Consider the following 70,981-nt stretch of genomic DNA (forward strand, 5'->3'; position numbering starts at 1 on the left):
ACTTTTTTTCTGAGAAAATCTCAAATGGAGTCACAAAGTCAGACACAATTGAAAACGAGTAAACAACAGCTATCTATCTATCTATCATCTATCTATCTATCTATCTATCTATCTATCTATCTATCTATCTATCTATCTATCTATCTCCATTGGTCTATCCATCTATTTCTATCATGTCCTCCAAGGTCCCTTCTAGAGCTAACTCTATGATAGTCTGAGCAGAGGCTCATAGGCTCACGCCCCTAGAGATGGATGGTTGGGGGAATAATTTAATTCAATAAGCATACATTCCTCACCCAGTCTGTCTCACATTGTACAAGGCCCTGTGCAAAGATGCAAAGGAATCTGTCGTCAACTTCACCAAGCTTTAATTCTACTGAGAAAAACAACCCGTGCACAGATTCACTCATTTTGTTTTCACCACAGGCTATGTGCAAAGTCAGAGAGGTGGGTTGGGATGGGGGATGTGAGGGGCTACATGAGCAGTGGGGTATGACTGCTCCTATGGTACGCCTGATTAGAAGCCCAGGGAATGCCATTGTGACTACAAACCGTATTATCAGCCCAGCTGGGAGTAAAGTGCTGAGGGTGATATTTCTTGTAATTTATTATATTTCCTGTGTGGCCTTGGATAAATCGCTCAACCTTTCTGAGTTTCCGTTTGCTGGATGACCTCAGGCTCAATGTTCAGGAACTTTGCATCAGAGACTGGCAGGAGCAGTAAGTCACAGCCCATGGCCCTGCTTTCCCAGCCACATTTGCAGGTGCTTCTGGAAGTAGGAGCATCTCCAGTAAACAGGCAGAGGCCAGTGGGGACCTTTCTTTATCCCCTGATTACACTGCCCTGCTAGGAACTTCTCCCTTCTCGTTTGGTAAGGAAGCAGGAGTGCAGAGGAAGTAGCCGAGAATCTAGTTCATCATACCACCACCAACTCTAGCCTGTGTCCCCCAAAACAAGAAGAGCTCCTACGTCGATAATTATAGCTGATATTCCCATGGTACTGAGGTTTATAAAGCACTTTGAGCCTCCTCCTCCCAACAGATCCTCACTTAAGGACAAGCATTATTCTTGTCTTTCTTGGTAACCCGAGTGCTTAGGAAAGTGCCTGGCACATAGGAACAACTTACTGACAGCCACCCAGTGAGATAGGCACCAATGATTATATATGTTTTACAGATAAAGAACTGATTCTCAGAAAGGGGAAGTAACAGAATCATAGAAGCACAGGTCTAGAGCTTGGAGGAACCTCAGGAGCCAGCTAGTCCAACCCTTTCATTTTTATAGATGAGGAAACTTGAGGTCTAGGAAGGTGTAGGGACTTGCCCAAGGTCACACAGGCAGGCCGAAGAGCTGGGATTTGAACCCAGGGCCCATCCCCATTATACTGTGACCATGATGAGAGGAGTTTCAGAGGTGAAATGCTATATGAAAAGCAGCTAAAGGAAGAGGCCCCTGAGATGGTGAGTCAAGAGGCCTGGCTTGGGAATCAGAGGACCTGAGTTCAAATTATTCTTGTCACCTGTGTGATCTTGGCCAGGTCACTCATTTATCTTCCTGGGACCTTGTTGGGTTATTCTTTTACAGAATGGAGGAGATGGATTAGGTCATTTCTGTGGGTTCCTTCTAGGTCTAAATTCTATGTATCAAGGTCTATAAACTAGGGATACTTAGAATGGAAAAGATACTTAGAATGATATTATATAATGACATAGGATGTTATGTATGCCATATGATGACATGATGACATATTATATATGGTAAAATGTTAAACACGATATGATAGAATGATATATGACATCTTCAATATAATGATGGCATGACATGATGACATGTGTGATATAATGGGATAGCACATGATATGACATGTGTGTATATGTATGTATATGCTACGTGACAGCTGATTTCATGTATTGGAGGAGCTGTCTTGTGGAAAAAGAATTAGACTTTCCTTCTAGAGCTCCAAGGACAGAATCTATGGGAAATAGGGAAGCAGATCTGAACTCATAAAAATAGACAATGTCCCAACAATTAGAGAGGCCCAGTCATGGAATGGATTGCTTTGTGAGGTAGTGATTTCTCCATCTCTTGGAAGTGTTCAAACAGAGGTTTACCAACCACTGCTCAGTTACTATAGAAAATTAGGTCCTTCCATATGAAATTTAGGCGAAAGTAATATAGTGCAGTGTAGGGCATCTTGGATCTATGTAGAGTCAAGAGACCTGGGTTTGAATAAAGCCTCAGGAAGGATCATGGGAGCAGGGCAAGTCACCTAAGCTCTCATATCTTCCATCCCTCACTGGTAATACTGGAATTAGTATCTGTATATTTCATAACTTCATAGAAACAGGAAGTGTACTGGATAGAGCACTGGGCCTGGAGTCAGAAGTCCTGAGTTCAAATCCAGTATCAGACACTACCTGTGTGAACCTAAGCAAATCATTTCACCACTGTCTGCCTCAGTTTTCTCATCTGTAAAATTAAAATAATAACAGGCTTGACTTCGAAGTGTTGTTGTGAAGATCAGAAGGGATATTTGAAAAGTGCTTAGAATAGCATCTGGCACATAGTAGGTACAAGTATAAGGCAGCACAAAGTATGTAACAGTAAATGCAAAGGATGGAGAAGAGACTGGCAGCTGAAAAATCAGTTAGGAGACTGTTGTAACAGCGTTTTTTTGGCAGTGATGAGGGCCTGAGCTCAAGTGGTGATCATGGAAGTGGAGTGAAGGGGACAGATGCTATGGAGGCACTAACAATCGAATATTTGGGGGTGCAAGAGAAGAAAGATCAGAAGCTCTGAGCCTGTAGTCATAAACTGGGGTGAGTAAAAGGATAACTAGGTTTGTTTTTTTTTTTGGAAATGGTGAGATTGGATACCTAGGGGACATCCTTGTTGATGTACAACAGATAGGTGGTGGTGTGTTAGGAGTTCAAGAAAGAGACAGAGAAACAGAAAAGAGAAAAAGATAGAGAGACAGAGAGACACACACAGAGGAAAAAAAGATAGGCAGAGACAGAGGGAAGGGAAGGGAGGGAGGAAGGGGAATGAGATGAGAGACAGGAGGGAGGGAGGGAAAGAAAGAAGGAAAAGCAGGGAAGGTAGAAAGGAGAGAGATAAGGGAGAAAGAGAAGGAGAGAAAGGAAGAAGAGAAAGAAGGGAAGGTGGAAAGGAGACAAGTGAGAAAGGGAAGGAGGGAGAGGAGGGAAAGAGGGAGGGAAGGAGAGAAAGAAGCAAAGGAAAGAGGAAGGGGAGAGAAAGAAAGAGAGGAGGGAGTGAAGAAAAGAAGGGAAGGAAGGAAAGAGAAGAAGGAGAGAAGAGGAGGAAGGAGAGAAAGAAGTGAAGGTTAGAAGAGAGAGAAGGGAGAAAGAGAAGGAGGGAGTGGAGGGAAGGAGAGAAACACACAGAGAAACAGAGACAGAGGGACAGAGAGTAGGGAAGAGAGACAGACAGAGAAAGAGGTAGAATATAGACCTGGGAGTCATGTGTATGGAGATAATAGTAGAGCCCATGGGAGCTGGCTGATGAGATCACCAAGAGAAAAACAGTTGTTGTGACAAGGGCCTGCCAGTTGGCATCCCCCCTCCCTCCTGCGCAATCTATCTTCATGCAGCTGCCTCCCAGATGTAACAGACCCTCCTCTACTTGGCATTTGACATTCTTGCCAACCTGGCCTCTTCTCACTTCCACTCTTATTACACATTACACACCTCTCAAGTTCTCCTAGTTCGGCTTACTTGGATTTCTACGTTCACAAGGCCCCATCTCTCATCTCCTGGCCTTTGCACCAATGTTCCCCCAGCCCTAAGATGGTCATGTGATTTGCCCAAGTCCACACAGCCAGCGTGTGGCAGAGCCAAGATCAGAACCCAGCCCCTGTAACTCCAGAGCCTCAGCTCTTTCCACCATCTAACACTCCCAGTGTCTTTGAGCTGAGACTTGAGTGGCATTCTGAGCAAATGTCAAAGCAGAAACAAAGGCACAGACAGCAAAATTGAGCCTATATTTGGATGAGTCATCCAGCTTGGCAAGAACTCAGATTATGTGAAGAGAAACTGGGGACAAAGCCACCCACTGAGACAGTGGAGGGCATGGACTGGCAGGCAAAAGAATTTGGATTTCATCTGTTCAGCCAGAGGGAGCCTTGGAAGGCTTTGGAGCAGGGGGGCCACCATAAGATCTGTGCCCTATGATCATTTTGGGTTGCAGACCCCTACTAAAGAAATGCATCCTTGGCATGTGCCCTCCCAAGGCATGAGCCTCCTAAGCCCACGGGGTTTTGAACCAAAGGGACACCGTGGATGATCTGGAGAAACCTTCAAACTCCCAAGAGTAATGATTGTAAATACATAAAATAAAATGCTTAGGATTATCAAAGATGAGTCAAAAATATGATTTTTTGGTTCATAATCTAAGTTCAGACTTCCTGGGTTAGGACTCCCAGACTGGAGGTTCTCCAAGGTTCCTTCCATCTCTATGAACCTATGTGTAGAGTAGAAACAGATATCCAGCTCAGAATATTGCAGATATCTGGGCACGGATGGTGGCTGCTGAGCTAGCAGGAAAGAAGTACTTTTGTAACACCTACTATGTACCAAGCACTATGCTATGTACTTTTTAAAAAAACAAATCTCATTTGATTCTCAGTAACCCTTTGAGGTAGGTGCTATTATTACCCCATTTTACGGTTGAAAAAACTGAGGCAAACAGAGGTTAAATGACTTGCCCAGGATCACCCAGCTAATAAGTGTCTGAGGTCACATTTGAACTTGGGTCTTCCTGACTTCAGGATGGGCAGCTGTGGCAGAAGGGACAATGGAATCCATGCCTTTGACCATAAGCTGGCCACAGAATCTCAGAGCCCTAGAAACCTACCAAGAATGGGGTGTCTTGTATATTTTGACAAGGGTGGGGTGAGAGTAGGTTGGTGCATGGCTCCTGCCTGGGAGGGATGATCTCTGAGGATCCTTCCAGCTGTGATTCATTGATTCTCTCTCCTTCCTTATCTGGGAGCTCCCAGGAAGGGAAGGGCATGGGTGTGGTGGCAGGCCCATGGATAAGGCCTAAAGGGACTAAGACTGTGGGGGTTCCTCTAGTCCACTCCCCTCCCTTTTCCAGATGTTCGAAGGGCCTTAGCCCATGGACCGTTAGAAGGTCCGGGCTGGAAAGTACCACAGAGGTCATGTAATCCACCCCCCTTCTTACAGAGGGGTTGGTCACTAACAAGAGAATACTGCATTTACTATGTGAGGGTCAAGTACAATGTCAGGCACTGAGACAAAGGGAGAAAAGGAACTTACATGATACGCGGCAGACAACATACACATAAGGAGCACACACAGAATAGATACATGCTTGAAACAAAGTAGCCTTAAGAGAGCGTAACTGCTTCAGAGGATCTAGTAGCTCTAATAAGGGGAAGCATTACAGTTCTGGGGTTTAGGGAAATCTCCTTGGCAGCTGAGCAGAGGATGGATTGGAGTGAAATGTCACCCAAGTAGTAGTTGGAGTCAGGCAGACCTGAGTGCAAATCCAGCCTCTGATACTTACGAGCTGTAAGACCCTAGCCAAATCACTTAACCCCATTTGCCTTGGTTTCCTCTGAAAGGAGCTGGAGAAGGAAATGGAAAATTACTCAATATCTCTGCCAAGAAAAGCCCAACTGGTGTCACAGAGAGACACCACTGAATAACACAAGGGCCCCTCTAACCTCTCTGCCTCAGTTTCTTCATCTGCATGACGGGGATAGCAATGGCACCTAGTTTAGTACATACCAAGGGTGCTTGGCACAGGGTAGGAACTTAAGTGCTGCTTGGCTGAGTGACCCAGTAAGCATGAGGGTCCCCAGTCCTGCTAGCCTCAGTTTCCCTGGGCTCTAAAGTGGAGATAACGCCCTTAGCCCCTACCTCACCAGGTTATTGTGAGTGTGCTTTGCACACTCTATGGAAATGTCAGCTGCTGGCACAATTGAGGGGCCTAGGTAAGCCTGGACTGGGCATCAGTCCCAATCTGGATTAGGCTAGGTGGAGTGGAAGCTTCCATCTGTGGAAGCGTGGATGGCGAGCAGGCCTCGCTGCAGGACAGACCCTGGGGCGCTGCGGGCCAGTTCCCTTAGGGTGGGGGCTGCCACCGAGCACCCCCCCCCACCCCACCCCGGCTGGGCATGGATGCGCACGGCCGCGCTGGCGCCTCTCCACGTCCAGAGCACCCTGGCTCATGCAACAGGCCGCCCCGTCCGGGCCTCTGGAATGCCAGGCTGCCCAGCAAGGCTGGCCCCGGGCTGGGGCTCACGCAGCGGGGAGCCGCCTCTCGCGGGGCACCCCCGTCCCCCGCCAGGCAGTCCACGCGCGCCCTTCCAGAAGGAGGGAGGGGGGAGGAGCGGGAGGAGGGCACCCCACCCTCGCCTCGCCTCCCCGCCCCTCCCCAAGGAGCACCCCGCGCCCGCGCCGCGCCCCCTCCTCCCCCCGCGCCGCCGCGGCCCCGGCTGCCTGGAAATGTGCAGAGGACTGTGACGTCACAGAGGGGGCGGGCACCCGCGGCGGGCGCGCCAATGGAGCCGCGCGGGCCCGCCTCCCCCAGCTCGGGATTGGCCGCGGCGGCTCCTCCCGGCCGCTCTCCCCCCTCCCCGCCATGGCGTCAGGCCCCGCGGCAGCCGGAGGTGGGAGCCACTCGAAGGAGTGAAGTTTGGTTTGCGGCCGCTCGGCTCCGCTGGCCCGCCTGCTCCCACGCCGCGGCCCGGGCGGCGGGCGGATGGCGCTGCGGAGCCCGGCTGCGGGGCTGAGGATGGAGGGGGACGGCCGCGAAGGCGGCGGGGGCGGGGGCAAGGACGCGGGCGCCGAGGACTACGAGAACCTGCCCACCAGCGCCTCGGTGTCCACGCACATGACAGCCGGGGCCATGGCCGGGATCCTGGAGCACTCCGTCATGTACCCCGTGGACTGCGTGAAGGTGAGGCTGCGCGGGCACGCGTGGGCCCCGGGACCGCCCGTGCCAGCCTGCCGGGGCTGGAGCCGGCGCGCGCGCCCTGCGGCTGGGGGCTCTCCGGCCCGGGGCCCTCCCGTGCCCAGGGGCACCCTCCCGTGCCCAGGGGCGCCCCGCTGCCTGTGCCCCCTCCCAGCCCCGGGAGCCGGAGCGCGAGCCCTGCCGCCGGGGGCTGTCCAGCCCGGGGCGGTCCAGCCCGGGGCCCTCCCGTGCCCAGGGGCGCCCTCCCGTGCCCAGGGGCGCCCCGCTGCCTGTGCCCTCCTCCCCGCCCAGGGAGCCGGGGCTGGCGCGCGCCCTCCGAGCCCTCTTCCTCGTCCTGGGAGGGCTCGGCCCGCCCCCTAGCCCCGAGCGAGCGAGCACATTTCTGCCATGGTGGGTGTGTGCCTTTTGAGGGGAGGGAGGACGGACTGTTACCCCGGAGCGTGGGTCGCTACCCCCTGCGTGCGTTTCTGCGCTTTGCAGCCCGTCCTCCACTTCGGTACCCACGAGGTGCCCCTGTGCACAGGGAGCTGGCATAGGAGAAACTTGCATCCGCTGCCCCTTCCTCCTCCCTCCATCCAGCCGGCGGGCTCTCTCTCTCTCAACTTCTTTTTTGTTGTTTCGCAGAGGGTGGATGCCCTGGCTTTGAGCTAGTGAGGAGGGCAACCTCTTCCAGGACGTGGCAGCTGCCAGCCTCCCTAGGTAGACTCGGGCCCCTTCCTCGCCTCCAGTGCCGAAGACCCCGAGGCGGGCATTCCCGGGATTGTGAAGCCGATAGGGTGGGTGCCAGATTTCAGGTGGAGGACAGGAAACTGCCGGATTCCGCTCCCTCCAGGGGAAGTCGGGCACTGGGAGAGTTGTACTTTTCTTTTCTCTCTCCGGATCATTTAAACACCCACGTGGAGGCCGTGGGGGCAGGGGAGGGTCCGGGGCTTTGCCCTCTGAAAGAGCCCTGGATGTGGAGTCAGGATTAGAGATCTAGTTGGTCCTGCAGACGACTAGCAGGACCCCTAGCTTAGCTGTGTGACCTTAGGCAAGTCACTTCTTTGGGCTTTAACACCTGCATCTTCCCCCCACCCCCCTCAGATGGTCATTTAGGCCTCTTCCAATTAGACCCTAGAACCAAACGGGACCTCAGAGGTCATGGAGTCCAACTTTCTTATCTCACAGGGGAGGAGACTGAGGACCAGGGAGCTTAAGTCACTTGTCCAAGGTCACACAGGTGGTGGCAGCCTCTCGGACTTTACAGTCGTCCTGTTCCTTTTCCTGTACCATACCACCTACAGGGCACTTGGGGGTAGTTAAGAGTTTAGCTAGCTACAACAAGGTCCCTGCCTTACGGGGTGTGCAGAGCTCTGTATGGATAAGGCATTGGTGAGCTTATGCCTCTTTGTGTTGTAAATTATATACACTCGTTGAAGGCAGGAAGTTTTATTTCTTTCTATCTCGGGTATCTCACACATAATAGGTGCTTAATGGTGGTTGAATTGATGTGGGTTCCTAGGGTTTCCCACTGTTGGGCTGTCCACTGGACATGCCTAGCAGAGCATTTCTGGCCTGGACAGCTTGGGATGATGCCCCGTTAATGCTGTGTCTCCCCAGTGTCCACCAGCACAGTTGGATACAATGAAGGCTTTGACCCAGGGGGCCCTGAGGGTCTGGTGCAGCCCCAACTATAGTCTGCTGATCCTTGGGCTTGGGGCAGGACCAGACACATGGCAGGTAATGATTCATAAATGCATTGATTGAGGGCAGATTCTTCTCCCCTCTGCCCACTGATAAAGTCAGGGCCACAAAAAGCAGCAGAGACCTGCACTGCCTGCTGAGTGTTTGCTGATGGTGACTGGGAAATAGAGAATGGTATTCACTGGGGAGAGGCAGTGTGTTCCAAGGCTGCCTGTGGGCAAGGGTTTTTGTTCTCAAGTATCACAGGGCTACAAATGGAAGGGACCTTAGGCCAACCTCATCATATTACAGATGAGGAAACCAAGTGACTTGCCCAGGGTCACAGCCATAAGTGAAAGAGCTAAGATGTTAGTCTGTTCCCTAGACAAGGGCTCTCCTCCGTAGCAGAGTTTCTAGCCTGTTCCCTAGGCCAGGGCTCTCCTCTGCAACTCCTGGCCTCATTCATTCACCAAGGATACCGTCTGCTCTCCTTCCACTTGTTTCCCACTAATCTATTAGAAGAACCCTTCCCTGTCTTAGGTTGCATGTAGGACATTATAATTGGGGGGGAGGGAAGAGGAGCTGAGATCTAAGACCTGGAAGACCTTAGTTCCAGTTTCAGCTCTTCCAGCTAAGTGGCCTTGTGAGCTTTGGAGAGTGGGTTGGGTAATAGCATGACTTCTTTGATCCTTGATTATTTCTTCTCTAAAATGGGGTTGAAATTTCTGTACTGTCTACTCCCAAGGGGTGATGTACATATCAGAGGACATCAACAGGAACAGCCTCTTGTAAAGATCTATGCAAAAAAAAAAATCTTTTTTTTTTTTAAACTGCTAGTGAGATCTTGCCTGCCAGGCCCTTTGCCCATCTCCCTAGGAGCTGTAGAATACTAACTGTCCCTCCCTTAGGAAGAGGTCTATCAGTGGAGGCCGTGTTCTCAGGTGCTTGGATAAAGGCTGGGGGGGAGAACATCTGAGCCCAGGGTGATTACCTGAGCATGCCTCAGACCTGGAGCCCGAAGAGTGCTGGCCAGGAGTCCCATTCTCCATGGCATTGGCATCTCAATGTTTCTGTCTAGTCACTGCAGATAAGTGTCTTTGTGTCTCTGGATTGACTTTGGTTTTCTTAAACAAACAAGAAAACGCACAATGCAGAGGATCTTTTTTTGGGCAAAACCCTACCAACATGTGACATTTGATCTTGGGTATCTGGTACTTCTTGATTTGGGTGCATCGTTAATAGCTTACGGTAGGTGTTGGCATATTTTGTATCCAGTTGTTAACTGTGCTTTTCAGAGGATTCTCTGTAGACGTTTTCAGGACCTGGGAGTGGAGGGCACCTTGGAGGAACAGTGGACCCTGGGAGTCAGGTGACTTGAGTTCTAATCCTGACCCTGCCCTTATCCCAGTGAGTGACCCAGGCAGGGCCAGACATTTCCTCTCTCTGTAAAGGTCCTTCAATCTTTTGAAATGAGTCTGTTCGACGTAGATGATGGTGATTTACATTTTATGCTCACAAAATCCCTGGGAAGCAGATTATTGCTATTTTGATACCATTTTAACAGATTAGGGAACTGAGGCTCAGAGGGGATAGAGGCTTGCCCAAGGTCAGCTGGTAAGGGCCTGAGGGGAGATTCTGGTCTCTATCTTCCTGTCTCCAAATTGAGAGATCTCCCCTCCCCAAATCCTACAGCACAATCGATGATGTGGTCCTTCAAACCCAGAGCCTTTACTTTTAGCCTCAGCAACCCTTCAGTTGTGAGTGTTTTACCACACTTCCTTTTACCTCCCTTACTTCCTTTACCGTCTGCCGCCGGATTTCAGAACTGAGAGATGGGTAACATTTGGGGCTAGGAATCAGGGAGACCTCTGATACTTGATAGCTTTGGGACCACAGGTAAATCACTTCCTCTCCATCCTTCACTTTCCTCATTTGTAAATTGAGGGGGTTAGGCTCGATGAACTGAGAGGTTTCCTTTGGCACTCAATCTCTCTGCTCTTATAAGACATGGGTTCTGGCCTCAGTCACTTTCTGTATAGGTGACTATACAGGTCTCTGTATAGTCATGGTCACAGGTCTCTGAACCTCAACTTCCTCATCTGTAAAGTGGAGACAAATGTCTGCTCAGAGGGTTATGAGGATCAGATGAGGTAAGTGGAGACAAAGTGTTCTATAGAATGTAATTTCTTATTATTAGGCAGCTGGCCGGGGATGGGGGAAGGCCTGGGGATGGGGGAAGGCCTGGACAGTGCCCCACTTAGAGCAGTGGCTGAATTCATTGTCTAGGTCCTCACGAGCTCTTAACTCTCCCCCAGAACCCCCAGATCAGGTTGAGGCCCTCCTTCTCCCTGGTGCCAGGGTTGGGCCAGGGGTTTGGGGAGCATCTTTAGGTGTTATTCAGGCTTTCTCTGGGCCTCAGGGTCTCAGTTTAGACCAGCAGACTCTGCTGTTCCAAGTCAGGAGCCAGGCGTTCGGGAGGGAGAGTGGGGCCAGAATGCCAGGTGGGTGGAGGAGGAAATTCCAACCAGATTAGGCGCACCACACAGAGCCTGTGCTGGTCCCTGAAGCAGCGGCAACAGCAGTGGCGCAGCATGGAGAGAGGGGCAAAAAGGAATCTTCCAGGATAGGGTTCTCCTTTTCCTTCCTCCTACCCAAGGCTCCCACCAGGGTGAGAGGGATAGGCTGAAGAGGCTTCCCATATGCCTCTCCAGACATGGGACCTTAATAAGCTTCCATGCGGAGAAAATTGAAGTTTGGCAATTTGAAGACCTGGCTAGGAATCCCAGCTCTTTCCTCTGTTTCCTGAGGGCCCTTTCCCTTGCCTGGGTCTCAGTTTCCCTATCTGTAAAATGAGAGAGTTGGATTAGATGACTTTTAAGGGCCCTTTTGGTTCTGTACTCTATGGCCCTGGCCCAATTCCTACTGTTGTCTGGGTCTCAGTATCCCAGTTTGTAAAATGAGGGGTTTGGACTCAGTGACTTCAAAGGCCCTTTCTGGCTTCAGATGCCATGGGTTCCTCTGGTCTGCTGAATGACAGGACTGTATGTCTTTTTCTCTCTCAGGATTTGGGAATGTAGGGGGCTTTTGCAGGGGAAGGGAGGTTGGGATTACGAGGAGTGCTGTAACAGAGGGGCAGAATTCTGCAGGTGAGGTCAGGAAGACCTGGTTTGGAATCCCACCTTGGATGCTACCAATGGTACCTTGGGTAAGTCATTTTTGCCTTTAAGGAGTCTCTTTTGGAAAATCTTGTAGTGTCTGCTCTCTCCCACCCCCATCTGTGTTTGTGAGGCTGGTGAGGATCATAGCTGGAAAGGACCATAAAAATACTTTAGTCTTGTATCCCCCTAATCCAGTTGGACAGATGAAGAAACTGAGGGTTAGGGAGGAGGAAAAGTGACTTAGCCAAGGTCACTTAGGTAATTCCCTCTGTGGAAGTAAGTGTCAGTGGTGTGAGATTTGAATTTATGTCCTCTTACCTCATCTGCTGCCTTTGGAGTCAATACCAGTAGATAATATAAAGCTCTCAGTCTCTTTCTGTTCCTTCCTGGCGTCTTCTGCTCCTGCAAAAACAAAGTATGGCGGGAACCAGTCCTCATGCTTATAATCTTGGAGCAAAATTGCCCTAATTCTCTGCTCTTACCCCGCTCCATTCTTTTTTCTCATCCTTTTTACCCCCAAAGTCATGGAATCTCAAAAACAGATCTTAGTATGATTATCTAGTCTGTTCCCCTCATTTTACGAGAAAATAAACTGAGGCCCAGAGAGTGTATATCATAGTGTTATAACACGTTAGCACTGGGAGGATGCGTGAGGTCATCTGATCCAGTCTCTTCTAGCTGTGAAGTCAGTTTGCCATGTTACCACTAACACCTGGCATGAGTATCCGGGTCTCCTGACTGTCAGTATAACAACACTCCTCTCCGTTATTAATGCCACGGAGAGTGTGACTTCCTGGGGTGGGCCTTTTCTGTAACTGATTTAAGGGGACTGGAGGGACCAGAGGCCTAGAGTAGGAAGGGATGTCTGAGGCCAGCTAGACTGACCTTTTCATTTTGTTAGCTTGTTTATTCTTCCTGTCCTGTTTGGGAGGCTGGAAGGTACCTATGACTTGGAGAGGAGGCAGAAAACTTTCTGGTTGGCTCTTTTGACACTTGGGGTATCTTTGAGATTGTACGATTGAAAGCATCTAGTCTAAACTCTCCTCTATGAGGAGTAGCAGTGACTTGGTCAAGGTCACTCAGCTAGCTTTGACTTCAAATACAGGGATTGGGGGGAGGGCATGGGGGAAACTGAGGACAGGGGCCAGTTTAACCCTGACTCAATTGGTCCAGAAGGAAACAGGCTTTGAAATGAGCAGGGAGAATTTTCTGGGATCAGGTTGTTTGTCTGGGAAGCTTATGACCCAGGAGTAGTCATGGCTCTGTGATAGTAAGTCATTGCAATGAGGAGTGAGGAAGGAAGGCTATTAGATAAATAGACCATGTGTGTTCATAACCTTCCTCAGGCCCCATTCTTAAGCCTCTTGGTGGATCATGGATTTGACAAATAACGTAGCATGATAGCCTGATGTTCAAAAAATGAGATTTGTTGATGCTTTTTGCTTTTAGGAGAGGCAGTAGTGGTTAGTGGGCTGGGCTCAGAAAGACCATTCAGTCTGTGTGAGCCTGGGCAAGCTCTTTGTGCCTAGGGAACCTGGACTATTAGGTTGCAGAGGGAGGTGCTACCTGCACCCATAGGAGATTCCTTTCCTGGAAGTTCCCGATTCCTGTGAAGTCGACAGAATCCTACCCCAACCCTCCCCAGTTATGTCCAATCCAGCTACTTTGGTCTGAGAGTGCAGTGTTTTGTCCCTGTGGTTCCACCCCTCTCTGCCAGGGAAAGGGAAACTTATGCTTTCCTCATCTGTTTTCTGGGCCCAATAATGGTTATTCCTTGGAGTACAGCTCCCTGTTAGGTCTCTTTCCCTGATTGAGGTAATTGTGTGCCTACCTCTCCAGAGGACACCACTCCCTTCATTCCACATTAGTCTAGACCAACCTTCCAATCATGCCTTATACTCCTCGATAAACAGCCCCAGGCCATTAAATCCACATGCCTCACTTGGTTTGGTCAAGTTTCCAGTTGGTGCTCACTCTGTTTTCAGTTCTTGGCAACCTCCCTCCCCGCTAAATAAGCATGTATGTAAGTGCTGCCACCCCCATCAGGGTGTTAGCTTCTTGAGGGCAGGAGCTGATTCTTTGTTTTGTCTTTTTGTCTGGGCCTCCTAACACTGCCAGACACATAGTAGGTGATTAATAAATGCTTGTCCATTGACTGGTTTATTTTTCTCTGACCTCCTTGGGGTCCTGGCCCATAGTAGGTGATTAATAAATGCTTGTCGATTCTCTGACTTCCTTGGGGTATATGTGTGTATGCATACGTATATATGTATATACATACACATATATATATATGTACATACACATATGTATATGTAGTTTCAGTACCTCAAAAGAAGCATGAGAAGCACAAATTTAGAGCCATCTCCATTCTCAGTGTTCATACACACTGTGCCTGCCCTGTGGTGGAGCCTTCTGAGCGATATTGGTCTGATCAGATAGCTTGACACACAGTATCCTGATTCTGATTACAAAGGACAACAGCAGCCTGTATATGTAGCGCCATAGATGTGTCTATATGAAATACACATGTGCCTAGATGCACACTTATATGTCTGTATGTCTTCTTTTTTTGTTTTATTATTTTATTTGTTTTCAGTGTTTTACAATCACTTCCATATGACTTAGATTTTTTACCTCCTTCCCCCTTCCCTTTCCCCTCCCTCCCGAGTCATCATACAATTTTATATAGGTTCTACACATACATTCCTACTAAACATGTTTTCACCTTAGTTATGTTGCATAGATGTGTGTTCATCCTTCGTTGCCAAAGAAGACTGTGCCATCAGAAAAATGATGACATGACTTGCACTTGACTTTGTTTTGAGTGAGGGAGGGCTTGGCAGGTCACCAGCCTCACTTCTCCTCCAGACCCATCTGAATCCAGTGACCAGATACTTGTCAGGATGACTGGAGATGGCCCAGGATGAGGTAGTTGGGGTTAAGTGATTTGCCCAAGGTCACACAGCTAGTGAGTGTCCAGTGTCTGAGGTAAGATTTGAACTCAGGTTCTCCTGACTCCTGCACTGGTACTCTATCCACTGCACCACCTAGCTGTCCCCATGTTGCATAGAAGAATTAAAATGAATGGGAGAAATCATAAAACAAACCAAGACATAATACAAAAGAAAATGATCTGCTTCATTCTGCGATCGAATTCCATAGTTCTTTCTCTGGATGTGGAAGGCATTTTGCCTTAAGAGACCATTGGGAATTTTTTAAGTCCTTGCATTGCAATGAAGTTCCATGTCTACCAGAAAAAATCCTCGTACATTGTGGTTGTTGCTGTACACAAAGTTCTCCTGGTTCTGCTCCTTTCACTCAGCATCAGATTATATAAGTCTTTCCAGGCCTCTCTGAAGTCTTCCTGTTCATTATTTCTCAGAGCGCAGTAGTATTCCATTACTTTCAATGCCACAGCTTGTTCGGTCATTCCCCAACTGATGGGCATCCCCTTGATTTCCAGTTTTTGGCCACCACAAAGAGGGCTGCTATAAATATTTTTGTATATGTGGGACCTTTTCCCATTTCTATGATTTCTTGGGGATACAGTCCTAGAAGCGATACTGCTGGATCAAAGAGTATCGCACATTTTGTAGCCCTTTGTCTGTATGTCTTCTCTCTGGTTATCTGTCTGTCTTCCCATTTCCAACAGAGGGATTGCTGGGGCAGAAGCAGTTTTTCTCATTTTCCCAAAGCAGCAGATGAGGCCCAGAAGGGTGAGGTTTGCAATCATAAGTTACAGGCTTGCTGACCCCAGCACTAATGACTGTAGTCTCCCTTTTCCAGGTATGTGGGTTGTTACCCCTGGCTTTCTACACAGAGGGTTTTCTTTCCTATTGTATCCCAAAAAGCAGGGTTTCTCTGAGGGGTCCCATCTGCTGATTTCTCCTGCCCCCCCCCGGGGTCAGCCCATGGTCCCCAAGTCTAGCCGAGAAGGGCCCCAGTTTGGGTGTGAGGTAAGCTCTTTAGGCCTGTCCCTTTCCTCTTTCCCCCTCCCCTGTTCAGGGGATTAGCCGGAATCCCGCCTTCTGGAGGAGGAATGTTGGAGCCCGGTCATGGCTGATGTCCCCAGGTTTAATGAGGAGGTGTTGTGTGGCTGGACTCTGCCTCCTTCTCAGGACCTCCAGTGGGGGAAGTGGGGCTCTGACTCTTTGACTTAGCACCCTCAAACCCTAGGCCCTCAGGGATGAAAATAACCCTAGAGATCATGTGATCTAACCACCCAAAACAAAAATCCCACTGAGACCCTGCCTGTCTCTGCTTGGAATCCCCCCGTGATGGGAGCTCATTTCCCTACTCCCTGTGGTGTGCCTCAGCCTTAGGGAGGCCTTATAGGCCCTTCTCTCCTATAAACAATATAATAACTAATGATTACTTAAGGTAGACTCATGCAGTGTTCTCCAGTTGAGCACCCCATAGCAGTCCTGGGAGGTGATGATCACAAGTGGCCTTATCTCCATTTTATAGATGAGGAAACTGAGCAGTATAGAGGAAGAGTGACTGACCCTGGGGTACATAGCTAGTCAGTGGCTGGCATATAGAAGGCGATTAACAAATGTTTACTGACTGATGGTAAGTGCCATCGCCAGTCTGTCCCAACTCTCACGGCCCAGGGCGCCCTCCACTGAGCCACACTCTCCTGTAGCCAAGTGTCTCCATCCTGGCCCTGTGTCTGCCCAGCAGAAAGGTGGCAGGAAAAGCAGCTCCTTCTCCTTGTTGGGGGCAGCCCCCCAGAATGAGGCCTGAGATACGGTGATGGTGGGTGTGGCACTTGTACAAGCCTGGGAGGGGGTGGGGTCAGTCTGCCTTTACTACTCAGGGAGAATTTAGTAATTACCTACTGTGTACCTGGCCTTGGACTAAGTGCTGGGGATAGTTGACAAACAGAAATATTCTCTGCCTGCAGGGAACTTGTTAATTTATTAAATTACATTCTTTCCCATGTGTAAACAACATATAACATAGTGAGAAAACTTCCTCTGCCAGGAGTTGCCTAGGCACTCTGAGAGGTTAAAAATAACTTGTCCAGGATCGCACAGCCAAGATGTGTCAGAGGCCACACTTGAACCCAGACCTTCCTGAGAGCAGCCTCCATAGGAGACATAGCTAGGTCCTGAGGAGTCAGAATAATGAGTCCCATGAAGTGGTCAGATTATTCAGATTTCGTATGTACAAAGTAGTCAGGGACTGTAGGAGGGCTGATGGTTTGAGGTGGTGTGATGAGCAACTGGAGGGATCAGGAAAATCTCATGTGGGAAAGCGATGTTAGAGCTGAACCTTAGAGGGAGTTAGAGATTCCAAGGGATGTAGGTGAAGGAGACTGTTGTAGACATGGGGTACCGCTTATGCAAAAGTATGAGGGCTGGAAATGAGGAATTATCATAAACCAGTGTGTCTGGAATATGTCCATGAAGGGGGAAGGGGAGTGATGTGTAACGGCTGGAGGCACATTATGTTCTTTAAATGCCAAAAAAAGAGTTTGTGATTGATCCTGGGAGCCTGAGAAGTGAATCCATGGTGGAGGGCATGTGGTAGTGAGCTTCAGACTATAAATATCATTTTGGTGATTGTGTGGAAGATGGATGGGAGAAGGGGCAGCCTGAGGTTCACTTTCCCTCTGAGATTCTGTAGCCTGCCTACGGTCATAATCCAGCATCAGTCAGGACTTGAACCTGGGTCTTCTGACTTGCTAGTCCAATGGTCTCTTTGACTTCTTGATGGCACCAGTGGATGGGATCTCCCCCGCCTAACCCTCATCACTGAAAAATAATGAATTCTTGTTTTTTTTTTTTTATAGCCCTTCCCATCCTTCCCCAGCTAGCCATCCCTTGTAAGGAAAGACTTGAAGCATTTTGTTAAAACCAATCCTTATCCATTGAGTCTAACAGTAAGTATATGCAGTATTCTACACCTAGAGTTCTCTTGGGCAGAGAGGAGAGAGGGAGGCTGCCTTCAAGGGAGAGAGAGACGAGATAGAGACAGAGAGACAGACACAAACACACACACACTGTCTCTCTTTCTCGTGTGTGTGTGTGTGTGTGTGTGTGTGTGTATGTGTGTATGTGTTGTGTGTGTGTATGTAATAATGAAAAGGGGACAGCTGAAAAAAGACTTTGGAAATTGAAACTTACCTACCTCTTGTGGACCGAATCTTGCCTGTTTTTCTAAGTAGTGGGATTCAGTTGTAGGGGGGTAAATGATCCATAGAGTCCCCACAGCAGGGGCAGGTGCAGCTGATCTGTGGCTCTCTGGGTCCCCTGGGGCTCCTCAGAGATACAGTGGGCTGTACTGGAAAGCTCAGTGGTCTGGACCTGGGGCCCCACTCTCCACTGATTGGCTATATGCTCTTGACCAAGTACTGTTTTTTTTCTCTCAGCCTCAGTTGCCTCCCTCTTAAGGCTGGTACTGTATCAGTTAATCAGTAAGCATTCACTGAAGACCTATTCTGTGCAAGACACAGTGCTAGGCACTGGGGAGACAAAAGTTGAAACAGTCCCAGGCCTTAGAGCTTACAGATCTTTGAGGACCCTTGTAGGTATAATAGTCTGTTGATAGAGTTTTATTTACAAACATTGGGGTGACTGCAAATACAGCCTCAGATACTTACTGTCTGACTCTGGGAAGTCCTTTAACCTCACTCTGCTTCAGTTTCCTCAGCTGTCAGATGAGGGTAAAAATAGTATTTATCTCTTAGGATTATTGTGGGGACCCAGTGGAGTGCTTAGCGCAAGTGTTCAGCCCATAGTAGGTGCTTAGTAAATGGTCATTCCTTTCCCATACGAGGTGGAATAAGAAAATCTCCTCGACAGGGGAGATCGTAGACTCTGTCTTTTCTTTCAAGTACAGAAATACCCTCTCCAGAATTCTTGCTGGGTGTTGAGTCTCTTAGCTTGTGGGAGCTCTGCAAAGAAGGAACGGCAGTCCATTTTCTCTGTTCTTTTTGGGGTTCATTGTATTTACTCAACATTCAGTTTTGTTTTATTTTTGTATTTTGTTTTTTAAAACAAATTTCTATGAAATGGGAACAGGAAGAGGGATGTAAGCATGAGCCAGGCCCTGGGCTGCACGCTTTATAATTGGTGTCTCATTGGATCTTAACAACAGTCCCAGGAGGTAGGTGCTCTCGTTATCATCATCATCATTGTTGTCCTTATTCCCATTTTACAGATGAGGAAACTGAGGCAAAAAGAGGGTAGATGACTTGCTCAGGGAACGTTTCAACGCAGGTCTTCCTGACTCCAGGCCTAGTGCTATATCCACTTGGCCACCTAGATGCCTAATAGAGTGAACTACTCACCTCAGTTTCCCCAGCTGTAAAGAGGAGAGTTGGAATTGATGATCTCCAAGGTCCATTCCAGCTTTATGTGAACCTGCGACCTCTCAGGCTGGTTTATTATAAAAGCTGAAACTTCTTGGGGGCAATGACTAGATGTCTCACTGTTGGCAGCACATAGTAGGTCCTTAATAAATACTCCTTGAAGCATTCCAGAACTGTGAGTTGCTTTCATAACACCAGCTGTTGGGTTGGCCAAACAAATATGGTCATTATTTCTCCACACTTGTTTTTTCCTTTCTTTCCTGATAAAAAGCTTATTCATGGAGAGCCATAATTAGAACTCACAGTATCTGCTTCCTGCTGCCTTGTCCGCTCTGATGAAAACTAGGGGTAATGCTTCTGAACTAGACTTTTGGGGCCTTGGATGACATCCCCTCTGTGGCCAGGCTTGTCATGAAGCCCAGAAGACAGGACGATTAGCCTCTGAAATGAAGAGCTGCCCCCCAGAATGGTCACCTTCCCTTTGAAAATGGAATCACCTGGTCCGATGTCCTCACCTTTGACCACCTTCATTTTTGCCTGTGTATTTGTATGCTTAGCACATAATAGGTGCTCATTAAATGTTGACTGATAGTTTCAGTCACCCAAGAAAAGGAGTCCAGGCCTATTGTGGATATTTGCCAAAGAACCATTCTTGGAGGCCACTTAGTCCAAGCTCCTCATTGTACAGATGAGCAGACACCTAGGCCTTAGATGAGGCTTGCCCAAAGTGGCAAGGGTACTAAGTCAGAGCAGCCAGTTTCCCCCATCCTGTACTTCCTCCAGGCTCTTCTCTCTCTGCCTCCAGCTACCCAACTGCCCCCACTTAGGTTTGATGAATCTCAGCCAGGCAGGAGGCAGTTAGAGTCTATTATGTGTGTACAGGAGAGATAATACCAGCTCCCATGGATTCAGAGATGGCATGAGACAGCCATTCCCAGCTTTGCAGTCACACGGGGAGTAAGACAAAGGCATAAGTAGTTATATCATGTGGTATACATAAGCTATAAAAAAGATTCCCAAAAGGAGAGACTTGGGTGGGGGAAATCAAGGAAGGCTTCATGAAATGGTGACACTTTCAGATAAACATAAGTACCTGTGTGTCAGGTACTGTGCTTAGGGCTAGATATGCAAGGATAATGATTGCAACAATGCCTACTTGGTAATGGGGAAGCAGTAAGTTTATATATAAGTATAAGCAGAATAAATATGAAATAAATGTAAGGGAGAGAGGATGGGTACCATTAGTTGGGGGGGAAGGTCAGGAAAGACTTCATGCAGAAGATGATGCTTGGGCTTTGACTTGAAGTGAGGGATTCTAAGAGGCAGAGGTGAGGAAGGAGGGGCATTTCAGGTATAGGGGTATGGCCAGTGCAAAGGCATGGTGGTAGGAGATGAGTACTACGTGGATGGAACAAAGAAAAGACCAGTTTGATCAGACCATAGAATAGCCTGGGGGAGTCACATGTAATGAGACCAATAATAAGACAAATTGTAAAGGACTTCAAGAGCCAGACAGAAGAGGTTATATTTTCTCTTAGAGGCAATAAGGAGAGAAATACAGAAGCTGACTGAGTTGGGGGGAGGGTGAGGTCAGATGTCTGCTAAAGGAGAATCACTTTGGGAGCTGTGTGGTGGATAAACTGGAGTGGAGAGAGATCCGATTTGGGGAGGCAAATGACTTTATATTTTTATTTTCTTTTTTCCTCAATAACAATTTCAGACATCTGTTTTTTTAAATTTTCAGTTCCAAATTCTCTCTCCTTCCCTCTCTCCTCCTCCTTCCCTGAGAAGACAAGCAATTTTCTATGGTAATATGTGTGTAGTCATGCAAAAACATTCCATATTAGCCATGTTGCATAAGAAAACAGACAAAAAAACCAAGAAAAAAATTTTTAAAATTATGTTTTGCTCTGCACTCAGGTTCCATCAGTTCTTTCTCTGGAGGTGGATAGCATGTTCAGAATTGTCTTGTATCGTTGCATTGCTAAGAATAGCTAGGTCTTTCTCAGTTGATCTTGTTACCATATTGATGTTACTGTATACAATGTTCTGGTTCTACTTACTTCACTTTGCATCCGTTCATTGAAGTCTTCCCAGGTTTTTCTGACAGCATGTTGCTCATCATTTCTTGTAGCACAATAATATTCCATCACAGTCAGATACAACTGGTTCAGCCATTGTCTTCAGTTTCCAATTCTTTGCCACCACGAAAAGAGCTGCTATAAATATTTTTGTATGTGGGAGAGACAAATGAGGAGGCCCACGTGGCCGCTCTGCGAGGAGCAAGATGGGGTGGGATGCAAGAGACACTATGGAGGTCAAAGGGTTTGGCCACCGACTGGATATGTCTGGCGAGGGACAATGTTGAGTCCTGGAGAATGATAAGAATTTGAAACCTATTATGGGGAAAGTTGATGGTGCATCTAACAGAAAGACGGAAGTTTGGAAGAGGGGGCAGGGTTGGGGGGAAGATGCTATGTTCTGTTTTGGACATTTTGAGGTTGAGATACCTATGGGACATGCAGGAGGAGATGTCCAGTAGGCATTTAGTGACTGGGGCAGGATATCTTGGTCTGGGAATCATCTGTAAAGAGATTATAAATAAATCCAAGGGAGCTGATATAGGTGCTTGGAGAGGGAAAGGAAAGATTTGACTTCCCTAGGTGAAGATTCCAGGCTTGGGGGAGGGCAGACCTAAAGGCGGTAGGAGATGGGGTAGTAGCAAGCACTGTGTTTTGGCTGGAGTATAGGGGGAAGATCAACCAGGGGAGTGGGAGCAACAGGAAGGAACACCGATTTGGAGTCAGAATGACCATGTTCAAATTCCTTCCCTCTCTGGGCTGTTTCCCCTTCTGTAAGATTATTTCCAAGGTCCCTCCCAGATTGAAGTGGCACTTTCTCCTTCATGGACGTCCTGCCCACAGGCCTGCCAGTCATGGCCTCTTTCTCTCTTTGCCAAGAGTTGTCCCTGGGGGAGCACATGTAGGCTGCCATGAATTGCCTTAAAAACACCAACATAGAAAACCCTTTCCTTTCTCCTTCTCCCTCCCTCACGCCTTCCTCTTCCTCTCCTTCCTTCTTCTCTCCCTCCTTCCTTTCCTCCTTCCCTTCTTTTTCTCTCCCTCCTTCCCATCCTTTCTTCTTCCCCTCCCTCCTTCCTCTCCCTCCTTTCTTCCCCTTTCTTTCTCCCCTCCTCTCCCCCTCTCTCTTTCCCTCCCTCCTCTCATCCTTCCTCTTCTCCCTTCCTCACTCATCCTTCTTTGCCCTCCTGTCGCCCAGTAGTTCCAAAGGGAGAACAGAGCTGGCATGCATCCACCACCTTAGACGTCATGGTTTTGCTTTTCTTTTTTCTTGCCTCCAAGTGTTTTCTGGGTAAAGACAAGCAAAAGTGTGGACATCAGGGAAAGTCTTAGCAGGGTGGGTGGGGTCTCTTGCCCAACCAGGCTAGCAGGTTTGTGCAACATCTGGCTAAGGTTGGGCCACAGGAAGGAGCAGAGGGCAGCTGTTGTGTGGGTCTGATCTGGCTTGTCCTGAGGGCCCAGCCCTGCCTGGGCCCTAGGTCATTCAGCCCAGGGGGGCCCTAGAAAATCCTGGCCCAATCCTTCTTACCAGAAGCCCAGTGGGGGGCGGGGCTGGAGGGCTTTTGATTTCCTCATACCTTTATTTACATGTATATTCCCTAGCCCCACCCAAGCCAAGAAAGTAGGAAAAGGAAGCTCAGCAAAACCAGCCACCCCAGCAGCCAAATCTGACTGATATATATATATAATATTCCACACCCATAGCCCCCAATCTGTACAAAGGGAGGGAGGTACATGTACTCCTCTTTTCTGCTGGATGCAAAACTTTGTGCCAAGTCTGGGGAAAATAACTGAGTTTCAATTTAATTTGTTTTATTAAGGTTCATTCAATCAACAAGCATTTATTAAGCACTTACTGTATATGCCAAGCACAGAGTACAAAGAGAAAAACAGTCTCTACCTGCAAGAAATGTATATTCCTTTTCTGAGAGACTTTGTTTATTATTATATACAAAGTATTTCTAAGAAAAAAAAAACCTAAATAACGTTGAGGCAGAAGGCACTAGCAGCTAGAGCCTGGAGTAGGAAAGACTTCTTGGAGAATGTGGTGTTTAAATGCAGAATTTTAAAGGGTGCTAGGTTTGTAAGCGGCCAGGAGGTGAGGAAAGTGCAAAGGCATGGAGGTGGGAAATGAAGTAGTCAATTTGACTGGACCTTAATCATCACCATCCATGCGTTGCTGTCTTGGTTTTACTGACTTTACTCCATGTGAGGCCTCTTAGAATCTGCCCCTTTTGGCAATTTTTTTTTGTGCTAATTTTGGCATTATTCTTCTGTCATGTTCCATTGCATTCATGTGCCTTAATTTGGCTTTGCTGTGCTCCTGTTTCAAGGGCATTCACTTGGTTTCCAGTGGTTTGCTACCTCAAGGATGGCCGCTCTCAATTTTTTTTTCCCTTGGGGATCTTCACCCTCCTTGGGGCATGTGCCTACCCCCTTGTGTGGCTGAGTCCAAGGATGCGCACCAGCTGGTGTGCCATCCACTCACCAATGTCTTCTCACCTTCTCTTTGCCAAATCCGAGTCTGATGTGAAATGCCTTTCCTTATTGATGAGCCGCAGCATTCTTGCATACGGTTGTGGATAGTTTAGATTTCTCCTCTGTTCATCATCCCAGAGTTAGGAAGTCCTAAGTGTTCAGATCTTGCTTCAGGCATTTACCAGCTATGTGTGCCCCTGGGCAAATGACCTCACTTCTTTGGGCCTCAGTTTCCCTACCTCTAAGATAAGGAGGTTGAAGCTGATGATGTTTAAGTAAGGTTCCTTCCATCTCCTATGAAAGGAGGTGCTTTACCTAGCCTGCAGCTGCCCTGTCCTTGGCTGCTGGGGCTTTCCCCAACCATCCCTCTATCTTCTGTTTTTCCTCATCTTCCCACATGGACTCATTGGTTGGAATGGAAAAGGAGGAAGTGCGGGCCTTTGAGATCCTCTGGCCTCTCAGCTCAGGGCATTGACTGGAAGGACTGGCGAGGAGGGTACCATGCCCTGTCTGGTTTGGCTCTGGGGAGGAGAGCTGGCAAAAGTCCCTTGCAACACACAGGAAGCTATTCTACCTGCTGGGAAACCCTTCTCCCCAGCTCTGACTCACTGGCTGACCTCTGTTCAAGATGCCACCGCTGGCAATGGCAGAGCTGACTGGGGTGTCTCAAGGTCTCTGCAAGAGAGCTGCTTGGTGGGTGGGAGAAGCCATACCCGAGAGAGCTGAGGCAGGCCACTGCAGACATCAGAAAGTGGTTCCCATCATCAGCCATGCTGAGGGGAGTGAGGTTCTGTGTGGCAAAGCCTGGCTTGTGTATTCAGCTGAAGAGGTCAGCTTTTATGGGACTTGCCTTTAAGAAAGGTCAGGAAGCGGCTCCTTAGAGCTCAGTAGTATCATGCCCCCCCTTTATGGATGGACTGACTGTGCCTTGGCAGAGACTGACAGATGGGGCCTCAGGCTGTGGCACTTGCCATCACAGGGTTGGATGAGATATTTGCAAAGTGCTTTGCAAAGCCTGATGTACTCTGTTGTTACTTTGGTCTAGACTTGTAATTTCCTTGGGCTTAGGACTTTTCCAGTGAGGAAACTCCTCTGTCGATGCTCATCAGCAGCCTGTCCTGCTGGTGTCTGATGCTTAGAGACGTGGGGGTTTTGAAGCTGTGTTGCCAGATGTCTTATTCTCGTCATGATTACAGTTTCTGTGACCTCAGGAGAGCAGATTTTAGAATCTTTGACTCCTCGGGTTGCTGTCACAGTCTTGAGCAGGTCCGTTTCCCTCTCAAGCCTCAGAAATGGGCCTGGTGATGCTAGTACTGCCTACCTTACAGGGCTGCTGGGAGGATGATGCTTTCTTGGCATAGGATGTCCCATAGAAAAGGGAGGAGATGTTTTTTATTCATTCCCACTAGTCATGGCCATGGGTGGGCTGTGAGTGTGTGCAAGTTCCAGTGACCAGACTATGTTTCCAGGGAGCACAGGATCATCCTAGTTTGGGAGCTGAAAGGGACTGTAGCAGCCTCGTTTTGATGGTTGGAGAAATGGAGACCCAGACTGGCTGCAAGATTCCAGCCCAGGCCCCCTGTGGCTCTCTCAGACAACCCTCTGGTCTCCCAGAAAAGCACCTTCCCCCTGTCCTAGACCAGGGCTGGTGGCCCAAATGCCATTATTGTCTTGGCTAGCGTTTATAGATGGCTTTAAGGTTTGCAAAACCTGAGCAACCTGAGGCAGACAGAGGTTGGAATTGACTCAAGCCTTTCTGACTACAGGCCCTGCACCTTCCCTTCTGCTGCTGCCTCGCTATTTGGGTGCTATTTTTTAATGAGAACAATAAGAACTCTTGTTTGCCTGGCATTCTACATGCATTATTTTATTTGAGCCTTCTGAGGTGGGTTCAGTTTTTGTCCCTATCTTACAGATGGGGAAACTGAATTTTAGAGCTGTTATGGGACATGTACAGGGTCCCACAGCTAGGACGTGGATTCGAACCTGGTTCTTCCTGCCACCCAAAAGAGTTGTAGGGGAAGGGAGGAGACATCTTAGCCGACCAGGCAGCCACATCCTGTTACCTCCAACTGGTTCTGACACCGGATCCAAGGCCAAGCCTCCGGAGGTTTTTATTTCGGGCTTGTTTGTTGGCCTTGGTGCCAAACCTCGAGTATCAGATGCCTAGAAGCAGGCCTGGCTCGGCAAAGATGAAAACCTGGTCTCTGTGGGGCTGGGCAGGGCTGCTGCCTCGGAGGCTGCCCTGCCACACACAGGCCTGTATTGGCCCAGCATCCCCTTGGGGAGGGGGCGGCTTTGGCCTTTCCTGGGCTGGAGGGCTGGGGGTTCTGACAACTCCCAGCTGTTCAGGGAGGAGAAGGTCAGGGTGATGGCATGTGGCAAGGAGAGTGCGGCTTGGATTCCATGGAATGGCCTGATTGGGGTTTGAGCATGGGGGAGGAATCAAACATTTCTGGTCTGAGAGTCCAAGTCTCCAAGTTGTACAGGAGGCCATCTCCCTCCCTCCCTCCCTTCCTTCCTTTCTTTCCTCCTTCCCTCCCTCCCTTCCTTCCTTCCTTTCCTCCTTCCCTCCCTCCCTTCCTTCCTTCCTTTCTTCCTTCCCTCCCTCCCTCCTTCCTTCCTTCCTTTTTTTCTTTCTTTCTGTCTATCTTTATTTCTCCTTCCCTCTTTCTCCTTTCCTTCTTTCCTTCCTTCCTTCCCTTCTTTCTTTCTCCCTCCCTCTCTCCCTCCCTTCCTTCTTTTCTCCTTTTCTTCCTTCCTTTTTTCTTTCTTTCTGTCTATATGTCTCCTCCCTTTCTCCCTTCCCTCTTTCCCTTTCTTCTTTCTTTCTCTCCTTTCCTTCTTTCCCTCCCCCTTCCCTCCTTCTTTTCTTTCTCTTAACATACTTGAACCTTGACTTCTGAAGCAGTTGCTGACTAATAACTTCATGAGCCAGGCAGATTAGGGAGGACTAAGCATCCAATCCGCCTTCCTCTTTGGAAAACAGGTGCTGATTTACTGCTGCTCAGGCCCTGCCTAGTGGACAGAGACTTCCAAGACTGGAAACCTGCCAGCTGACTTGCTGGGTTGTATGACCTTGGGTGAGTCATTTGGGCTTCTCTTAGACTCCAGTCTCCTCATCTGTAAAATGAAATCATCTCTCTGGCCCTCTTCCTCCCATCTTTGTTTCTAATTCTGGGATTTCCTCTTAAAAATTTACCGCCTGGTTTTTGCGTTGGGGCTGACTGCTGGGACTCCATTTCTTTCCTCCTTGAAGTCTAAATTGCAACTGGGCAGTTGGCTGTCTTATCCACCCAGATAAGACCTTAGGGGTAATGAAAGCTCACATATATGGCATTGTCATTGTCCAGAACCTTTCCTCCCAGAAGCCCAGGGAAGCAGGCTCCCACCAGCACCCAGACACAGGACCCTCTTGCTGTCTAATAACCAGGGCTTTGGACATGCTCAAATGGAGCTGAATTATTTCTGTTTGTACATAAGGAGGCCAAGGCTCTGAGATGGACAGCAACTTTTCCACTATATCGAGGCAGTTCTGGTTTTCAAGCCAGGCAAATCCAGATTCTAGATTAGACCTGGAAGGAAATTGACAGATGTCATGTAGCTACACTCCTTACTTTTACAGAGGAAGAAATTGAAGCCTTGAGAAAGCTGAAGTGACTTACCCAGGGTCACACAGCTACTCCAGCCTTCCTGAATCCAGCCCTGGTACCTCATTTAGGGGTCAGTTTTTCTGACTTGTCAGGATAATATTTAGCCTCCCTTGGTGGAGGGTGTTCTGGGAGGTCGGCTTCCTTGTCTGCCCTGTTCAGGGGAGTTCTGGGCCACTCATGCAACTCGTTTCCTCATAGAAAGTTCCCAGAGTTCCTTTAGATGATTCCAGAACAATCCAAACTCACTCAGAACGTGTGGTTTTTTACTGGAAGATGATTTTAATTGAAAACAGGTTTCTGGCAGCAGCTCTGAGTGATTTGGCGGAAGATGGGTAAAGGGACCAGGGAGGATCATGGGAGATGTTTGTGTAACCCTGAAGCTGCCAGTGGATGGCCATGAGAATGACTGACTGCAGTGTGAAGGGACAGGGAAAAGCAGCCCGGAGTGACAGACTTGTTCCTTTGTCTGTCCTTGAAACAGTTGTTCTTGACAGCTGTTTGGAGTGTGAGGCTTTTACTAACTAGAAATCATTCACTCAGCAGGCCTTTATTAGATGCCTTTGGTGTTCTAGGTGTCTTGCCCTAGATGTGAGAGGTACAGAAAGAAAAATAAGATAACCCTTTGGAAGTAAATGTTTTTATTGTCCCCATTATCCAGATGAAGAAACTGAGCCTAGAGAGTTGAAGTGACTTGTCTAGAGTGACACAGGCTAGTTACTATCTGAGACAGAATTAACATTGGGCATTTGGCACTGGATAAGTTATTTGTTGGACATCAGTTTTCCTCATCTGTAAAGTGGGAGGAGGGAGATTGGACTTCTAGGGTGGCTTCTGGTTAGTACTTGATAGCCTGTTCTGGTTTTTCCTTGCTCTACAGGTCAGCATAGAAAAGCTGTTGAGTCCTTAAACAGATTTGTGAATTACCATTTCATCACAGAAAAACTGTCAAGTCCTTCTGGCATCTGTGTGAATTACCATGCCACCCTTTAACTTTTTTTAAAGAAACATGCATGTAAGACACTCTGTGCGATGTACTAGGGATACAAAGATATACCCCACACTGACATTGCTGTCAGTTAGCTTACAGTCAAATAAGGGAAAACTTGTACAAAAACAGCTGGGTGTGATACAGAGGGTAGCAAGTGTAGGAAGTGGTCCAGGCAAACTAATGTGAGAGACAATAGGAAGGAGAGAATCCCTTTCATTTAGGTTGAAGTCAGGGTAGCCATCATGGAGGAGGTATCATCTGAATTGGGATTTGACCCAGGATCTGGGTGGGTTCCAAGGATGGAGGACCATTTGAGCAAAGGTGTGGAGATGGGAAAAGGCAGGGTAAGAACAGGAGATATCGAGCAACTCAGTTTGGTTTGTAATATGAGAAGACCTGAAAGATTGTGGAGAGCCTTGAATGCCAGAATCAGACTGTCTCTATATTCAGTGGGCAGTGGGGAACCCCTGAAGTCTTCTGAGTAGAGAACAACTTGATCAGAGCAGGGGCTTAGGAAGATCTTGGCTTCATGGACTGGAGAGAGAAGAGCCTCAGGATACCTTGGGATTGTTAGCTAATTTACAAAGTACTAGGGAGTCTTCCTCACCATACCAAATACCTCCCATCCTTCCATCCCTTCATCTGTCCATCCATTCATCCATCCATCCATCCATCCACCCACCCACCCATCCATCCACCCACCCATCCATCCATCTGTCCATCCATCCACCCACCCACCCACCTATCCATCCTCCCTTCTCTTTTCCCATCCATCCATCCATCCATCCATCCATCCATCCATCCATCATCCATCCATCCACCTACCCACCCTTCCAGCCTCTCATCTCTTTTCCCATCCATCCATCCATCCATCCATCCCCTTCACTCCTCTCATGACCCGCACCCTAGTTGGAGATCTTATCACCTATTTCTGGGAGCATTGCAATTGTCTCCCAGCTGTACCCACCCTTCATACAGATGCCAAATTGTTATTCCTAGAGAATAAGGCTGACCTCATCAGTGTTCAGGAACCTCCTGTGGCTCCCAATTGCTTCTAGATTAAAATACAGACTCCCTTCTTTGGCATTTAAAGCTCATTTCAATCCTTCTTGAGTTGACCTTTCCAGGTGCACTTCACATGACTAATCTGGGGTGACAGCTTGACTGTCACCATGGGAGCAAGTGGCACAGAGAGAGGTCCTCTTGCAGCCCCCTCTCGGTACCATCTCTTACCTCCAGGCCTTTGCACCCCATTGCTCTCCCTCCTCACCTTGCTCACTGGCACCTCAGCTTTCCTGCCACTTCTGTGGAAGGTCTTCCCTCCTCTGCCCGCAGAGTTGTGTTCTCTCCCTTCTCACCCTTCAGAGATGGCTTTTGTGTGGAGTTCACATTGCCCAGGGATCTGTGGAAACAACGCAGCCTCCTGGTCAGAAGCCAGATAGTAGGAGTCAGCCTGTGTTTTGGCCTCCCAAAAGCCATCCTTAGAGACAGTATCATACCCAATCTGTGACACAGTGCTATTATTTGGCAGATGAGGAAACTGAGGCTCAGAGGTTTGGTGAGTTGCCTAGGGTCACGTAGCTAGTAATCCTGTGATGACTAGGTCTCCTTGACTCTGTTCATTCAGTAAACATTTATTAAGCCCCTACTGTGTGCCAGGCTAGTCATTACATCCTTACTCTTTGTGTAAACTCCCTAAGAGCTTCTTCAGTCCCTCTGGTTGCAAACATTAAGTACTTGCTGTATGCTAGACCTTGAGCTAAGCATTAGGAATGCACATATTCCCTGCCCTTGGCGGGGCTTTTCTGGTAGGTTAGCTACCCTCCACTTTTGTAAGTCCCTGAAGTCTTCTTGAGGCTATTTCTCTTTCTTTTTCTTTTGATTCCCTATCTTCTTCATGGAGTTTGGGACATAACCAAAGCCTGTAGATAAAATGTTTTACTCAGGTGGGGTCATCTTAGAGACCTTGGAGTCTTTTTCTCCTCAGTTGAGGGGCTGGGAGGAAAGATTTCCTTCAAACAGAGAGAGTTTCAGGCTCAATTTGGAGAAGAACCCAAGGAGATTACTGTTGTAGTGGGGCTGGAGAGTCAGTCATTGTGCATTTATCAAGTACCTGCTATATGCCAGGCAGTGGGCTAGTTTCATTCCTCAGAGGGCACACAGTGTAGCAGGGGGAGACTATATATCTATAGGAATATTAAAAACGACATCAATGAATTGCAGGATGGGAGTTGAGGAATTGGGGGATAGCCCTAGGGAGGGGAAGAGGGGTAGGAAAGTCACTTAGCCAGGGTTTAAAAGGGGCTTTAAGGTTTTACTAAGTGCTTCAAAAATAGAATTTCATCTGATCTGCCATTTCCTTCTCTGGCTCATTTCACAGATGGGTCACCCAGTTAGTGAGTGTCTGAGGCCAGAACTCAGATCTTCCTGACTCCCAAGTCCAGTTGTCTATTCATTGTACTTTCTTTCTGCTTCATGTAAAAGGTGGTATCTGAGCTAAACTTTGAAGGAGACATGGAATTCTAGGAGGTGATTGGGAAGAGATGGGAAATGGAGCATTGTGCAAGAGAAAGGAGCCAAAGGGGAGGAAAGTTAGAGTGTGTAAGGCCAGAAAGGTCGTTTGGGCCAGTCCATGGCCAAGGTCACTGAGAGCTGACCCATGCCATCCTTTTCCCTGTCTCACCCCAGATTGGTTGGGAACAGTCTATACCTGCTGTCTCTCTAAACCCATGGGTGAGTGCTAGAATGTTCCTTGCCAATTGCCGGGGGATTCCAGGAATCCCAGTAGGAACCCACCTTCAAGTGGTAGAGGGCAGCACAAGGGTAGGGGTTGGGGCAGTGTTCCTGGGGCTCCCTCCTTAATCCTTCATCCTGCTGAAGATCTCCTGTAAGTTCAGACTTGGGAAGCTGAGTCACACAGATTCCAGCGGTCCTGGTCAAGGCCATGAAAATTGGGTTAGAGAGGCCCCAGGTTGCCCTGGCCATTACCCTGGATGAGGCCTTGGAGGGCTGGGCTAGGAAGGCAGGCAGGGAACCACAGAGAGGGGAAGAGAGAGAGAGAGAGAGAGAGAGAGAGAGAGAGAGAGAGAGAGAGAGAGAGAGAGAGAGAGAGAGAGAGAGAGAGAGAAGAGAGAGAGAGAGGAGAGAAGAGCTAGTTTTGTGAATTTCTTTCATTCACTCCATACTTTCATATGTCAATGTCATCTTCCTTGTTAAAACACTTGGGGTGTGGAACGATGAAAAGGGCATTTCCTCTTAAATTAGAGGATCTGGCTTCATATCCCTCTGTGGCACGACTGTGTAACCTTGGGTGCCAGGCAGGCCAGTTCATCTCCCTGGGCTTCTGTTTTCCTAATCTGTAAAATAGGGGATTAGATTAGACCTTCCACCTCTGACATCGCTGTGGGTTTGTTGTGACCCTGGTGGAAGGAGGGGTCACTCAGACTCCTTGTTTTTAAAATGGAAATGGGGAAGGTTCCTTTTAGCCTCAACACGTCTGAGTGTTTTGAGGAAGAAGGCTCAGAATCAGTCAGTGAACAAACATTTCTTTAATGCCCCCTCTTTTCCGGATACTGTGCTTCTAGACACACAGATGAGATAAGCCCCTGCCCTCCAGCAGCTTCCATCTGCCTTGGTGTAGGGGTCAGAGGCACTCGCAAAGATAATGTCTGAACATTTAATTCTATTTTTTAGGCCCCCACTATAAGGCAAATCCCTAAGGATATTAGATATAAAGGAGATAGAATTTCTGGGGTCCTATAAAGACAGAAGCAGAACATTCCCTGCCCTCTGGGAGCTCCTGTTCCCTATTCTTCTAGTGAATGGGCTTTGTAAGCTGTGGATTACGCTGGAAACATGAGTGGAGAAGAATCTAAATGATCTGTGAGCTCTTGGAGAACAGGGACATTTTTGTCTTTCTTATTAGGACATATGTAGGTCCTTAACAAATAAATGCCAGTTGACTGACTGACTCCTTCCTTGAAGGACTCTTTTCTTTGGATACATCTCCTGGTTTGGTCCTTGGATCAGAGGCCCTGGCTGGCATGGCCTGTGAAATGATGATGATGCATCCATTCTCCAAGCATGCTGCCCTGTCCTCTTGGCGCTTTGGTACTCTCATTCTGGGGGCTCGGAGCTTTGCAGCCACTACATTCCCAGCTGTCTTCCAGCATTCTGTTGGGGACAGTGGGTGGATATAGGGCCTGTAGTCAGGAATGGGACAGTGGCAGCCAAGATGATGCCCCTTCTGTTTGGGGTTCCATTGGGCTGAGACGAAAGCTGATAGTCTGATCACATGCCAAGTGGTTTCTAAACTACAGAGAGCCCAACCAGGAGTGATCTGGGGGGGCCATGAGGTTGGTTCAAATGGAGGAGTTCTGAGGGCTTATCAGGAAGGGCCAACTGCCAGTGGGGTTCAGGTAATCTGTGGCTTCTGGCCAGAGGACTCATTGAGAGGGAGGCAAAGTTTGTTGACCATCTGAAGGCTGTAGTGCCTTGTAATGATTAACTTGTCCCTTCTTTTACCAGTCCTGAAGGGCTATTGGTCCATGGCCAAGAACGGTGATCTTGGGCCACTCTCTTTGCCTACTGCCAGTGTGGGGCAGTGGATTTCTCCAGATGAATCTCCCTCTTCTGCAGACTCTTTCTCTCTGACTTGAGAACCTTGTAGGAGAAGTGACCTTGCTTCATTTCATAAGTAGAGAAGAAGTCAAAGAGAGGATGGGGCAGGAAACTGAGGCGCAAGGAAGGAAAGATTTGCTCAGGGCTTCATCAAATCAGGGTTCCAAGGAAAAGATCCTGGATGAACAAAGAAACATTAATGTCCCTTCTCCCCGAGATTCTCCCCACTTTATCCTTCAAACATTGTTTGTTCATGGTTGTTTGTTGTCTGTCCCCATTTGACTGTGAACCCCTGGAGGGTGGGCACTGTTGTTTTTGTCTTTCTTTGTTTCGCTCAATGCCTGGCACATAGTAGGAGCTTCATTGGTAACTTCCTCTGGGGGGAAGGGGATGGGGAAATGCTTTGATCCTGTGATATCCTTGCCTTCCCAGTATGCAAATCATTTAGCATTATATAAACCATTTAATATTATGCAAAGATGGGAAGTCATTCTTAAAACCAAGTGCCTGATTTGCTGTGTTCCTGGGAACTTCCTTTTCCCTGGGCTCCAGCTGGCCAGCATCCAGCTAGCCTGCCAATGGGGTTGGCACTGGCTCATGGGTGATAACGGGCAGGGCCTCCTGGACTCTCATGGGGCAGGAAGACCATTCCAGCTGGGGATCCTGGGCTCCTTCCAAAGCCTGCATTGTAAAACACTGGTTTTCCCAACTGGCTTTCTGGATCGTCTCTAATTCCTCCTGCCACCCCCACCCCCAGAATCAGACCAAACGGCCGATTTAAAAAGCCAGCCAACCCCGTCCCCACAACCCCAGGATGAATGGGGAGTGATTACTTGACTTCCTGAACTTTTGGCATGGGGTGCATACCTGAGATTCATTCCATTGGATGCCATGGGGTCATTAAAGGGGAGCAGTCCTACCAGCCCAAGGTCACAGAGGTCAGTCAGTGTCTGAGAGAAGATTGGAGCTCAAGGTTTTCCTGTCTCCAGACCCCACCTTATAAAGGAGGAAACAGAGGCCTAAGAGTTTGAGAAACTGTCATAATAATGACAATTTATGTAGTGCCGGGCACTGTGCCAAGTGATTTACAACGATTATCTCGTTTGATCCTCACAACAAGCCTTCGAGATAGGTGCTATTGTCTCCATTTTATAGATGAGGAAACTGAGGCAGGCAGCTGTTAAGTGACTGACTTGTCCAGGATGGATCTGGAAGGAACTGTAGAGGTCATCTAGACCAGCCCCCTCATTTTACAGGGGAGAGAATGGAGGCCCAGGGACAGTGACTTGTCCAGGAGAATGCGGGGTTAATTTCTGAGGCAGGCGGGCTCTGGTTTTTGTGGTTTGGGCTTGGTTCCTGCTCCCAGTGGTTAGCACAGGGCCAGGCATACAGACACGTAGTAGGCACTTAAATGCTTGTTGACTGACTGATGGCTGGAGACAGGAGGAGGTGGATGATGATGAAAATGATTATTTTTTTTAATCTCCCTCCCGTTGAGGGCAGGCTCCCAAGAAGGTAAGGGTGAGAAGGCCAGGCAGCTGAGACTGAGCAAGGCTCCCCTGCATGGACTTTATGAGTCTCCCAGACTCTGCCAGGCACCAGTGAGCCTGAACACCGCTGGTATACAACCTACCCTCCTGCTCTGCGTGGGATCTTTTCTTCCCCTACCTTCCCCTCCTCGATCCCATCCTTTTCTGGGCCCTTGTGACGAACGCCTTTGTTTTGGAGAGACTTGGACATAATTAGTCCGAAATGGGAGTTGGTACGTCTCTCCATGGGCCCACCTCTATCTCTACCCTTGAAATGGTGACAGACACTTCCCTGGGGCAGAGTGCCCAGAATGGGGCAAGGATGGGTCAGTGTGTGATGTGTTTGGGGGCTCTGGAGGGAGGTTCCTTGGCCTTGCTGAACTTGTACTGGGAAAAATAGGCTAACTGGATTTCACCATCATGGCTTTCCTTTGGAAGCTGATGAATTTTATTTTACATATATAGATTTTTTTTTTTTTCTGAGAGGGAACTCATCAGCTTCCCCCAGCTGGCCCAGGGACACAGAAAAGATGCTCTCTTGCCCAAGATTCATCTGTTTCAACCTTCTTCTTGTACACATGAGCTGAGTGATGCCCAGAGAAGGAAAGCTTCTTGTCCAGGGCACCCCCCCAGGCAGTGGGAGATCCAGGATTTGCCCCCAGGCATATCTCCTGCCTCTAAATGCTGAGCTTTGACTAATTCACAGCTGTAGGTGGTGGTTGCTCTCCACTGCATCTTCAGGCCTGTTGGATTCTTGGGCTTTGCAGTACCCAGGATTTTGGATGGACTTCCCTGCCGACCCAAGGATCAGGGACTTCCTGGAGCCTTGGAGGGCAGGATCCTGTGGGAAGTATCTTTGTTCTCTTTCCAAGCAACTCAGCAGCCTATGAACAGGGAGCTCTGGCAGCCTTGGAATCCTGAAGGCTTGGGTTCAAATCTCACCACTCTTGGAGTCACAGTCTCCCCGCCTGTAAAGGGGGGGGCGTAATTACCCTCAGGACTTACGTCAGAGCTTCTGAGAGAGCGTCTAGTGCTCATACAGACTTCAAAGTCCTGTCTAAATGTTAGTTATTACTGTTATAATAGGTGTGCATGGGAGCTTTAGGCAAAGCTAGTGTGGGATGACACATGATTGCCAAATCCCTCCATTAGGAGGTGAGGACTTGATTACAAAGGAACCTCTCCAGGCTGGGGGGGTAGTTTGGTGCAAAGAGGTTAAGTTTGGAGTCAGAGGCTGAGATTCTGGGCCTGGCTCAGGCTGGGTAAGAGCCGAGTGTCTCCCGGCTGAGCCTCCAACTTTGCTCATCTGTTAAAAAAATGTCCAGGAAGGGGACATTTGTGGATTGAGTGCTGGGCTTGCAGTCAGAATGGGTCTGGGTTCAGATCCTGTCACTGATACTAACTGTGTGATTTAGCCTTTCTGATCCCTGTTCCCTCATGTGTAAAGTGGAGGTGAGACTTGTGCTGACCAAGTCCCAAGGTGTTTGTGGGGTCTGTCTAAAAGAACTTGTGTGTGAAGTGTTTTGTAAATTTTAAAATGTGTAGAAACGTCCACTATTATTATTATTAATTATCAATGCTAATAGTAATAAAGAGTCATGAAAGTGCAGCCTGAAGTTGGAAGGGGCCTGGATTCAAATCCTGGCCCAGCTACTTAGGACTCTTGGGACTCTGGGCCTGGGGTTTTTTTCCTTTGCTAAGTGACCTCTGAGAGCCCTTCTGTATCTAGAGCTGTGACCCTGTGAATTTTCCTAGTGCTCCATATCATTGTTTCCCTAATATTGTCTGCTGGTTTTTGAGGATGGGTGTTTGGAAGACAGGCTGGTGGAGACTGGCTGGACCAGTGTGCCCTGGAGGGAGGCTCCCAGACACAGGCTCTGAGTTTCTTCTCCTTCAGTTCCTCTCAATAGCAGGCTCCAAGTTGGCATCCCAGAGTGGCACTCACTTTTATAGGAACACCTTGGTGTTGTGTTCATGTTTTGGGTTGGGATGGTATTTATTGTGGATGGTGTTTGTGTGTGTGTATGTGTGTGTGACAACGTGGAGGTGTGCAGATCCATACTCGCTTCTCACATACTCAAATACTCACTTCTCTGTCCTGATGTAAAGCAGAGCCTTGTGTCTTCTCCATCCCTTTTCCCATGGCTGACTGGAATGAGACTTGGCATTCAACCTCAGCCCTGCCACCCTACCTGGACTGGTGTCAGTCCTTTTTCCTTGGCAGAGTGGTCGGTCAATCTGTTGGTTGGCGGCCTTAGGCCCTGATGCCCAGAGGTGGAGTCAGCTGCCTTTTGGTCTTAACAGGAACCTGGTGGAATGTGGTAAACTTTAGCAAGGTGAGGGCAAAGATCTGGAGCAGCTGCCTCTCTTAGGAGGGATCAGCCCTACTCTGCCCTGCCCTGCCCAGCTTTGCCCCAAGGACCTTTGTGTGGGTTTCTGGGCTCTTCTTGGGTAATCTGACCCTGGCAGAGTCTTTCAGCATCCGGGACTGCCTTGAGTTCCTTCCTTACATAACAAGGATTCGATGCAGTGGTTGGTAGCTCCTTTGTACTCACACCTGATTGGTGGAGGGAGGGTTAGGACATGGGAATTTGAGTAATTCCCTCCCTCCCTTTCCTCCTCTGGAAAGGGCAACGCTCAGGCCAGCTTGAAAACCACTCTCAGACCATCGAGTTTAGCCTTTTTTAACAAACATCTTTCCTTGATGCCTTTGCCCCCTTCCCCCATTGGACCTCCCTTTGTAACAGAGTCACATGGACTGCAGGGAAGGACTCCTTTGACAGTGAATACAGTGTTTGGATCTTGTGGGCCCTTGCCTCTCTACCCAGCAGAGGAAGGGAATGGTGTTTCCCTGCCTGGTCTCCTCCCCATGTTTCCCTTCTCATGACCTCTGTGTAACAAAGAAAAACACTCAGGTAAAACCAGTGGCCAAAGAAGGCTTCTTTGAGCATGTGTGCAGGAATCCAGCCCTGTTGTGCCTCACCTTTCTCCTCAGAGGCCCCATGGTCCAGGCTTCAGTTAGGGTACTTTAGTTACTGGGTTGATTGTTTTCCCTCCTGTTTTGTTTGCTCTGCCTCAGATCCTGAAAGTCTGGCCAGGTTTCTCAGAATTCCTTGTATTCTCTGCTTTTAGAGACAGGGATGGGATTTCGTGGATCTGTCAGTTGGTCAATTAACACTCATTAAGTGCCTGCCATATTCTGGGTACCTTCTTAGGGCTGAGGATACAAAAATAGGTAGTTCCTGGCCCTGAGGAGCTCACGGTCTGATGGGGGAGAAAACATGGGAATGTATAGGTACAGACAAGCTTTGAACAGGAGCCAATAAATGGGAGCAGGGTCAGCAGCATGAGAGGTGTGGGGAAAGGCTTCGTGTAGATGGGATTTTAGCTGAGGCTTGGAGGAAGCCAGGAGTCAGAGATGTGGAGGAGGAGGGCATTCTAGGTGTGGAGCACAGACAGAGAAAACGCCTGGAGACTGGTACTAGAGGACCTTGGGGGAAGAATGGCAAGGGGGCCAGTGCCATTAGAGGGAAGAGGTCCTGGAGTGGCGAGTGTAAGGTGGGGTGAAGGTGATGCCTGGAGAAAAGAGCTTTTCACACTCGAATGCTCTCCAGAATGGGGCCCTCTCCCACGGAGTCTGAACTCCCTTCTGAAGAAAGGTGTTTTTGCTTTTTAGCTTCTTCGTGGACACATGGAGAGGAGAAGCCAGCCAGACCACCCTCCCCAAATGGTGGCCCCTTGGGCTCCCCTGCCTCTTCCTGGGAAGCCATTGTGGCTGTAGGGGAGGAGTGTTCCTCAGGTTTGACTTCCCTTAACAGTGATGGTGATGCCTCCCATATGATCTTCACAACAATCCTGGAAGGCATGTAGTGTTATTATCCCATTTTACAAGTGAAGAAATTGAGGACAGACAGTGATTAAATGACTTCCCCTCATTGCACAGTATCTGAGACTAGATTTGAACTTGGGTCTTCCTGATGTCATGTTCAGTGTCTAGCTGCCCCAAGAACATTGGTCTTTTGACTCAGACCAGGATGTGAAATCCAAATTTTGCAGTGGATTGAGTCCTGCATCTGAACCTGGAATCAGGAAGCCTTGAATTCAAATTTGACTTCAGATACTTGGTAGTGGCGTGACCCTGGACAAGTCACTTAACCTCTCTCTACACTATCTGCTCTACTTCCAGAGGGTCCTGATAGGGTCCCCACTGATGACATCTCCAGCCCTATTTCTTATTATTTCTCACTTTTATACAATGTATTTTCTAATTGCCTGTTAACTTTTTAATGATTAGGTTTGTCCAACAGTGGAATGAATTTTCTCAGGAACTAGTGAGTTCTCTGTCATTGAGAGTTATGAATGTACAGACTGGGCGACTTGGTCAGAGGTATTGTAAAAGTGACCTCTAATTCAGGACTGTTGGTCAGTCATGTTTGACTCTTTGCAATGCCATTTGGGGTTTTCTTGGCAGAAATACTGAATTTTACAGATGAGGAAACTAAGGCAAATGGGGTGAAGTGACTTGTCCACAGTCACACAGCTAGAGGTGAGATTTGAACTCTGGTCTTCCTGACTCCAGACCCAGTGCTCTATCCACTGAGCCACCTCCCTGCCCGAGATCAGGGTTTCTTAATTTGTGGATTGACGGATGGATTTCAGGTAGTTTGTGAACGTGGATGGGGAAAAAAATGCATCTTTATTTTCCTAACTTTTCAGTCCTATGTATTTTATTTTAAAAACATGATTCTGAGAAGGGGTTCTTAGGCTTGACTTAACTGCTCAGGGGACCAGAACACAAAAAAAGTTAAAGAAATTTTGCTCCCAGTGGCCTCTGAGGCTCCATCTGCTTTGGAGTGTCTCTTATCTCTGAAGATCTCTGATCTCTTGGCAAACACATTTGTGTTGGTGATGCTGGGCTGTCTTGGGGGCCTCTGGGAACACTGACAAGCACTTCTGAAGGCTGGATGGGAATTGCTGTGGGGAGGGGTGAATGATACTGTGCAGTGTGCCTGCTTCACGAATGTCATGGTGTCTGCCATCTTCTCTGGCTGACTCCAGACCTCCAACGTCCAGTCTCAATTTTCATTGACAGTATGGATGGTTCCATGAAGTTCAACTGTACAAAAGTTACCTTGATGTGGCTTTGAGCTCTTAATGTATCACCCCGCTGGCCTTTGAGGCGAGGGGAAGCAGAACTAGGAAGTCCTTGATACACGAGCTGTGACATCGCGCTGACCTCATCCTGGCTGTGTCATTTGTACAGATTGCTGCCAGACCAAGGATTTCCTCCTCTATTTAAGTGGGTGACTGGGGGGTGGGGTGGGGGAGGGAAGGGAGCATGATTTGTAGTTCTGTTTGTGTGTGCAAAGAGCCAGCTCCGGGCAGGGATGCTCACTTCTGCCAAAGCGTCCTTGTTCAAAGATAGTCAGCGGGAAGGTGGCCTTGTGGCTTCCTGAGTGTTATCCGTAGAGTTGACCTCTAATCCAGAACAGAAAACTGCATGGTCAGCAATCTCTGATGGGGGTGGGGGGAGCCTTTGTAGGAAGGGCTTGTGTGGTCTGGCCCTGATGCTTCACCTGTATAAACAAGTCCACCTAGTTGGTGGTGGCAGTGGTCAGGTATCTCTGGCAGCTGGGGATGACAGCTCTGCCCCATTTCTCCTTCTGTTCATAAATTAAGGAAATTGGAATTAAAAACTGGCTGTTTTTTTAATGATGCAAAGCCAAGCCTTTGATCTTTGGGACTAGGCTGTGATGTAGGTATCCATGGTGCAGGGGTATGGGTGCTATGATGTCTGACTAGGAGGCAGGAAGATCCGTGTTCCAATCCTATCTTAGACATGTATTTACTAGCTGTGTGACTGACTGTGCTGCAGTTTCTTCATGTGTCAGAGGGCACCTACCTCACAAGGTTTCTGTGAGTAGCAAATGAGACAACATAGGGAAAGCACTCACTCAGGAAACCTTGAAGCTTATAGAAATGTTAGTGATGAACTAATCTGTTATTCAGATGAAGAAACTGAGACTCTGAGAGGTCACAGGAACATAGATCTGGAGTTGACAAGAAGCCCCGTCATGGTACACTTGAAGAAACAGGCTCAGAGAGGAGGGGAAGAGGCTTGCCCAGGTGTGGGCTCCTCTCCCCAAGCAGAGATCCCAGCTTCTCTGGGACTTAGTGCATGGCCTTTAAAAGATGAAAATGGATCGCCCTCTGGCCAGCGTGAAGTGGAGCAGAGCTTTGAATGACAGATGCGATGTGGCTACTGTTCCTGATAGAACATTGGCCAATGTGGGGTCACTGCCAAGTCCTGGAGAACGTTCGTTAGCCCTGAGTGTGTGTGTGTGTGTGTGTGTGTGTGTGTGTGTGTGTGTGTGTGTGTGTGTGTGTGTGAGTGTATGTGTGTGTGTGTGTACGTGTGTGTGCGTGTACGTGTGTGTGCGTGTGTACGTGTGTGTGCGTGTACGTGTGTACCACACATATATACGTATATTTATGTGTAAATATATACTGTGTACACAATTATATATTGTAATATAGCTATATATTATTTTTATAACATGGATGATTGTTTATTATTGTTACATAAATTAAAGGGAGCCATTATGGACAAAGAGCCAGCCGTGGCATCCCTGGAAGACCTGGCCGCCTTTCCTGCCCCTGCTACTCCCTGCCTGTGTGACCTTTGGCAGACCACTCAGTGTCTGCGTGCCAGGGGACCCTTCACTGGCAGAGGAAGTTTCTTCATCTGGGAATTCCCTTAACTGATGATATCACAGGACCAGCCCTTTTCCTTATCTCCACCAGAATATGTTTGGAGGATGTGTGTGTGTGTGTGTGTGTGTGTGTGTGTGTGTGTGTTTTCTTTTTATGAGAAATTTCTTGCCCCTGAGATAACTCATCAGAACTTGCAAAATCAGGACTGGGATTTTTGGTCTTTAGGTCTGCTGCTGAGTGAAGGGTGGAGAATCCCCGGACTTAGGAGGAGAAGGGATCTTGGAGGGCATTACCGTATATGGTACATGCTGTTATTCTCCAGATTTTTTGTATTTGGACTTGACCTGTGATGTCATTGTGACGATGATGATGGTGGTGATGAAGATGCTAATGGCAATTTACTGGTGAGGAAACTGAGGGGAAGAGAGGTGGGCAAGTGTCTGAGGCAGGATTTGATTCTTTAGCTGCCTCAACTATAGGAAACTCCTTTTACCAATCCGAGTTGGTGCCTCCCAATTCATAGCAAGCTGCCCGGGGCCCTGGAGCTGTAAACAACTTGACCAGAGACACCCAGGCTGTTTGTTTGTCAGGACTACAGACATAAATCTGGGAGGGACCTCAGAACCTAGTGTATGCCCCTACCCCCAATTTATAGATAAGGAAACTGAGGCCTCTGGAACTTAAGTGACTTGCCTAAGGTCATATAAGTAGCGTTGGAAGTGGGATTTGAACTCAGGTCTTCCTGATACTGTCTCCACATTTTAGAGGTGGGGGGAAGTTTCAGTTCAGGAGAGCTTATATGACTCTCTTCCAGTCAGATGGCTAATGATGTCAGGTGAGATTAGATCCCAGGTCTGTCCGATGCCAAGTCCAGAACTCTGGCTAATCCTCCATATTGCCTTCTGGCTCCTAGCCCAGTCTTCCTGGAGTCTTCCAGCAAGCTGGGGGCCCCAGGAATATTTGATAGGCTGTTCCTCTCCCCAGGGCTGGATAGGCCTTCTGAGGTCATCTGACCCCAACAAAGAAGGAAGCTGAGGCCCAGAGAGAGAAGGGACTTGTCCACCGTGGTAGAGACCATACCAGAGCCTAGATCCCCAGCCTGCTCACTACCATTGGCCGCTAGTTTTTGTGAGGGTTATCATTGTATTCTAATAGTAAAGTACATAATCTGGACCTAAGACATATCCCCAGTCAAGCTGCATTTGGAACAGAGTATTTCAGGGGCTCTTTTGAGAACTGTATGTAGCTGATTGCTGTTGAACAGAACTATCTGGAGAAGAAGGGCCAGGCTGCTTTTTGTCTAACAATCAAGGCTTTTACTGGAGATGCTTCTACCCTTTGGCTCTCCTCTCTGATAGGTGAGTCCCTGGCCCCTGGTCCCTGGAGGAAGGAGAGAAGAGAAGGAAGGAGAAAGAGGAGAGAGGGGAGGGAAAAGGAAAAGAAAAGAAGGAAGGAAGGGAGGGAGGGAGGAAGCTGGCCATGAAGTCCATGCTGACTTCACTCCCAGCACTCTATCTTATGCGCCAGAGTTTTCTTTCTCCTCCCCAGCACCTTTCCCTCCATGAGGTGCTTCTTTCCTGCCCTAATTCTGCCCCCCATCCCAGCTTCCTTTTGTCTTCCCCCATTTGAATGTAGGCCCCTTGAGAGGTGGGAGTGTCTCTGGCTTATATTTGTTTCTCAATGCCTAGCTCAGTACCTGGCACACAGTAAGTGCTTAATAAATGTACTCTTTGTCTCTCCTCCTTTCTATACTCCCCCTCCCCACCTGCTCTTGCCAAGCCAGGCTTCTCAGGCTCCTCCATCATGTCTCCCCACCCTTTGTTTCCTGACCTCCAGGCCTTGGGTCATGCTCTTCAGGCCTAGAATGCCCTTCCCTTGTCCTTGCCCTTCCCACTGGCACCGTGATGCCAGTTCTTACCCATCCTTTGGGACCCTTTCTGGGTGCAGGGTAACACACTGGAGAGCAATCTGGACTTGGATTCTGGTAGGACTGGTTTTCTCTCCAGGCCTCAGTTTCCTCATCTGAAATATGGGTCATAATCCCTGTCCTGCCTTCCTAACAGAAATCTTGTGGACTGGGAAGATGTTTCATTTGGTATAAAAATGTCTCCATCCACAGCTCCAGAGCTGGAAGGGGCGTCCCTCCGAGGCCAGAAAGGGAGCCTGAGGCCAAGGTCACCCATGTAGTAGATATTAGAGGCAGGATTTGAACCCAGTCCTCTGACTCCGGAGTCAGTGTATTTTCCACCTCGTAAGAATGAAATTTCAGTACAGTATTAATTATACAATACATTATTGAACTAGCATATTAATTAATTCATTCAATAAACATTAATCACCTACTATGTGCCAGGCACTGGGCTAAGCACCAGTGATACAAAAAGAGACAAAGTCCTCGCCCTCCAGGACCTTACAAAATATATACAATATAATGGGGGTGACAGCTTACAAACCAGTAGATACCAAGCCTGCTCTGTACAGGATCAATGGGAAATCGTTAACAGAGGGGAAAGCACTGGAATGAAGAGGGCTTGGGGAAGGAGAAGGCTTCCTCTAGAGGGGGGATTTTTGTTGGAACTTAAAGGAAGCCATGTGGGTCAGTGGTCATGAGACAGCATTCCAGGCCTGGACCAGGACATCTTGGCTTTGCCTTAGAATCTGGCCCCTCCCCAGAAGCTTGTTGTGGCCTTGTTTCTTGAAGGTGGAATCTTCCTTAAAATGGGCCAAGCTAAAAGGTATTTATACTGGAAGGTGTTTCTAGAATTTTCTTTGTTTGGGGGAAATACGTTGGAGTATGTCTTTTTTTCTTACTTGGGTTTAGACTGGAAGGGATAGTTTCCATCCGTCCATCCATCCATCCATCCATCCATCCATCCATCCATCCATCCATCCATTCTTTTCTCCTTTCATTTTCTCTCACTCCTTTGTCCTTTCTTCTTTCCTTTTCTCTTGCTTTTTCCCTTTCTCCCTGCATCCCTCTCTTATCCCACCATGTAAATTTGCTTTCTGCACAGAACAGCCTCATTAGAGTTAACAAAGGCAGGATTTGTAGCTGAGCCCCAGGGCATGATGTCAGGAATGATGATGCCCATGTCTCCCCCTTCTCTCCAGCTCCACCTTGCATGCCTGGTCTAGCCAGACATGGCCCCCATCATTGCCAGCTCTGGCTGGTGAGGCCTTTGTAGCCCTCCTGGCTAGTTGTCTCATCTTTCTCTTAAACTCCAGGAAAAATCCTGAATAATGGACCAGTCATGCAAGCCCTGTCAAGAAGCAGTTGGGTAGGGGCAGCCCTCCTTCTCCAGGCTTGGGGCCATGGACTTCCTTTGCTGGGGCAAGAGAACCTTACTGTCTGATTAAGAAAGCTGGGGACCTCTTCTTGTGGATAGGTGACTTAGCAGACACCCCCTCCCCTATCTGGCACCCATATACATACCTTGGTTGACAGCTGGCAGAGAAAGCTGACCTTCTCTACTTGGGACTCAGAAAAGCAGATCTGTGCCTTGGTTGGGTTTCATTAGCATGAGCAGGGGTCATGGGGGGAAGATCTAAACAGTCTCTTGTGATGGAAATAGCAGGCCTTTGAGCCAGTCAGTGCTCTGATTCCCACAGACCCCCCATTTGCCCACAGCATTCCAGGCTGGGCACAGGCCATCTCAATGCTGGGCTTGGCTAAGAGCAGAGGAGGAGGCTGGTACACAGCAGCTTTAGGCATCTGGGAAATCCAGAGAAATGTGATATGGCTTGTCCTGCCCTCAGAAAGCTTCCAGGCATGTTTGGAAGACAGCACCCATTCCTTTTCAGGTAGGGCTGAATTAAATGATTAATGTGGGTCCCCTTTCCAAGGACTGGAAGGTATTTCAAGTGGGCCTTATCTCCCCAAATAGACCAGACTAGTTCTTCTTCTTAGATACCTAAGATAATGTTCTGGACATAGTCGGGACCTAGTAACCCATTGTTAAATTTGAACTATTTGAGAAGTAGGAAAAAAGCAAGGAAGTAGTTTGGAGACACTTACTAGCTGTGTGACCCTGGACAAGTCACTGCTGTTTGTCTCAGTTTCCCCATCTGCAAAAATGAAGATAATAAGAGCACTTGCCTCCCAGAGTTGTGAGGATCAAATAAGAATGGTAGAATGCTTGTTAACATAGGACCTCGTACATAGTAGATACTGTATAAATGTTAGCCATCATTATTATTATGATTCGTCATCATCATCGTTTTTCTACAGCAAAATGGAATTCTACTGTTGGGATTTAATAACTTTTCATCAGTCCCTTTGTTTAGTCTGGGGTCGAGAGTGACCTTCAGAAAGGCCTGAGGCCTCCTGGGACCCAGAGACTTCAAGATAAGGCAGTACAGTGGAATGTCACCAGGCTGGGGGAGGAGGCTACAGCCAGGGCAGGTCTTGGTTCACCTGGGAGGCACCATCTTAGGAAGGATGTGGGTCCCAGAAGATGGTGACCAGGCAGGAAAAGTGAGGGGACTGGAGAACCCTTCAGGAGACAAATCCATTACAGGAGTTGGGGTTACAGAGCGTCAAGAGGATATAGCAAAGGGTCTTGAGATGGAGAAAGAATTCAACTTAGTCTGCTTGGCCCTGGCCTGCGGAACCAAGAGCAATGCCAGGAGGGTGCAAAGAGGTGGATTTTTGACTTGGCGGAGGGGAGCTTTCCTGAGAGGTTGAGGCATTTAAAAGTAAAATGGGCCATCTCAACAGCTTCCCATCCTTGGAGGTCGTCAGCAGAAGCTGGGTGACCTTTTTTCCATTAAATAAGGTTGGATACTAGATTACTTTTGAGAGGTGGGCCCCTTACTCTGAGATTCTGGCATTCTTTAGCTTAATTTTTTGGGGTGCTGTTTGAATGGAAAGAGCAGTGAACTCTGGGGATCAGAATGGCCTCGCTTCACATCCCAGCTCTTAGCCATGTAATAACCTGTGTGAGCCCAGGCGGCTCCTTTCAAAGCCCTTTGGGGGGCAGTCTGCTCATCTGTAGGGAGAGGGTAGATCCTGGACCTGTGATTTCATTGACTGAGGGAACTCCTGGGTGACAAAACTTCCTTTGCCAGTACAGATTGGCACCTCCTCTACAACTTAGAGAATCTTGGAGAGTTGGTTGGCGTCTGAGAGGTGTCCCCCAGTCAGGTCGTGTCAGAATCAACTCAGAATCAGCACTTGAGAGCACCTCTGTGCACGGAGGCCTTTTCTTTCTCATATATGGAATGGGGGTGGATAAAGATGTTTCTGCCTCCCAGAATGATTTATGAGAACATGCTTTGTAAGCCTCTGGTGGTTTCTGCCCGGGGCATAGCCCTGGAAGTCCGGCCCAAGTCAAGCTGCACTGCTTCTCCCTGGTAGAAATGAAACCTGCAGTTAGTATTTTTCCTTAGGGTGTAGAGGAGGAATGTCATAAGTCTCTCCTCTGTGACAGGCCTCAGGGTACAAAGGTAACAGGAGGGATGATGGTGGAAATTCTTGAGGAGACATTTTTCTTTGCTTGAAGGTTTTGGGGGTGGTGGTGGGAAGGTCCTTGATCATCACTGCTATAGCTTTGGTGTGAACTGTTATCTCTGGGATTTGGGACTCCCTTCCAACTTTGATCTAGCCCATAGCAGGCATATTAATACATATTCATTCCTCTCTTCCTGTCCTATGTTCCCATTTAACGTGCTGGTTTCCTTTGTCTAGATGTCCTGGTGTTTTGTGGATGCCAGTGGGACACATGGGCAGTTCAGCTCTTGCCCCCGTGATAACAATGATGCTAATGCCATATGTATATGCATATATACATACACACATACATACATATATATGTATATATACATGTGACACTTGAAAGTTTGCAAAGCATTTTGCAAATATCTCCTTTCATTTTCACAACTTCCAGAGGTCAGCACTGTGACTGCTCCCATTTTACAGATGAGGAAACTGAGGCAAGCAGTAGTTAAGAGATTTGCCCAGCATGGCCCAACTAGTAAGTGTTTGAGGCAGGATTTGAACTCAGGTCATCCTGTCCCCAGACCCAGCACTCTGTACACTGTGGCCCCCTATGCTGTAGCTTCCATAGACATGCTTCCGTACCAGATCCCTCCTGGCCTTTCTGCTGAACTGAACAGTTCCATTCTCCAAGGCTTACCACATCCTTATGTGTCACATGCATCTAAGAAAGTAGAAGAACCAGCAATTAAATTGATTTTAATAGTATTTTAATACTATTAATAGTATTTTATTTTTTAAATAATAGTATTTATTTAATACGTAATAGTATTTTATTTTTTCCACGTTTTCAACATTCACTTTTATAAGATTTTGAGTTCCAAATTTTTTTCTCCCTTCCTCTCCTTCCCCCCTCCCTAAGATGGCAGGCAATCTGATGTAGGTTCTACATGTACAGTCATTTAAAACACATTTCCACATTAGTCATGTAGCAGTTAAATTGAGTTCAGCACACAATGAGCATTTATGCCTCCTGTGTACAGATCTCTGCTTGAGGCTCTAGGGACATAAAGAATGGAAAACAGGCCCTGCCCTTTTGTTGAAGGGAGACAATATTCCTCCGGCCTTTTCTCTGGAACCAGAAGAAAGGACTCCTAGACCAAATGAGGCACCGGCACCTAAAGCTTTTCAGACCCTCAAATGCTGCCTTTGAGTCTCTCAGTGACTTCACATTTAGAGAGTACCCACCCTGCATCTGGCAAATGGAGGGTGGCATGTGGTCAAGGAAGCCCCCTCCCATCGGGGCTTTCCAGGAGCAGGAGGATCATGGAGCACCTTAGTAATGATCCTCCTCTGGGTCCCAGAAACGAGGGGGGAAAGATTTGATTAGATCAGGTTCCTAAAAGGATCACTCCAAGATTACTTAACCATTTTGTTCCCTTTCCCTCCCCACACAGACTAGAATGCAGAGCCTGCATCCAGATCCCAAAGCCCGCTACACGAGCGTATATGGCGCCCTCAAGCAAATCATCCAGACTGAAGGCTTCTGGAGACCCTTACGGGGCATCAACGTGATGGTGATGGGGGCAGGGCCGGCCCATGCCATGTATTTTGCCTGCTATGAAAACATGAAAAGGACTTTAAATGATGTTCTCCACCGCAGAGGAAACAGCCATCTGGCCAATGGTATTTTGAAAGCATTTGTCTGGAGTTAGACTGCTCTCTTCTGTTCTTCAACAGACCCTCCCCTCTCTGCTTCCTTGGGGCTTTCCCCCTCGGGTGACCCATGGAGCTAACACACCCAGTCTTCAGCCTGACTGCTTGTGAATAAACAACCATAGACCTGTCCCTATCTATCTATAGATCTATGGATGAGTAGATCTGTAGATAGATAGAGAAGGATTCAGTTTTTCCGAACGCTGGGGAGCTTGACAACCAAAGGGTGTGCTTGGTTGTTTTGTATTTTTTTTGGTTTTTGGTTTTTTGATCTCTGCTTTAACACTCAGACTTTTTTCATAGACCTTTACTGATCAGACCTTAAGTAGAAACCAAACTTGTGATGGCGGGCCACAAGAACGCGCTCTCTGAACAGCCTCTCTCAGACTATGTTTAAAAAAAAAGACCTTTGGCACAGCAGCAGCACCGGCGAGCAAAAGCTCAGGCTTTCAGAGATCTTGCAAGAAGTGTTATTGACTGACCGGAGGCGTATCTCCAGAGCAGACCACCATGTGTCAGGATCTAAGCTCCTGGGAGGGTGCCCCCTCCCGCCCCTGCCGCTTGTCTGAGTCACAACTTTCTGGGAGCGAGGGATGGAATAGTTTACTTTTGAAGGAGAAGGGGGGTGGAGACAGGGTTTTGTGAGTTCATGTATACAGCTCTTCTGTAACGTTCCACGTGGGCTTGAAATGGGAGGGTGAGTTAGGAGAGGAGGGGGGATGCATCCATGGGGGGTTTGGTCTTTTGTTTTTGTCTTGTGGGTAGTGGTGTGGAGGGAATGCCGTAGGCCTGCTTTACTGGCAGCCACCTCTGGTTTTCCGAGCTTAGCCTGGGAGATGTGACCTGCTTTCCTCAGCCCTTCTTTCTCTGAGGTGACCTGTATGTACCAACCTTCTTCTGTCCTGCTTTCTCTGTCCCTTCGGTCAGCAGACCTTGGTAATCCACATCACTGATATGTTGCGAAGAAATGTGTTGGTGACATTTACTGATGTCTGTCCCAGGACCATCTTTTTGTTATGAACACCTGGGAATTGTCTCGATTTAGGTCTTTGGTGACTTCAGTCCCAAGACAGGCCCCACTGGGAGTGTGGTGAGGTTTGAAGACATTCCGTAGCCTAGAGAAGTCCTGTTTGGTCTCTCCTGGTGCTGACCATCCAGGCTGGCCGGAGGACGGACTTCATTCCTCAGCTTCCCTCCCACTCTCCAGTGGTAACATCACTTACTTGGCAATGTCAGCACTGAATAAGAAAGCTCAAAGCCCCCAGGTAGGACTCCTGAACTGATGCTCATGATTCTTGAAATTTGACTGGGGGAATTGGGGTACTTGCCGGTGGAGAAGCTGACGGGATATTTAAATTTGTCTTGGACATCTACAGAGTCCCTTTCCTTCCACTACTGTCCCCGGTCAATCCCCACTCTAATTCTGTAAGATTATAGATTTAGAGCCTCCTTGGACCTTAAAGGTCATGTCTAGTCCAGTCTCCCCCATGCTACAGCTAGGGAAACTGAGTCCTAGAGAAATGAAGTTGCTTGCTCCAAGGATTTGAACCCAGCTTCTCTGACGTTTAACCCAGCCAGCTCTTCTGCTGTCTCCTGTCTGCACTGTCCTTCAAGATCCCCCTTCTTTTCATTTCCTTCTCTGCCTTGCCTTCCCACCCTCCCTTGGGTGGACTCTGTCCAAGGCTAGAACTGAGGAATTGAAGTGAATTATTGAATGGGATAAATTTGAGTTATTAGGATTTTGGGGAGGGGAAGGAGAAGGCAGTGAGAGTAAGGAAACCCCACTGAAGGTGAGGGGGAGAGGGCTGCTGAGGGTGGTTTCTGTAGGGTCTCTGACCTCAGTCTCTCCCCAGAGATGCCTTGAGAGAGCTGAGGCCTATGGGGGCTGCTGGAATTTGCTGAGCTCTGTGCTCTTCCCCCCCACCCCCAACCCCTTCGCAAATCTCCCCCTCCCATCCTTACCCTTGCTTGGGGCCTTTGGGGATAAAATACAGTTAGTCACCTGATGGTAAGTGGTTCTGCCTTTCTTTCCCCCCTTCTTAAAAAGCCAGGCCTTGAGAAGCTTGGTTTGAGGTCCCCAGTGGTTTACTTTGGGGGGCTAACTTTCTGGAGTTTGTTTTGCAGGGATAGCGGGGAGTATGGCCACCCTGCTCCATGATGCCGTAATGAATCCAGCCGAAGGTAACGTGTCCCTTCCCTGGGGAAAGGGGAGCCTAAAGCAGATCCTGACAGCTTGGGAGGGAGGGGTTATAAACTCTAACCTAGGGGAATAGTTAACCAGACCTAGTGCCTTATTTTTAAAGAGCAAGAGAAACCCCCAAAGTTTATTTATTTTATCACTAGGCTCCTTAAGTAAATAGGGTGGTTAATTACTGAGACAGGTAGATGGTGCAGTAGAGTGCTGGGCCTAGAGTCAGGAAGACCTAATTCAAATCTGACCTTGGACACTTACTAGCTGTGTGACCCTAGGCAAGTCACTTACCTCTCTTTGCCCCAGTTTCCTCACCTGTACCATAGGTATAAAACACCATCTACATCATCGAGTGGTTGTGAAGGTTAGATGATAAAAGTATTTGTAAAACCCTCAGCCCAGTGTAGTAAGTGTGATACAATGCGGATTCTCTTTCCCTTTCTTATTTAAATGGGATTCCAAAGATCTTCTTGCATCTGTGATTCTGAGAAAGGGACTTCATTTTGGAGGAGGGCCCTTGGTTCAGGCCTTAATGGCCTAAGCTGTGAAACAGAAAGGACCCGAGTTCGAATGCAGACTCTTGGCTGGGTGGCCCTGGGCCAGTCACAGCTTCCAGGCAGCTCCCTAAAGGGGTCCTTAATCTGGGGCTTGAGAACTGGTTTTTAGGAACATTTTGATAACTGTGTTTCAGTACGATTGGTTTTCTTTGCAATCTTAAGTATTTTACTTTATGCATTTTAAAAAACATTTTGAGAAGACAGGAGGTCTTCCAGAGGGGTCCATATTGAGCAACAGGCTTAAGAACCCCCCTAGTCATAGACTTTCACTTTGCAGGAAAGCTGCCAGGGCACATTGGTGAAGGGCATTTCTTCCTAGAAGATTGCTGTTATCAGTGAAGTCACAGGTCTGGTCTCTATCCTTATCCTCTTAGTGATGGTACCAGGAGTAATGAGTGACAAGATAAATCCTGGAAAGGACCTTGGAGGTCACCAAATCCAGCCTTCCCATTTCATAGATGATAAAAGTGAGACCTAGTCAGGTGAAGTCACACAAGGAGGCTGTGTGTGTTGTAGGGGGCTATATTGGGATTTAAACACAGGTCTTCTGACTTCTGATTCAGTGTTCCTTCCATGGTAGGGCTTGTTGTTTTTCTGGATTTAAAACATCGATATCTGCTCATGCAATTTTATAGATTGTTTTATAGATTGAGAAATTGAGGCCCAAGTTGGGGAACCAGTAGCTTGCCTAAGTCAAACAGAGAGTAAATGGCCATACTGGGAATTCAGACCCAGGTCTACAGACTTCCAAGTCTGGCTTCTCTTTGACCCCAGTTTTAGGTAAAGAAGAGGCTCATGGACTTCTCTTGTGTCCAGCGGACCCAGGGTTAGGAGGAAATACCTCCTAAAAGCAGTTGAAGACTAACGGCCCTCTTGATTTTCTACGACTAGCTAGCCCACTGCTCTCTATCTGTCATGCCATGTGTAGGACATAAACCACAAGGAAAGACCTTCCCTTGGTTAGCCTTCGTGTTCAGTGGTGTTTCATGGGAACAAAAGGGTTCATTTTAGTTGGATTTCCTCCTGCTGTCTAGGTCAAGACACCTTGGAAAAGATGATTTTTTAAATTTTATTTGTAAAGTGAAAGCTAGAATGATGAGTAAGGACTTGGCAGATGGAATATGGGGAAGAAATAACCAGCTGCTTCCGGTTTCATAAACATTAGCTGTCTGAATCAGTGTGATGGTCTCCAAGAGCTTACAAAACTTCCTGAGTCCTCCTTAAACTGCAACTTCACACCAGATGAGGCAACTTTGGGGCCAGAAAAGACTGATTCTAGAAACGTCATGATGTGCTTGCATAAAGTTTCAGAAAGATCAAACATCAAAACCTGTTCTACCTCGCAGGAGCTAGAAGGGAACTCAGAGCTGCTTATTTTGTAGAAAAGGAAACTGAGGTTCATCGAGGTCCAGGAATTTGTACCCAGTCATGTGGCTATGGAATAATTAGCTAGGATTGGAAGCCTTACCCTCTAGCTATAAATCCAGCCCTGTGCCTTGCCACCTCATCCAGAACTCATTCTTTCTTAAGGGAATCATACCCCGTTGTCTAATTTTACTTTGGAATTTTTTTCCCCTTCTTTAGGTATATGTATCTGGAATGCTGCATGAATATTTGATCTCTATAAATCAGACTGTGGGTTCTTTTTTGAGAAACTTTGAGACTTGTGGTCTTTCCTCTCTCATGTGTCTTTGGAATTAAATTCGATTTACAGGGATTAGCCTTGTCCTGCTTGGGCCATAGGGTGAGACCATGAGGAGCAAGGGGCCCAGAGCTAAGAGCACTGAGTGCAAGTTTCAAGGGTGACTTTAGTTCCACAGTAGAAAGGTTTTCTTTAGATCATTTAAGTAATTCAGTTCATCATTGATTAGGATGATTAAACAAGGCGTTGTGTTAGGTTCTTGGGGATACAGAGACCAGACAAGGAATGGCCCTTATCCTCAGAGAGCTGATGTTCTAGTGGAAATAATCCAAAAGAGGAATGGGCTGGTGAGTTCTCCAGCCTTAGAGGTCTTAATGCAAGAATACCTGACCTCCTATTAGAGAGTCAGCGACTCAGTTTATCAGACTTTTATTAAGAGCCTACCTGAGCCTGTGCAAGGCTTTGAAGGCAAAAATGGAATAGTTTCTGCCTTCAGGGAGCTTACATTCAACTAAACTGTAGAGAGGATTCTTAAGGGTAACATTTCTGGACCTCAGTTTCCTTATCTGTAAAATTAGGAGGGTTGGACCAGATGACCCCTAAAGTCCATTCTGGTTCTAGAGCTGTGATCCTCCTCTGAAATGCTGTATGTGACCTTTCATTAATTCCCCAAGCCAACTCCCTCTTACGAGCCCAAGAGGATTCTGATAGGCCATTTAAAAGCACACAGATGTCATTTAGTCCATCAATAAGCATTTATTAAGCATCTACATTGTGTTGGGCACTGTCCTAATTGGTGGAGATGCAATTACAAAGAAGAAGATGATGCCTATTTTCAAGGAAAAGCAACCTAGATTGGAAAATTTGGGGTGAGCCAGGGAAGCTCGTTGCAAGTTTGGGTGGTAATGATAACAAGAATTTTCACTTCTGTCATGCTTTCAAGTGTGCCGAGCACTGAAGCAGTGTCAGGAATGGCTCCTGGGGCAGGGAGGCCCAGGGAGTTGGTCAGGCAGCTCGAAGCAGTGTGATTGGGCTGAGACTTTAACTAAGGCAATGAACACTACTACTTACGGATGGGAAACGCTGGGCTTATTAAGGTGGGGTCTAGGGACCTGAAGGAGGAAAAAGGGATGTTTTGATTTTGACTAACCTTCGGTTTTCCTTTGTGATCTCATGTATTTTATCATAAAGCATGACCCTGGGACGGGCCCCAGGGGCTTTGCCGCCAGCCTGAGGGGTCCAGGAAATGGGGAAGGTTAAGAACTGCTGGGGTTGGGACTCTCGGAGTCATGGGGCAGATCCAGCCTTGGCTGCCCCAATGGACCACTCATGGGTCCCCAAGACCGAGGCTGTTGAAGTGCTGTGAGAGAGAGAGAGAGAGAGCCTCTGTGTCCTTTGGGTCTAATTTAGCTGTTTTTCTCTATGACTTGTCTTCTCTGGCGTCTCCATCATGGGATGGCCATCATCTCCACCTGGATCACCTGGACCATCGGTGCCCTCTACTGGCAGTGGTTAAGCAGCGCATGCAGATGTACAACTCCCCTCATCATTCAGCGCTTCGCTGCATCCGGAATGTGTGGAGGACCGAGGGGGTGGGCGCCTTCTACCGGAGCTACACCACCCAGCTCACCATGAACATTCCCTTCCAATCCATTCACTTTATTACCTATGAGTTCCTTCAGGAACAGATCAACCCTCACCGGGGTTATAACCCCCGGTCCCACATTCTGGCTGGAGGGCTGGCTGGGGCCATTGCTGCAGCTGCCACTACCCCCCTGGATGTCTGTAAGACCCTCCTCAACACTCAGGAAAACATGGCTCTTTCCTTGGCCAACATCAGTGGACATCTCTCTGGCATGGCCAATGCCTTTCGGACAGTGTACCAGCTCAGTGGCTTTTCTGGGTACTTTAAGGGTATCCAGGCACGGATAATCTACCAGATGCCATCCACAGCCATCTCCTGGTCAGTCTATGAGTTTTTCAAGTACTTCCTTACAAAGCACCAGATAGACAATAGAACTCCATACTAAAGGAACAGACTGTGGGGAGCAATTCCAGCATCTTATTTAAAAAAGAAAGAAAGGATTCCCCTTCCCGTTTCCATCCCTTTTTCCCCCATCTCCCCCCCACACCAAGTTTTAGGAGCTTCAGGTTTCCTGAAGGACCAATGTGATTCTTGCAGGGTATGTGCCACTGACCAGCTCCTCTCTGTGGCCAGCCTTGAAAGAGAAGGGGGTTGGATCCAAAATGGCAGCACTGATGGTTGGGGAAAGATTTTAGCAGAAGAAAAATGAATGCCTTCCTTCTCCCCCTTCCTGCCTTTTCCGTCCCCTGCCAGAAGAATGAATGTGACTTTTCTTTTTCCCTAGAAATCCTAAATCGCACAGAATAGGGTTGGGGAAATGGAGGGGTCTGGAGCGGTGGGGAGTTTGCACCTCAGAGACTTAAGATGTTAAAGACAAATTAAATATGATATGTATATACAAGCTCCATTACGCAATATAAAAATAGATGGATAATGTTTATCCTTTATTTTTCTATGTAGAAGTTGAATTTGTGTGTGTATGTGTGTGTGTGTGCAAATAGTATTACAGTTGAGATTTTAAAGTGCTTTTTTCAAAAAAATGAAGCAAAGGGCTCAATTTCTCCCATCATTATATATAATTAAGCACCAGAGCATCTTTACCCAACCTCCAGGGGTGGCCTGAAAGCCTAGAGCTTGGTCACCCTCCCTGCAACCCATGCAAGTTTCACTTGATTGAGTGTATGTAGTAAACTTTGAGTTTATATTTTGAGGTTTTTTTTTTAGTGAGAAAAAGGTACATTTTTAAAAAAAAATCTGTAACCATGAGAAAAAAATTTTTGTCATTTCTCCTCTTTATACACATGCAATGTTAGATCTTGGAAGGGATATTAGAGGCCATTTGAGCTGGCTCCCTGATTTTACAGGTGGGGAAACTGAGGCTTAGCAGGTTACATAAGTCATTCCCAACATTCTCCTTTAGTCTTTAATGATCTCCTCTATTTCCAAGTTCCTGGAGAGCAAGCACTCCCTTCTCCTGGACTCTGATGGATGTTGAGAGTCCTCTGTCCTTTGAGATCCATCCTTGAGGAAGGATGTGAGCGAGTTGAGATGGAAGGTTTGAAGGTGCGTTGGTCGTGCTTGTGTGTAGGGTTTTGGTGTATGTGTGTGTGTTTCTGACAGGGCCTCAAACACTTTTCTGAGGACTCTCCCCTTTCTCAATGGCCAGCATGGCTTATTTATAGGACAGACATGTATGTAGCTGGAGCAGGATGTCTGCTGGGATCATTTTTATCTTCCCCAATCCTTCCTTTTCAGATAATTTTTCCTATGGCATTACTTAGGGTCTTGATCTTTCTGCCCAGCTTGGGGTGAAGGAGGAAGTACCTTGCTAAAGCTCACCCTGCAGGAGATGCCAAAAAAAAAAAAAGTGTGTGTGTGTGTGTGTGGGGGGCGGGCTGTGTTTGACTTCAGTAGTAGTGAGGAAGAGCCCAAGTTGCAGAGAGGAACAAGACTGCGGGGTTGGTTTTTACTGAATATTTTTCTGTTAATGAATCAGATGCCCTTATAGTGTGCCCTGAGTGACAATCTCCCTAAAAAGTACAGACCTGTTTTTTCGAGCCCATTGCTAGCTGCCAGCCCCAAGGTCAGAGGAAAGACTATTTTAATTAGCTGCATTCTTCTCCTTGCCCAATTGCCTGTCTTTAAGTCTCAGCCAATAGGCATTTCTTCTGGCAGAAACTTGGGCCCCAGAGACAGCCAGCAGCCACTTGCCCTTGGCCAGAGTGTCTCTTATTGAGTGTTCTGACCTGGAGATAGGCACTTGGGAGTTTGATTTCTAGGGAGGAGTTGATTTCATCCCTTTGAGATAGAACCATGGTCTTGGGCACACAGGGAAGTGTGGGTGGGCTCTGGGCAGGGGTGCAAATCTTTGCTTAGTGATTCCAGGGACATTTCCTCTGAAGCTGAACACTTAGAAGGTCTGTCTTGACTTCATTCCTTCACAAAGCTGGGAGTGCCAAGTTGAGGTCCCTCAAGAAAAGCCTGACCTTGTTGTCAGGAACCAGGCTCCCTCTGCTTAGTCAGAGCTCATGGGGGCTTCGGATAGTAGACAGGGCAGGGGCGGGGTCCACATTATATTGAGGGTTGAGGGGAGGAGGAAGTGGGCAGTGGAAGGGTTGAACCTGCCCAATATAGAGCCAAGTTTAATTTATTTTCTAAAATATTGTCTCATCCTTCTTTCCCCTTAGTCCCCTAACCCTATTCCTCCTTAAACTTTTGCTTTGAATGGATTTTAGAAACTGGAATGCCCACTTGTCTAGGCCAGGCTTTCTTTAGGGAAGGGACCAGCTGATCTCTTTAAGACTTTCCAATCCTGAGCTTGCTCTAATTCCCCTTGATTTAGCAGAGAACTAAGTGCCTACTGTGTGCTTGGATTCCAAGGCAAAAATGAAATCAATGCCCTTCATCGATCACTTAGCCTTCAAAAGCACATGGTGCCTCGGATCTTCCTTGGAAAAATTTCTGCTTTGTTCTGTGCCTTGAGGTCTGGATGAATGACTTCTGATATGTAGGAGCTGTAAGGCAAAGGTTCCACCTTCCAAAAATCAATTGTAATGGATAGACTAAATCTTCAGAACTTAATTCTTCTCCCCCGTTACCCCAAGACTGCCTTAATTGCTGGGTAAATCTGCCTGGCTTCTTGATTTTCTCTGTCCTTTTCATGAAATGATGCTAGAAGCTACATGAGGCCAACTCTCTTGGAGGCTGCCTCTCCCAATGCACTTGTCCTGCCTGGGACCACTCTGGGGGTGGGGGAACGTGTCTTGTGTTTTGTTTGGCCTGTGAATTCCAAATGTGTTTGCTGCTTCATAAATGCAAGAACACACTGTGCATTTTTTTTAAAAGGGAGCAAAAGAGTGTTTTTAAAAAAGATATAAAGGTTGTGATGGCTGCCTACATGTAGTTTGTATCAAACCCTGTTTCTCCTTCTTTTCTGATTATTAACCAGCTGTTTGAAGAAGGAATGGGGCAGGTTAGGGGGTGGGGGAAGGAGTGTGCCTTGGTGTGTGGGGTCTTTGTTTCTCAATTTGCTGCTACAGTTGTACCACTGGAGCTGGAGGAAAAAAATAAAGTATTGACCCATCTGTCTCCTGTGCCTTGTGGTGGGGGTGCATAGGGAAGGGGATGGAGGGATGCCAAAAATGGAGCAAGTTAGAGCTGGGATTTTCCAAAGCTAGAGAGGTATGTTGTCCCATAGTTGTAGAGCTAGGAGAGACCAATGTTGTCATCCAGCCTAGCCCTCTCATCTTACAAAGAAGGAAATCAGCCCAGAGGAATAATCGCAGCTCAGAGATTTACACCTGGAGAGAACCTTAGAAATTGGCAAATCCAACTCTTCTTTTGCAGAGAAGGAAACTGAGTCCATGTTTTGTTTGGGGCACACAGGTAGCAAGCATTGGAACCCAAGTTCTCTGACCTGAGATGGAATGATCTTCACTCTACCAATCTCCCACAATGAGGCATGTAGAGATGATCTAGTCTTAATACCAATTTTACGGAAAATGAAACTGAGGGGAGGGATGATGGCACAGCAGAGTATTGGATTTAGAGTCCCCACTGTGCTCAAATGCACGCTGCCACAGCGCTGTGTCAGAGAGATGCAGACCTTAGATATGGACTTGGACCCTCTCTTTACAGGTAGAAATGAAGGTCCAGCCTCATTGATTTCAAGTCTGGAAGGTTCTCAGAGATGACCCAGTCCAGTCTTCTCCTAGACTGAGGAAGCTGAGGCCTTAGGGGGAGGGGTCTTTGGGCCCTGGCCCTGGGTTTAGGACTGGAAGGGACTTGGGGTCATCTAGTCCAACTGTCATTGACCAGGGTAGTCTGTACTGAAGCTGAGAGGCACAGATGGTCACTACGGCTGCTTCAGGAACTGGAGAAGGGAGAATGATGAGAGATAGGCAATCAGAATGGAGAAGACAGGTCACATGATAGCTGAACTTGAATAGCTGCCCTGGGGAAAGAAGGAAGGAAAGCAGAGAGGGAGGGAGGGAATAAGTGTAAATTAATCACCTATCTCTTATGTACCAGGCATGTGAACACTTTAGTAATATCTCATTTGATCCTCACAACAAATCTGTGAAGTAGGTACTATTGTCCCCATTTTACAGATGAGAAAACTAAGGCAGATTGAATGGTTTGCCCAGGGTCACAGAGCTACTAAGTGTCTGAGGTGGGATTTGAACTCAGGTCTCCCTGACCTCTGGTCCTGCCCCCATCTGCTGTGCATCTAGCTACTTGGACTAGGTGGCTTCTCAGCTCACTTGGAATTCTGAGGCTCTGTGGGTGACCACCACCTTAAATAGTGGTGTCCAGCTTCCTTTTAAAAATCAGACTATGCCAGGGCCTGACAGTGCCTTCAAAGGAGACTTTTGTAAAGTGGAATGTGGTGTCAGAGGTCTTTAGTGCTTATGGGCACAAAAGACTGACCAGCCCCATTTCGCAACCCGGAGATGCTCTTTCTGAGGAGAGGATTTTGGAGCAGTCAAAAGTCTCCTCAATAAGAAGCCAAAGGTTCTCAGGAACCTCATAATTTTAGGTCTGGGGGGACCTTTGAGGTCATCCAACTCCTTCATCTTACAGAGGAAGACATTGAGGCCCAGAAAGGTGGCTTGTTCAAACTTACACAGCTCAGAGATGACAGATCCAGATGTTATGGGTACATGCTACTATGGGTAGCATGGTTGGGGCATTTATTACTATGTGCCAGGCACTGTGCTAAGTGCTTTATGAATATTGTCTCATTTGATCCTTACAATGACCCTTAAAGGCAGGAGTCCTGTTATTATCATTTTACAGTTGGGGAAACTGAGGCAGACAGACGTTAAAGTGACTTGCTCAGGTTAAGTGTCTGAGGTGGGATTTGAACTTAGGTCTTTCTAACTCTTGGCCCAGTATCTGTCAGGTCACCTAGCTGTGTATTAAAGTGTTGTCTCTGATGCTTTCTAGCTGTGTGACCCTGGACAAGGCTCTTAATCTCACTGGGTGTTAGTCTCCTTATCTATAAAGTGAGGTTAGTAGTACCTATAGTATCTGTCATGCCAGATTGTCAGAGATCTCGTGGGGAGATAGTAAAGACCTTTTGGACCTTCAGATACATAGAATCTATTCTCATTCTGATCTCAGGCCAATGGTTTTCTAATTATGGCCATTTAAATTATATTAATCAAGATAAAGCAGGTCAGAGGCACATTTGGGAGAAGGGACAGGTTCTTTCTGGGGCTGATTGGGGAAGGGTAAGACCCTTTTGCCCATTGACAGATCAACAAAGACCAGCAGCCCTGTGCTCAAGTCTAAGACTCGAGGCCTAAGATTGATGGCTGGAGTGGGAAGAAGTGTCCATCCAAATCTTAGATGCCTGCTGTGTGCTGACTACTGTGGGGAATCTCTCTGTCCCTCCAAGACTATAATCAGAGAATTGAATCAGTTCTCAGAAATAATCATATTAAAATAACCAGCAATGAGACCAATATAACATTTAGGGAAAGGACAGAAAATTTAGAAACATTTAGAATTGAAAGGGAACTTTAAGGTCCTCTATTTCAATCTCCTTTTACAGATGAGGAAACTGAGATGCAGAAAAGTCATTTGCCTAAGGTCGTATAGATAGAACGTGCCAGAGCCAGTATTTGAACCAGAGAGTCTTACAGACCCAATATTCACTACTAAGTTTTTCTGACCAGGAGATCAAAAGTTTTTCAGGGTCTCAGAGTAGGAAGGGTCCTCAGAGGCTCACCATGGGACCAGAGGTTTTGAGTTGGAAGAGACCTTTGAGGTCACTTAGAGCATGCCCCCCTCATTGGACAGATGAGAAAACTGAGGGCCAGTTTTCTGCATGATATAACCAGGATTAGAATTCCAAATGCTTCATTCCACAGTAGGTTGCTGCCTTCTCTTGTGACTGAATAAGAATTCTATTAAATCAGTATGAAGTGCCTGTTACATGCCAAGAAATATGCTAGGCACAATCAATAAACATTAAGTGCCTACTATGTGCTAGTCCTGCACTGTACTAGGCACTGGAGATACAAAGAAGGAATCTGGTGGAGAAAATATGCAAACAGCTATATGTACAAACAAACTACAGATGGATAAATTGGAAATAATAGAGGAAAGCACAGATAACACAAAGACAAAAAAAGGTGCTGCCCTCAAGAAGGTTGCCTTCTTCTGAGGAGAACCATAAGGTACATAGAAATAAATATAAAATAAATGTAATGCAAAGATATATCTGGTAGGAAAGGAGGGGGAAAGACAGTCCTGCCGACTGAGTGGGCCATGAAGAGCCTTACCATGGAGTTGGCAACACTCAACCTAAGCCTTGAGGCGACAAGGGATGCCAAGAGAGGGAGGTGTGGAGGTGAGAGGGAGAGCATTCCAGGCACCAGGGATAGCTTGTGCCATGTGAAGCAAGCGAGTTATATTCTTGGGGAATGACACATAAGCTAATTTGATGACCTTGGAGAGTCCCAAAGAAATGTCTGCAAGAGGCAGTCATTCTGTGGTTAGTTTTGAGCCCGTTGGGGGATCTCCTTTGCACCTAGATCCAGAAAAGGATGAGAAGTCCTTAGCAAGGGCTCCTGCCAGCTTTCCTAGTCTGTGTCCTGAGATCACCCCCAGCTTGGACATGGTGCTATGGATGTATTTCCCACACTTTTATATATCTCTTTTAAAAAACAACTCTAACCCTAAAGTTTTATTCCACAGGAAGTACCATTGCTTCCCTTTCCTGTGTGACCTTGGGAAAGTCTCTGGCCCTCAGTTTCCTCATTTATCAAGTGAGGAAGTTAAACTAGAAGACTTCTAAGGACATGTCCCACCCTAAATCTGTGATCCCGTGATCCCTTTTGGGAGTGAAATTCACATCTCCAGATAAACTGGAAATACCTAACTATGAATAGCCTTCCTGAGGACTGGTTTTTTCCTCTAACACTGTCAGTAACTTTTATCCATTTTTGAGTTGTGTTTAATGCTGGTGTACATTAATCTTTTCATGAAGGCTCTTTGTTAAAAGGAAGCAAAGGCAGATCTGGGATCAGAATCACACTGTGTCTCACTAACTTGCATCATGTCCCTTTAAATCCAACATTGGTGCAATGTGGTGAGAGTCTTGGTCAGTGGCACAGAGAGATAAGCATGAGTAGAATTAGAGTCATAGAACCCTAGAATTGGAAGGGATCCCAGAAGCCTCCTAGTCCAACATCTACCTGAATAAGAGTCTCTTCTACAAGCAGATATCCAGGCTTTTCTGGGACACTTCCAGGGAGGAAGAACCTACTACCTTCCGCCTTAAGGCAAGTCATTTCTGTTTGGGTGAAAGGAAACCTAAATGGGATCATTCGTAGATTCTACTCCTTCCTCCTATTTCTGCCAAGTCTGGTCAGCCTTTCACATAATGGCCTTCCAAGCACCTGAAGTTAGCTTTCATGTCTCCTTCCTGAGTCTTCTGCAGGCTAAAAATCCTCAGTTCCTTCAAGCAATATTTGTGTCCCAGGGACTCGAGACCCTTTGTGAATTTAGATGACTTTCTCCATCTTGGATGCCCTCCTCTGGGTGCTCTCTAACCTGTCTAACACTCCTGAATAGTGGCACCCGGAACCAAACCCAATCCTCTTTTACCTGACTGTGGCAGAGTACAGTGGGATTCTCACCTCTCTGTTCCTGGAGGTTCTGCCTCTGTTATTGTATCTCAAGTTGGCTTGTGTCCTCCTGTTCAGGCAAACTGAACATAACCTAGCATAAGCCTGTAGTCTGATGTAGTAGCCCCAAAGTTAATGCTAATTTTAGCTTTTTTTTAAAAGTTCAATCGAATTGAACTGAAACTTAACATCAAATTTGACTTCAAGAGAGAACAGAGAAAGAGTACTGTATGAAAATACTCTTCTCTCAAGTATAGCTTATTTTTCTATTGAAGAATATACTAAAGTTACTTGTCTGATTCCATTTGACTTTCCTTCTGTCCTCTTCTATGCATAAAAAAAATATTCAATGATGCTTGTCTCCTCTTTTTTGGGGAGAAGAAACAACCTATCATTTGCTCCACTCTCCTTGACTCATTGGGAAAACAAACTCCTTGTAACAAATATACATAAGCAAACATATTCCTACATGTGCTGTGTTCAAAAATGCATGTCTAACTACCTTGACTTCTGGGAGCCAAGATGGTGGAGTAAGCAGTAAGTTGCCACAGCTCTTCCATATTCACCTCTAATCAACCATAAAATAGCACCCCAAAACAAATCCTGTAACAGCAGAACCAGCAAAAAGACAGGGTGAAACAATCTTTGAGCCCAAGAAACTTGGAAGATGGGCAGGAAAGGTCCAACTCAGCTAAAAGATGAGCACAATCCAGTACAGGAAACATCCCAGCAAGCCAGCAGTAGATCTTGAGCCTTAGTACCCAGCAGGGAAACAATTCAAATATTGGGGAACCACATTCAGGATTACACAGGACTTGGCAGCTGAACCACTAAAAGACTGGAAGACATGGAACATGATAGTCTGGAAGACAACCAAAAATCACTTACCCAGCAAAATTAAGCATAAAACATCAAGAGGAAAAATGGCCCTTAATGAAATAGAAGGATTTCAAGTCTTCATAAGGAGAAGAAAATAATTAAACCAAAAATTTGATCTCCAATATCAAGATCCAAGAATAACATGAACATGTAAAAAGGGAAAGAAAGTCTAAGGGATTCCATGGAGCTAAACTGTTTGTATCCTAACATGGGAAGATAATACTTGTAATTCTTAAGAACTGTATCACTAATAGTACAGCTAAAGGGAACATATATAGACAGAGGGTATGGGCATAAGGTGAATTTGAGGGAATGCCAAAAATACTTTAAGAGATGAGAAAGAGGAGTACACTGGGTATAGAATGAAGGTAGAGGTAGAATGGGGTAAATTATTTCACATGAAGTGGCACAAAAAACCTATTACCAGGGAGGGGAAGGTGGGAGGGTAGATAGTGGGCATCACTTGAACCTTACTCTCATCAACCTTCACTAAAGAGGGTATATACACAATCAGTTGAATATGGAAATCTATCTTGTCCAACAGGGAAGTAGGAGGAGAGGAGATTAAGTAAAGGGGAGGGAGTAGGGACTGACAGAAGAGAGGGCAGATCAGGGGAGGTGGTAGAGCAGAAGGAAAACACTGGTGAGAAGGGAAAGGGTGAAAGGAGAGAGAGGGCGAACAGGAGGAATAGGTAGGAGAGAAATACACAGTAATCATAACTGCAAATGTGAATGGGATGTACACTCCCATAAAATGGAAGCAAATAGCAGAATGGATCAAAACCCAGAATTCTACAAAATGTGGTTTACAAGAAACACACTTGAAACAGAGAGACACACACAGAGTAAAGGCAAGGGGCTGGAGCAGAATCTATTATGCCTCAGCTGAAGCAACACCCCTTCCCCCCAAACAAACCCCAAAATGGGTAGCAATCCTGATCTCAGACAAACATAAAGCAAAAGCAAAAATAGATCTAATTAAAAGAATAAGGAAGGAAACTACATCTTGCTAAAAGGTACCATAGACAATGAAGCAATATCAATACTAAACATATAATCACCAAGTGGTATAGCATCCAAATTCTTAAAGAAGTTGAGTGAGTTACAGGAAGAAATGGACAACAAAACTATACTAGTGGGAGATCTCAAGCCTCTCTCCTCAGAACTCGATAAATCCAACCAAAAAGTAAACGAAAGAAACTAAGGAGGTAAATAGAATATTAGAAAAGTTGAATATGACAGACATTTGGAGAAAACTGAATGGGAACATAAAGAATATACATTTTTCTCAGTAGCGCATAGAACCTACACAAAAATTGACCATACAATAGGGCATAAAAACCTCAAAATCAAATGTAGAAAGGCAGAAATATTAAATGTATTTTGTTCAGATCACAATGCAATAAAAATTACATTCAATAAAGGGCAGTGGAAAGATAGATTAAAAATTAATTGGAAGCAAAATAATCTAATCCTAAAGAATAAGTAGGTCAAAGAACAAACCATAGAAACAATAATTTCATTAAAGAGAATGACAACAATGAGACAACATATCAAAATTTATGGAATGCAGACAAAGCGATACTTGAGGGGAAAGTGTATCTCTCTAAATTCTTACATGAACAAAATGGAAAAAAGAATAGATCAATGAATTCAACATGCAATTAAAAAAAAACTAGAAAAAGAACAAATCAAAAATTCCCAATTGAACACCAAATTGGAAATCCTGAAAATCAAAAGTGAGAGTAATAAAATTGAGCTAATAAATAAATCTAGGAGCTGGTTTTAGGGGGGGAAAGCAAATATGATAAGCCATTAGTTAATTTGTTTAAAAAGAAAAAAAATATCCAGTATCAAAAATGAAATGATGAATTCAATTTTGGCCAGTTATATGCCAATAAGTCTGACAATATGAGTGAAATTGAAGAATATTTATGAAAAATTAGAAAAAGAAATTGAACAATGAACCCCCTAGGAAAAAAATCCCCAGGGCCAGATGGTTCACAAGTGAATTTTGTCAAACACTGAAAGAATGATTAATTGCAATACTGTATAAGCTATTTGGAAAAATAGGCAAAGAAAGTTCTATCAAATTCCTCTTATGATGCAAATATGGTACTGATACTTAAACCAGGAAGAGCTAAAGCAGAGAAAGAAAATTGTAGACCAATTTCCCTAATGGATATTGACGTAAAAATTTTGAACAAAATGCTAGCAAGGCAATTACAGCAATATCACAAAAATTATACACTACTATAGGTGTATAGTCCCACTAGGAGGGATTTATATCAGTAATGTAGAATTAGTTCAATATTAGGAAAACTATCAGCATAATTGACCGTATCAGTAAGAAAACCAACACAAGTCATATAATCATTTCAATAGATGCTGAAAAAGCTTTGTGACAAAATACAGAATCCATTCTTATTGAAAACATTAGAGACCATAGGAATAAAGGGAGCATTTCTTAAACTGATAAGCATTATGTATATAAAACCATCAGCAAGCATTATCTTTAATGAGGATAATCTCAATAAGATCAAGGGTGAAGCGAGGACACCCATCATCACCATCACTATTCAATATAGTACTAGAAATGTTAGGTTTAGCAATAGGAGAAAAAAAAAGAAATGGAATTAAAATAGGCAATGAGGAAATAAAACTATCGCTCCTTGCAGATGATATGATGGTATGCTCAAAGAACCCTGGAGAATCAACTAAAAAAACTACTTGAAATAATTAACAGTTTTAGAAGTTGTAGGATATAAAATGAACTCACATAAGTCATCAGAATTTCTTTATATGACCAAAAAAGCCCAACAGCAAGAGATAGAAAGAGAAGTTCCAGTTAACTGCAAGCAATATAAAATTGTTGGGAGTCTACCTGCCAAGATAAACACAGGAAATAAGTGAACACAATTACAAAACACTTTTCATACAAATAAAGTCACATCTAAACAACTGGGAAAATGTCAGTAGTTCATGGGTAGGGTGAGCCAATATAATAAAAATGATAATTCTGCCTAAGCTAATTTACTTATTCAGTGGCATACCAATCAAACTGGCATGGTACTGAATAAGTAGATTGGTTTAGATAGATAGAGCTTGATAGAGCTAGGAAAAATAGCAAAATTCATCTGAAAGAACAAAGGGACAAGAATATGAAGGAAATCAATGAAAAAAACATACAAAGGAAAGTGACTTAGCAAGACCAGATCTCAAACTATATTATAAAGCAGTAACCATCAGAATTACCTGGTATTGGCTAAGAAATGGAGTGGTGAATCAATGACATAAAACACAGCAGTAAATGACCATAGTAATGTAGTGTTTGATAAACCCAAAGACCTCTACTTTTTGGATAAGAACTCACTATTTGACAAAAACTGCTGGAAAAACTGGAGAACATTATGGCTGAAGCTTGGCATAGACCAGCATCTCACACCATGTACTAGGATAAAGTCAAAATGAGTGAATGATTTAGACATAAAGGATGACACTATAAGCAAAGATCTGTGGGGAAGGGAGAATTCATAACCAAATAAGAGAAAACATTACAAATAGATAATTTTGATTATATTAAATTTGAAAGCTTTTGTACAAACAAAACCAATGCAACTATGATTAAAAGGAAAGCAGAAAGCTGGGAAGCAGTCTTTACAGGGAGTGTCTCTGATAATGGCCTCATTTCTAAAATATATAGAGAACTGAGTCAAATTTATAAGAATGCAAGACATTCCCCAATTGATAAATGGAAAGAATGTGAATAGGCAATTTTCAGATGAAGAAATCAAACTATCTATAGGCATATGAAGAAGTGCTCTAAATCACTTTTGAATAGAGAAATGCAAATTAAAACAACTCTGAGATACCTATCATACCTATCAGAGTGGGTACAGGGCAAAAAAAGAAAAAGAAATGATAAATGTTGGAGAGAACGTGTGACTATTGGGACACTAATGCTCTGCTGGTGGAGTTGTGAATGGATCCAACTACTCTGGAGAACAGTTTGGAATTATGTCCAAAGAACAATTAAACTGTGCATACCCTTTGATCCAGCAATACCACTACTAAATCTGTACCCCAAAGAGATCGTAAAAAGGGGGAAAGGATCTACATGTACAAAAATATTCATAGCAGCCCTTTTCATAGTGGCAAAATATTGGAAATTGAAGGGATGCTCATCAATTGGGGAATGTCTGAACAAACTGTGGTGTATGAATGTAATGGAATATTGTTGTGCAATAAAAAATGATGAATAGGCAGAAAAGACTTGTACAAACTGATGCAAAGTGAAATGAGCAGAACCAGGAAAACTATGTATACAGTATCAGCAGCATTGTGTGATGATCAGCTATGAATGACTCAACTCTGCTCAGTGACACAATGATCCAAAACAAATATAAAGGACTCATGAAGGAAAATGCTATCCACATCCAGATAAATTACTGATGGACTCTGAATGCAGATAGAAGCATATTTTTTCACTTTATTCTTTTTTGTGCATTTTTTTCATTTTCATCTGTTTCTTCCTTCACAATTGTTACTAATATGGAAATATGTTTTATATGATAGCATTATAAGCTATCTCAAACTGCCTACCATTTTCAGAAGAGGGGAGGGGAGGGATAAAAATTTAGAACTCAAAATCTTGGAAAAATGAATGCTAAAAACTGTTTTGACATGTAATTGGGAAAAATACTATTTAAAAATACATATCTCATTCTGCCCCTCAAGTCTGTCACTTCACTGTCAGGAGGTGGGTATCGTGCTGCAATCTTGATTCATCATTGAATTGATCAGTCAGTCACCATGCCTTTATGAAGCTCTTTTTATATGCCAGGTACTGTGCCAAGTTCTGGGGATACAAAGAAAAACTAAAAACTAAAACAAAAAAGTCCGTGCCCTCAATTGGGATATTCTAATGGGAGAGATCACTTGGAAACAAGATATTATGGAAAAAATGGGGACATTAGCAGATGGGAAGGGACCAAGAAAGGCCTGTCACTGAAAGGGAAATTTGAAATAAATCTTGAAGAAGTCCAGGGAAATTAGGAGATGAAGGTGAGGGGCCAGAGTCATGCCAGGCAGACACTGAGGTGGGAGATGGAGTCTCCCATGTCATGATCTAGGAACTGTAATTGATCCACACATCTGGGTCATACACTGTATGGAAGGGAGTAAATTGTTTTGTTGTTTGTCTTTCGTTTTTCGAAGAAGACCGATGATATCACAAGGGTGATATCTTGACTTGGTCATGAATTGGATTTAAGTGAGGCAGAGCTTTGCAAAGTCATCAGCCTCACTCTCCTCCAGAGTCATCAAAGTCCAGTGGCAAGATAAAGTCCAGATTGCTGGTAAGGAAAGAGGAGGCAGGAGCCGGGTTATAGAGTTTTACATGCTAATCAGATAGTTTTTCTGGTTCTGGAGGCAGTAGGGAGACACTGGATCTTACTAAGTGGGTTGGGGAAGAAAGGATGACATGGTTGGGCTTACAGTTTAGAAAAATCACCTTAACAGCTAAGTAGAGGTTGGGTTGGATTAGGGAGAGACAAGTTAGTAAGATCAGTTTGAAATCTGCTGTAGTGTTGTAGGCATGAGGTAATGACCTGAATGATGATACTGGCAAGATAGAAATAATATTTGGCAACAAATTGGGTATGTGGGTGAGTGAAGGTGAGGTGTGGAGGATGACATTAAGGATATCTAACTGCTCTTGGGCTGAATTACCAAAAGCATAGTGTTTGATATAAAGGAGGTAAAAATGTTACTGTCCTATGTCCTGATCAGACCAAACTGGAGGATTCTGTTCTGTTCTGGGAAGCACATTTCAGGAAGAACATTGACAACTTGGAGTGGATCCCAAAGAGAGAGATCTTTGGGGTTTGAGAACCAGTAACTAAACCATAGGAAGTCTGGTTCAAGGAACTGGAGTTGTTTAGCCTAGAGAAGAATTATCTGAAGGAGAACTTAATATTTATCTTCAAGTATGTGAAAGGCTAGTAAAACAAAAAGATTTATTTGGTTGAAAGAACTAAGGATATTTAACCTGGAGAAAAGAAGATTCAGGTGGACAAAATAGATTCCTTCAATTATTTGAAAGTTGTCACATGGAAGAGGGAACAGATTTGTTCTTTCTGGCCCTAGAATGCAGAACCAGGAATCAGGTTCTTCCTAACAATGAAAGCTGCCAAAAGTGGAATAGACTTCCTTGAGGGGTGAGCTCCCTGTCCTTGGAGGGCTTAAAACAGAGACTGGAGAACCACATATCTGCTCTATGATGGCAGGGATTCCTTTTTGAATAGGGGTGGGACTAGAAGACAGAGAAGGTCCCTTTCAGCTCTGAATTTCATGATTCAAATGCTAAACAAAATTCAGTGATTCTCCTCAGCTTCAAAGGGCAGAACCATTATCAGTGGATGGGCATTACTCTTGGAAGATGGAAGGCAGACAGTTAACTCTGTGCATAATGAAATAGACTGCTTTCTTTTGTTGCTATCTAGAATCAGAGATTCGAGTTGGAATGAATGAATGAATGAATAACATTTTTTAAGTGCTTATGTGCTAAACACTAGGGGGTACAAATAGAAAGAAAGGGAAGACATTTTCTGCTCTGAGTCCCATTCTAATGGAGGCAATGCTTAGGGAAAGTTTCAGCTGCAAATCAGAGGAAAAATTCCCGTGGTCCTTAGGATGCAACAGTATAATAGTTGGCTTTCAGACATCGAATTCAGGTCTCATCCCCCTCATCCGTCCTGCCTCAGTAAGTCTGAGGCAGGGGCCATAGGACAGCCAGATTAAGAGGTAGGGTATTGAAGAGAAGGAGGAAGACAACCGGCACTTATGTACAAAGGTTTACAAAGTCTTTCACAGGTTATCTGATTTCATTCTCACAATGATCCCCATAAGACAGCTGCTGTCACTATCCCCACTTTACTGATGAGCAAAATGAAAACCCTTTGCACAGCTTTAAGTGCTATATAAATGTCAGCTTTTATATTATTAGGGTGTTAGCTAGGTGGCGCCATAATGCATAGAGTGCTGGACCTTGAGTCAGAAAGACGCTGTGTCACAAGTTCAAATTCAACTTCAGACACTTACTAGCTGTGTGACGCTGGGCAAGTCACTCAATCCTGTTTCCTCAACTGTAAAATGAAATCCTGGAGAAGGAAATGGCAAACCACTCCGGTATCCTTGCCAAGAAGACACCATTAAAAATGGAGTCATGAAGACATAACAACCACAGCATGTACCAGGTACTATTCTAAGTGATAGGTACAATAAGTAGCAAAAGACAGTTCCTGCCTTCAAGGACCTTAAAATCTAGTGGGGGAGAAGACATGCAAATATAGACAAAGATGAAGATAATACTTGTAAAGGCATGGGCATCCTACCTGTCTAAACATTGAATAATTATATATGAACTATATTAGTTCTTCACTATTGATTGTAATTCTCTATATTTTCCTTTCCTTTGCTAACACAGTTTCTTATTTCTGTAGTACTTTCCTTCTCCCCTTTCCATATCTGTTAAAGTTCTGATCCAGCCTTTATAGTCCCACTTAAATGTTACTTCGCTGAGTTTTTCCATCATATCCATGTCCCAGGTCCCTTCTTACCTCCTTTATTGCTTTGCAGTTCTCTTATTAGCAAGGTGTAGAATAACAATTCTCA

The 70,981-nt window shown here is 46.3% G+C and overlaps 1 protein-coding gene and 1 non-coding gene across 8 annotated transcripts; both read left to right on the forward strand.

The window, feature by feature from the left end:
• The first annotated feature begins 6,607 nt into the window (after positions 1 to 6,607).
• On the forward strand, positions 6,608 to 57,874 carry SLC25A37 (solute carrier family 25 member 37). Of its 7 annotated transcripts, none has more exons than XM_072634473.1 (5): positions 6,609 to 6,946; positions 26,651 to 26,744; positions 48,057 to 48,285; positions 50,440 to 50,496; positions 54,215 to 57,874. In XM_072634473.1, the coding sequence occupies exons 3-5, from the start codon at positions 48,063 to 48,065 to the stop codon at positions 54,733 to 54,735; spliced, it is 801 nt and encodes a 266-aa protein (XP_072490574.1). In that variant the 5' UTR covers positions 6,609 to 6,946; positions 26,651 to 26,744; positions 48,057 to 48,062; the 3' UTR covers positions 54,736 to 57,874. The 7 variants fall into 7 exon arrangements, with proteins under 7 accessions (XP_072490451.1, XP_072490574.1, XP_072490643.1 ...); XM_072634542.1 differs by lacking the exon at positions 26,651 to 26,744 and adding an exon at positions 7,586 to 7,737 and having other exon boundaries at positions 6,875 to 6,946; XM_072634350.1 differs by lacking the exon at positions 26,651 to 26,744 and having other exon boundaries at positions 6,608 to 6,946.
• LOC140521876 (small nucleolar RNA SNORD17) lies at positions 32,353 to 32,596 on the forward strand. Its single transcript, XR_011973154.1, has one exon. It is a non-coding gene; the product is annotated as a small nucleolar RNA SNORD17 (small nucleolar RNA).
• Positions 57,875 to 70,981: the final 13,107 nt, after the last annotated feature.

The sequence above is a fragment of the Notamacropus eugenii genome, chromosome 1, assembly GCF_028372415.1.
Source record: "Notamacropus eugenii isolate mMacEug1 chromosome 1, mMacEug1.pri_v2, whole genome shotgun sequence".
Lineage (NCBI taxonomy): Eukaryota > Metazoa > Chordata > Mammalia > Diprotodontia > Macropodidae > Notamacropus > Notamacropus eugenii.

Coding starts and splice junctions, on each gene's coding strand:
- SLC25A37 (XM_072634350.1), top strand. CDS start 6,749: ATGGCGCTGCGGAGCCCGGCTGCGGGGCTGAGGATGGAGGGGGACGGC. Junction 48,286..50,439: donor AAACAGCCATCTGGCCAATG/GTATTTTGAAAG, acceptor TTTGTTTTGCAG/GGATAGCGGGGAGTATGGCC. Junction 50,497..54,214: donor CGTAATGAATCCAGCCGAAG/GTAACGTGTCCC, acceptor CTCTACTGGCAG/TGGTTAAGCAGCGCATGCAG.